The sequence below is a fragment of the Diadema setosum genome, chromosome 4 (assembly GCF_964275005.1).
Source record: "Diadema setosum chromosome 4, eeDiaSeto1, whole genome shotgun sequence".
Classification (NCBI taxonomy): Eukaryota; Metazoa; Echinodermata; class Echinoidea; order Diadematoida; family Diadematidae; genus Diadema; species Diadema setosum.
Genome location: NC_092688.1, coordinates 1,099,813 through 1,171,901, shown reverse-complemented (window position 1 = coordinate 1,171,901; position 72,089 = coordinate 1,099,813). Strand labels below are relative to the sequence as shown.

General features: G+C 38.5%; 1 protein-coding gene across 1 annotated transcript; it reads right to left on the bottom strand.

Annotated features, from left to right (window-relative positions):
• Positions 1 to 22,129: 22,129 nt before the first annotated feature.
• Positions 22,130 to 44,931, bottom strand: LOC140227168 (uncharacterized). Its single transcript, XM_072307599.1, has 4 exons — positions 44,870 to 44,931; positions 41,273 to 42,394; positions 40,465 to 40,951; positions 22,130 to 22,300 (listed from the first exon to the last, which is right to left on the bottom strand). Exons 1-4 carry the CDS (start codon positions 44,929 to 44,931, stop codon positions 22,130 to 22,132), a joined length of 1,842 nt encoding a protein of 613 aa, XP_072163700.1.
• Between the last annotated feature and the right edge of the window lie 27,158 nt (positions 44,932 to 72,089).

Genomic DNA, 72,089 nt, shown 5'->3' with positions numbered 1-72,089 from the left:
TTTAGTTAATATTCATTTTGATGAAGGAAAGAGAAAGCAAAAGCTAGTTTGGAACGGCGGAAAACTACTATCTTACGCCCATGTGTTTGCTAAATTGGTTTATACTGCACGCTCAGATTATGTCAATTTAGTCATTGGAGCGAGCCTGACAGAAAATCCAAAACGATTCTGGTCCTACATTAAGTCCTGCTGCACCGAGAGCTTTGGAATATCATCACTCCGCTGGAATTCCAGGCTATGTGCAACATCGGTCGACAAAGATGAAAGCTTAAACGAGTTCTTCCACTCAGCTTTTATCCAAGAACACGATCAGTCACTGCCCCATAAAGGCTCCTCCCCTTTCCCCGAAATACAGCACCTCCATATCTACAGCACTGGCGTTGAGAAACAACTTCGACAGCTGAACCCGTCAAAGGCTAGTGGACCAGATGAGATACCTCCTAGGCTATTTAAACTTATAGCCCATGAGATTGCACCATCCTTGTCCTTCCTCTACCAACTACCAACCAAGCTATGACAGTGGTGTGATTCCGGCTCAATGGAAGCAAGCATTTGTCACGCCAATCCACAAATCTGGTGACAGAAGTGATCCCTCCAACTATCGTCCAATTTCCTTAACCTGTATATCCTGCAAAGTCATGGAACATATCATGCTGAGTCACTTATCCAAGCACATAGCAGTAAACAACATCTTTGCAGACTCTCAGCGTAGTTTTAGACAAGGCTTATCAACTACAACACAACTCGCTTCTGCTGTCAATGACTGGTCTCAGACAATCCAAAATCGCAGCCAATCTGATGTCATCTTTCTAGACTTCCAGAAAGCCTTTGACAGGGTGCCACATGAGCGACTTTCTATTAAGCTACGCTATTATGGCATTACTGGAGAGTCTCTCAACTGGATATGTGCTTTCTTGGCTGATAGGTCACAAGCTGTAGTCGTTGATGGAATCAAATCATCGTGGAAGGAGGTCTCATCAGGAGTTCCGCAGGGTTCTGTTATTGGCCCTACCCTCTTTCTACAGTTCATCAACGACATCCAGGATGGCATGTCGTCACCCATCCGTCTGTATGGTGATGACTGTGTGACTTATCGGGAAATTAGGTCAGAAGATGACTACAACACTCTACAACAAGATCTCCAGACATTATCATTATGGTCATCCAAGTGGCTCATGAATTTCAACATCAAGAAGTGCGGAGTAATGTCAATCACTCGAAAACGCAATCCTAAAATCTACAAATACCACCTTCAGAATGGTGTCATTCCAAGAGTTACGGAGTATAAATACCTTGGAGTAACTGTAACACCTGACCTACGCTGGAATACACACTGTCAAAACATCAGGTGCAGGGCCAGCAAGACCCTGGGACTTATACGCCGAACATTGCCATCATGCTCAAAGGAAGTGAAGTGTAGAGCCTAAACAGCATTGGTTAGGCCTAAACTGGAGTATGCCTCTGAGGTTTGGAACCCTCACACCTTGACGTCCATTACCAGCCTCGAACAAGTGCAGAATACAGCAGCCCGGTTTGTTGCTGGTGACTACAGATGGTCTACATTATCTACCCATCTGGTGTCGGCACACGGATGGAACACGTTACACCACCGGCGACTCCTGGACCAATGTTCACTTTTTTACAAAATCCACTATGGAGTGGAAAGCCTACCATTGCCCTCAGCGGTTACCCCTGCAACCTACTATGGAAGGAACGATCATGACCTCAAGTTCAACATACCCAAGACAACTACTGATGCATTCAAGTACTCATTCTTTCCAAGGACAATTTTGATCTGGAACCGCCTACCTAGTCAAGTTGTACACGGCACCACCGTGATAACATTCAGAGAAGCTGCTCTCCCATGTATTACAACCTTGCAGCCTTCTCCTGGATCACTCATCCTTTAAAGGAGGATGCATTCAGATTTTACTCGCACAGTGCACACTTTTATTGTAAATAGAGATCATCACCATGGCACCTCCCAATGGCACACATGTGTAGTTTCATCCCAGTATAGCTTCTTGGAGCTGCGAGAGGGATTACAGTATCAAGTAACAAGTATCAAGTATCAAGTGTGTGTGTGTGTGTGTGTGTGTGTGTGTGTTTTGTGTATACATAAGACAGTGCGAGTGTCGTAGTTTGTTCAACAGGAACTACAGTTCCTTTCGATTACAATAAAAATAATAATTTCGATGAAATGTTTGCAAAAACCAATGGATGGTATAAGCAGTTTTTGATATGATGCTTAGTTTGCAGGTTTGGTTAGGGTTGCTTTCAGGTCCCTTGCATTTGTTTCTAGACATGCTGTAATGACATTCAGTTAGACTGATTGTAATATGTGCTTGAAAACCTTAATTGCGTTCTTCATTTTTTTTTTTTTTGTATGCCGTACTTCAACGTTCAACATTGCCACTTTATTCCGAGTTCCGACCAATATTGAATTAAAAAAAAAAAAAAAAAAAACTCTCTCTATGTTTTGCACAGCGTTACGTGACAGATGAAAGATGATATTCTGGTATATAAAATGATCTCATCTGTAAGACTCCAAGGAAATATTCATCGTTGATGAAATGAGACTAGAAGTGCACGGTATACAGAGAACTCATAAAGTGATTCTGTTATCAAGACTTGGGGCGTTCCTCGAGAACAAAGGTTCTCTAGACCAAATGTTTGCCGAATGATCTTGAAAAAATGCACGTAGACACAAGTGAGTTTTGTGTGCCTACTTGAAATAGGGGCATGATTACGAATGTTGTTGCACTGTCAAAGTAAAGTACAAGTAAGTATAGAATTAAGTTATGTTCAAACTGCTGCTATATCTTTGGGAAAACTGTTCCCGTGCTTGTGATCTTCTCATGACATTTCATGAAAATCAGGGAAAATTTCCTATCCTTTAGCACCTGCCATACCTTTAACGAAATAAACGCATTGTGTGAACTAGCTTCCCACCAAATCTAACACCTTCGAACTTGTAAAAATGTGTCTATAGGGAAATGAAAGAATGTCCCTAACAATATTACACTTGTATGTGGTACTTTGTTAATTTATCCCGTACTTTATTACACCTTTTAATACGTAGAAACTATCCTCTGCCTGAAACCGTTTTTTTTTTCACTTATGTTTACGTTTTTTTTTTCTTTTTTTTTTTGGGGGGGGGGGGAAATATTGTTGACGTATCTTTTGGGAGGATTGATTTTGATGTAATTACATTAAGTCTATGGTAAGTCATCTTTTTTTTTGTCACCCCTGTTTTCTTTTATGACTTTGTAGACCGTTTTCTTTAAACTCCATCAGCCTTCAGTCATCAACACCTTTATAGCCAATTATGAACTTATCTGAGGCATGTGAATACGGCTTTTAGATTGACTATGAGTGAGTGAGATGAGACGCATAATTTACCATTTGCAGATGAAATAGAAATCCAACATTAATATTTCAAAATAGTTCTAAAATGTGGGATAGGGATAGAAGCAAACACTGTAAAAACTAGAAGAAGTATGATAAATATACAAAATGGTTATAACAAAAATGTTTCCAGACTAAACCGTCTACAGGTACGGTTTATTTAGAAATTAGTGATATCCCTTTATATTTTAAGTTTTACTGCAAAATTCTTATAATATATAGTAGGATGTGATACAAATGACATTTGTAAAATCAAATGAGTTATCTTTGATATTTTTTTAGATCACTGCTCCCAATGGTAAAGAGAACATTTAAAGTACTATATCCGTGTCAATGTTTGTCACTATATATTGGAAGCCGTATTCATATATAAATCACCACCATAATTCAGGCTTTATCATAAATTTTGTTGAACAAGGTCTTCATCTCAAAATGTTGGAAAATGACTTATTTCTTTTTCTCTATTCTAGGTTGAGAGGAAATGCTGTTATATCTCTGTGAGAAGAGGATCTGCAATTTGTCCAATTTCCGTCATGTAGTATCCCCTCACTTTATAAACGTTTCCAAGAAAGAATATATAGCCTACTTCTTTGTGTGTGTGAGTTTGTGTGTGTGTGTGTGTGTGTGTGTGTGTGTGTGTGTGTGTGTGTGTGTGTAAGTGTATGTGTGTGTCTGTTGGGGGGGGGGGTCGAGAATTTCCATGATGCAGCAAACATGAAGTGCTTAATTGCACTTATGCAATCACGGAAATTTGTAACACAAATAACTATAGACCTTATTTAGAAAACAACAAATAATGGGCAAATGGCAAGCACTAACATGACTATTAAAGAAGACAATTATTATTCGGCACAGCTCAAAGTTGAATACCCTCTCAAAAAAATAACAAAAGAAAGAAAATGAAACAATAAGGACTATGCATGCAGGTTATTTAGTAGTGGAACGACAGTGCACCATGGTACAGAACTTTCGATTTTTAGGGCTGAAATTTTCAATGAACAAAGCAGGATAATGACGAAAGCACAAACAAAGTTATGCTAGTGATTCCTCGCAGTTTGTAAATATATAAGAAGGAATTAAGATATTCTGTAGCATTGTCATAGTATGTCTTTATTATCATTTTTTAAACTGTATTACAATAACAAAAATGAAGACACAAGATGTCAAACGCTACCAGCGGGCTGAATTACAACACAAATTAATTTCTGCAAATTCCTTAAGAAGTGAGGTTCGATGCTGAGCATTATGGAGTTGAATTTCTTTTTTTAACATGAAGGTACAGCTACCAAAGAGGATATGTGTATATACAATTTCTTGTGCTTACCAAGTAGGCAGTACTCTCGAGTTTAGCTTTGCTGACTGACTTTTAGCTCCAACATATATTCATACAGATGAAGGCGATCGTCGCAAACTGCGTGTTAAGCCGATGGAACGGTCCAAACGGAAATTCGAATGATAATGGATTGTATTGAACACCCAAACGCGGAGAGAAGAGAATTTCGCATTGTGGTGCACTGACAAATTGCTCCAACCAGTTTGTCTTGGAACATATTCCGCGAGACCAAAGGTTGGTGAGAGCAAATGTTTGCCAAGTATGTTTGAAAAACGCACTCTAGACATTTTATTTTTAGTTTTCTCGTTTTATTGTCTCTAAGTGATTAAACGTATCTTCCCTCTGAGAACATAATGCAGTCATCTAATCTAATGAAGGCAATATATGCCTACTTTCAATAAGTAAGTTTATTTCATCTGTTAAAAAGGACTACGAACTTGATTTCATAGTTTTCATCCTCTTCTCCCTCCCCCTCCACCATCACAACTAAAGTCAACAGCTGAGATGATGAAGTGCGACTTACATCTATTATTATGGCTCCAGAAAACAAGATCTTTGAAGAAGAACAGTCCCCAAACCCTCAAAACCATTGCACAACCAATCGGGTTTAGGGCTAGATAGATTAAGCCTTTCGATTGGCACTATGATGAACAGTACTATTTGGGGAAATACAACAATCAGACTATTAGATTCAGAATATCCCACCTCACAGTATGAAACACACGTAAAAATCGTTGAGTGTTGAGTGACAGTATAGACACCAGGAAATTTCACACAATAGGCCTACCTATATACCAGAGGATATTTCAGCTGCAGATTTTAACGAGAGTATCAGGGAGGGCGACAGATTTTCTTCGAGATGTATCTTTTTTTAAATAAAAGTTTACTCTTTCCACTGCACTCATAATACACAAAGGGGAGTAGACAGGGGATGGAGAGAGAGTATGCATGACACAGCAGCTGCTCTCAAGGAAGGGGGGGGGGTCATGTATAATAGCCATCTCCCTGGTACAATGGCCCCCAGGTTTGGGGGTTTTCTTAAAAGACCATGCATCATTTTTTCCCCTTTTTCTACTCCTTCTTCTTCTTATCGTTTTGTTACCAGCATATCATTGTCATCATCATCATCATCGTCATCGTCATCGTGGTATTTACATCATATTGTCATCTTTGACGTCTTCTTCTCCTATTTATTTCAATATTTTGATTCCTAAATAATTTTCTTCTGTTTTTCATGACAATGTTTGACGCATGTTATCAGTCCGTCTTCTTTCTGACCAAAATTCCACTCACCCCCATGAAATTCTATAGGGAAGGCTCTAATAGGTAGCATCGACAATAAAAGGCCAATCAGCCTTAATTCCGCCAATGTCTAGGGAACATCGCTTGAAGTAAATGATATGAGGATAGGTCCTTGTTAGCTTCTTGATACTATGTTCACATGCATCCTATGGAGTGGGATTAGGAATGGAAGACTTTTTCAAGCTGTTACTTATACCAGGGGAATGGCTGTACATGTATTAGTACCGTAACCTCTACACTGCAGGGAACCTTTATACACTCAGCGAAAAAAAAAAAGAAAGTCAACACTTTTTCACGTTTATATTTCTCATAAAATGTTAATGCAATATATACCATATTTAAAGGTAATTTAGTTGGCTACAAATGTGTTCACTAATACATAAAATTTCCCTTTTTATTGACCTTGAATTGTTTGATAGCCAATCAAATTACCTTTAATATGGTATAGATTACATTGAACTTCGTGAAAATCTTATACATGTAAATTATGAACTCGACAAAAAGTGTTTACTTTTTTTGTTGTTGTTGAGTGTATTTTATATTGTAGAAGCGGGCATCCCCACATCGCAAATAAAATGTGTCTATCTGAAAAACACATCACATAATGGTCTCCCTCTATTAAAAGTGAGGTGTTCATGCTACACTGTGAGCCGAGATGAGACTTTTCTCAAAAGATTGAGAAAGATACAACATAAGCAGAAGTCGTCGGGACGGAACGACAAGAATCTAAAGAAAATATGACAGATAATTCGTAATAAAATCATGTCTTCTATCCTTTTGTGGTATGAATGTCTGATTTATTTATTTTTTAATTCCTGAAACTTATCAAACCACGACAAAGAGCAAAGACTGATACGTGCTGATGTAAATATCATTGATGTTCTTCTGAGTCACATGGATGGATGAAACTAAGGTCAGAAATATCATTACGTTCTGCGAGAGGGGGGGGGGGGTAGGTTAGTGGATACACCGGTTGTGGAAAGAGGTGGGTATGCCTGTACCATGCACCATGCAAGGATAGAAGTATTTCAGAATGATTGAGTCGTGTTAGATGAGAGAGGTCAGAAATAATGAATAACAAAACTTATTGAGAGCTATATTCCATGATCGTATCATAACCTCTTCGTATATTAATACAACTTTTCATTTTAAATCTCAGGATCTCTCATAGAACTATACGAATTCATCCACAGTTATAATCTCCTGCTTTACTTTCCGGAAATTTCCGAAATAGCTTAGTATTCGATGATGAATGCGAAGTAGCGCGCTATTTGATGTTGTTCGGGCTGATGTGAATAGGAAATGAAATGTAGATAATTAGCGATCGCGAAAAATATTTCGAGCTTGGATTTTTATCGGGCTGATGTGAAAACGCCTATTGTGACAGTTTGTTTGTTTGTTTGTTTGTTTTTTTTTGTTTTTTTTTTTTCATACAGCTTTGTGTTGAGACTTCCTTGGCTATCGTATATCACATTGCATAAATCGTATTGTGTTTTCTCTTGGTTGTGCACGTCCGGAGGGATTCATAATCATGACCTCTTTTCAAAACACGATTATTAATATTTGGATACATGCATCAACGAATCATTGGGTGTGTTCAAGTGGCTTACCTTTCATAGAAAGCGCGCCAACTATCGTTCGGCTGCTGCCATACTTTATTTATTTCTTGTCTATCTTGTCTCCTCCCTCTCTCACTCGCTCTCTCCCTCTCTCTATATCTTTCTTTCTCTATGCTGAAAGACAAGATGAGCCAAGAGAAGAATAGAGACATTCTGGGTGAATCACTGACAATATTCAGAGAGAATGAAATAAAGTCGCAGTCATTACTTCTTTATACAATGTGCCGATTTGATTTACCATGAAAATAGTGCTGTAGGAACGATCATTTGAGAAAATCATTATCATGAAGATTATTTATTATGTAATAATATCATGGCAATCAGCAATTGTTGTATTGGTTATGTAGTACCACCAGAGAGGTTAGATAAGATAATAAATGAGAAGTAAGAGGAAGGGATGCCATTGTGATGATTTTGAGTATCAATCAAAATGATGAATATAGGAGGCCTATTCTTATTTTAGTGATCACACTCCATACGATGTGAATGAATATGATATTAAGAATCTAACGAAAAACCTTTCCAAATATCATTTACTTTAAGCGATGTTCCCTAAATATAAGAGGAATTGGCCTTCGATTGCAGATGCGACCTAAAACCTGCCCAGTAGAATTTCATGAGCAACGTTGGGGATAGCTGGAATTTTTAGTAACGAAGACACACACACATTATTATACACACACACACACACACACACACACACATACTCACACAGGCATATAAACAAACTTCTTAACAAATATTGATGATCTAATACACTCTTGTCACCACAAATAAAAACAGAAAACAAGGAAGAAGAAAATTGTTGAATGATTGCAAGCAATTTAATAAAGCAACAATAAACACAAAAATTGTGTACGCAGAAGAACCAAAGAGAAATATGAACTGACTAAGTAATAATACAAGTTATTTTGTTAAAAATGAAATTTGCTTTAAGTGATACTGAACTCTCATCTGATTCAATTCTTGCAGAGAGGGGAGAGAGAAAGGGGGGGGGGGGTGAGAGGGCCAAGATAAAGACTGCAAATAATGGTTGTATCGCCGTAGGTGGATAATCAGCAGATTTCTGATAAAATTGTTACAATTTCGCGAAACACTGAATTTTGGTTATACAAAAATAATTAACACAACCATATAAATGCACTGTAAGAACTAAATCGTGTTATCGTTTATTCTCAATGGGAGCACTACTATGCAGTATAGTATTCCTTTTAACTATAAAGTAATAATCTTACCATTATGTAAAGCGTGCTGTACAGGACTGTTATAAAATGACAATTATACATTCGAACAAAATCTAATACATGTACTAGCAAAAATCAATGTGCTGCAAATGGCAAAAAAAAAAGCACACAACAACTATAATCATTGTGTATAATATAATAGGTATATGACAACAAAGTGAATGTTTTAAATCTTTTTACAGTCCCACCACGCAAACTTTGTGCGCTACAAAAAGCATATGATGACATGAATCAAACATATTTTGATGTTATGCTACGAATGACTATCAAGGCATTTAGTTAATTTCTTCTTTTTCTTTAGTGTTGATCATAATAATCATACTTCGTCTCTATCATTCTATTTGGTTCGCCACAATATCAGATATGCATCAACTCAAAATAACCTCCGTTACAGGCAGTGACGTCAGTAGCTATATAACCCTGTTTTGCTCCAAACTTTATACAAAAGAGAATAATCTCAATATGAATATATCGGACCACAAGAAATATCATCAGAGAGAAATTTGGATGAAGTTGGAAATGAAGATGAGAGAGAGAGAGAGAGAGAAAGAGAGAGAGAGAGAAAGAGAGAGAGAGAGAGAGAGAGAGAAAGAGAGAGAGAGAGAGAGAGAGAGAGAGATAGAGAGAGGGAAAGGGGGGCATGTTGAACGAGGAGGCCGGAATTGGTTGAAAAGGGAAAAGGAAAGATGAAGCACAAATTCACTTTGTTTGTAGAATCGTCCGTACTAATCCGAAATATAACATACTTTTTTGAAACTTTGAGGGAAAAAGTCTGTGTTCCACCCAAGCAGTTATTTCTTTCGCAACACAACAACCATACATCTCACACCTCTAGCCAAATAAAAGAAGAAGAAGACGGGCAACAGCAACAACAAGGCATTAAAATGAAGAATATCTGTCACAGCTCCCGTGCTGATAACTACAATGTTTATCAACGCATTTAATGTTCGGCTACAATATAAATTAATACTCCCCCCCCCCCCCCAATGCTGAAGCAGAAAACCATGCGCACTGTTTATCCTTATATTTTAGTCATGTGGGACGTGAATTTCTGGGTTTCAAGACCGGGCTTCACTACGAGTCACACTAAATAATATCTTAATTATAATCGCAGTCAAAGCATTATTGAGCACACTGAGAGACATGAATACAAACATTGCAAAATAATCTGATTCCATAATAAATCGAAATGTTCTTTTTATCTTCTATTCGATCAAACCATGGCAAGGAATATTAAAAGCAAACCTAGCAACAAGGGAATTTTAGATTCCTTGGCAACGTACGTTTACCAAATTTTAAATATTGTAATGATATTGGTGTTGATCACAGTAATATTTCTGGTCTGGTAGGTTTATGGTTTTGGTATTGACGCACCTCCCATGATTAAACCTCATATCCAATCTACTTCTGTTCATTGTCACATTCCAGTTCAAAATCATACCAAGGTTTTAAAGGGGAAGGCTAGTAACTGATCAGTGGGAATCAGTGGAAATGCTGGGAGATGATTGTTCCAATCCTTATGGGATTCATTCAAGAGTTCATTGTATATCTATTGTTGTGTGAAAATGATTTGCTTCAGAATGGTCTCATATTCAAGTAATGTGCAGTTTAATGCTTCCAGGTTAGCGTCCCTGGTCAGTGACGGAGCATTAATCTGCACATTACTTGAATATGAGACCGTTCTGAAGCAAATCATTTTCACACCACAATAGATATACAATGAACTCTTGAATGAATCCCATAAGGATTGGAACAATCATCTCCCAGCATTTCCACTGATTCCCACTGATCAGGTACTAGCCTTCCCCTTTAAGGGCTGCATTGTATAGGTTTACTTGAAATTGAGGCTCATCAAACAATTTTGTTTGCTGCATTCCATTTTAGTCCATATGTCATAATTGATCTACAAAACCTGATACTGTCACTTTGCTCGTGAATATAATAGATTTTCACTTATTTCAGTTGAAGAACATTTCCCCCCAAATGATATAATAGTTAAAGGACTAACATCGCAAAACAAATGTTTTAACCTACACTTTTGTTGTTGTTGGGAAAGGCCAATCTTCTATTCAATGCTGTAATATTTAGACATAATTAAGCTCCTTATAAGCATATTATTGTTAATGTGAGTATAGAAGTGGCACATTAATAAGCCCTAATGCCATCCATAGCGTTTTCTATTCACTTATATCCCACCAAACTTTGGCAAAAATCCATTTGTTTTCTGCCATCTTACTGCAAAAGAACAAAACCTATCACTCTTTACATTTCACATCAAATATGTAAAGTCTATCTGAAGTGCTGAACGCTATCTCACCGCTCTCAAACTCTTGTAGATAGTACCAATATATATCTGGTGTTAGTATTTTGAAATCAGTGACGATATTGTGCACGTGCCCCAAATCTCTCGTGTATCGATCGATACTGAGACCCTCCCGGTTTTTCACCCAGGCTACAATGATCGAATCATCTCGACAAACAGCTGGGTACGCAAACAAACCTTCCTTCTTCAAGACATTCTCCTTATTCCCCTGACCATCAAGACACACGACAGTTGATCCATCTTTCAGTATCAGTTTCCCCGTGGTGTGAAAGGAGAATAATTGCCAAGGAGAATATTCATCACACATTATTTCTCTGACTGCCCTACCACCCTTTGGGACATATACCTGGATCCTTTTGGGTGCCCAACAAGCCACGTATATATTATCACCATTATCCACAGTGAGACCACCAATCCTAGCTCGATAACTCATCGTCTCAAACGTGACGTCAAGCTTCTCCCATTGTGGAGTGTACAGCACCATCTTATTATTTTTATCACGTACAACACTTCGACCATCAGACAGAAATCCAATGTTAGCCACACGGACATCCTTCAGCGCGGTGTGCTGTAACTTGCCATCAGGGGAGTAAAGATGGATTCCGCCTGGAGACGAACCCACCGCCATCTTACCGTCCGGTGTACGAGTGATACAGTTCATGCTGTTTTTTACTGGGAGTTCCACGTCCACGACATCCCCAGTTTTCAACTCACCAAGACAAAGTTCACTATTTAAATCTTCGCGCACCTACGGAATGACATCTTGAGAGCTCGTTCTGTCACAGCTCTCGGTAATTGGTCGTCAGGATCATCTCGTCCCAGAAAGCTTTTCAAGTTCTCGCACAGCGTGTCGTGTGCAAACAAGGCGTGCTTCTCTAGCGGAATCTTCATACCGTTAGTTACCAACTCTTCCATAGCGTTCATTTGACTGACTGATTGACGACTCTCTTTCTCCATAGTTTGTAATTCCTTCTCGAATTGTTCAGACCATCGTTTCACTTGACATTTCAGCGCCTCTCTTCTGGCTGACAATAGTTGTATGTATTCCTCGTACGTCTTATCGATGTCATTATTGAGTCCATTCATCATGTTTGTTATTACATTGCGCTTTGTCTTTATGAAATCGATATAATTTTCAATGGTTATTTTCTTTGATTTTGCCCTTTCTTGTAACTTCTTTATATTTTCCATCAATTTCTCCTCATGGTTATCTGCCTCTTTGATCTGATGCCCTCCCTTGTAAGTGCTTTAATAAGCCGCATTTACTGCACATGTACTCTCGACAATTGATGCAGAAACAGTCTTCATCCGCATTAGGGTGTTTCTTACATTTCCGTCGCCTCTTGATGGGAACTTTCCCCGAGAGCACGTCATCAATGGGGAACACTTTGTGGTTTGAGACCGGTTTAAAGGCAAAGTGGTTCATCTCACACGTCTTACACATATATTTCCCACAGTCCTGACAGTAGGACACAGTTGGCGATTCTTGGTCTGTTTCACAAACCGTGCATGTTGGACCCTTGGCTTTCACTTCGTCTACGAGAGAACTCAGGGGTACGTTTGTTTGTAACTTACTCACTTCTCCACTTGGTAAAAGTGTTCCTTTCCTGCACACAGGGCATCTTATAGTTTGTTGGTTTGGCTGAGTTTGAGAGATACCTTCCAAACAGTCTTTACAGAAGGTGTGAGAACATGCCAGTGATTTAGGTTGGTTGAAAAGTGTCAGACAGATGGGACACTCAAGTTCCTGGCTGCTGATTTGATAAAACGTTGCCATCGTGTCTGTTTGTCTAACAGCAATAAAAACAGAGGTAAACACATGAGCAAGCATTAGAAGAAATATTTCTTTAGTATAGGCTCTTTGTTTCAAAGAGAAAATGAAAAGCTGTATAGCTCGAAAAACGCTATGAGAATTTTTGCATTGTAAAATCGAACTTAATGATGAAACACAATTTTTAGTACGGGATATCATGTACTACGTATGCTCTATGTGAAGTTTGATATTGCTAATTTATCGAGGTTCATTTAATTGGAGGAGACCACAATTCTGATGAGCCTCTCATGTAGGATGGTGAGACATAGTATTGATATTGTATTACTTTTCAAAATCTTAGAGAAGTATTCGTTTTGTTCAGCAACAAGATAATCATTAATTTTGATGCACTCACAAAAATATGATGGGATTATTCCAGCAGCTATCATGAAGGATCTATTTTTTTAAATCGTGACCCTGTTCATGGGCCTATTATATAAATAAATTATTATGATAGGGCCTACAACTGTAATATATTGGTATTTTCAGAATGTTCATCGCATATATTATGATACGTTGACACTATAAATGCAAAACGCATCAATACATTGCCACAAGGTGTGATATTGATATACATCCTTCTTGTAGTATTAATTACAGGTGAGGTGTATGATATGGATTTTTTCTATTTCATGCTGAACAGAATATATATAACGATCACAAAATTCATGATGTAGACATGATTGTATGAAACGACAATATGTACCATCAATGACTTTGATACCATTAATAACAGTGCATCAGTAACATTTTAAGGCGAAAAAAAAAATCGATTTTTCACTATGAAAAAAAAAAACCCGTTTTGTGTTCTTGAAGATATTCTAAATCTTCCCAACGTTTCACTCTGGGCTTTTGAAGCCAATAACAGTAAGAAGCTTTCCTTGGAATTTGCAATTATATATGCAATATTTCAAAAGTTAATACCTTGCAATCACGAAAAAAACATACATGCGACGTTTTGTAAAGTAGAAATAATGTAAATCAAAAATGTAATATTATAATATATAATATATATAAATCATGCAAAGAAAAAGAAAATCAATGAAAAGTGAGCAATTTATCATCACTTAGAATATGGCTTGGCACAAGTCAGCCAAAAGATTGTTGACCAAGGCATTTAAAGTATTATATATATATATATATATATATATATATATATATATATATGATATTCTTTACTTCAATTTCAATCGCATACATATAGTATTTGATAGATTTCATATCTTACAATATGCAAAATTATGTTGTGCGGTGGAGGCATATAGGCATAAGATTATAGTGTTTCACTGTTCAAAACATAAAGCACCCGCTTTCTCTTTCCCTTATTTGATGAAGGAAAGAGAACGCAAAAGCTAGTCTGGAACGGCGAAAAATCTTACGCCCATGTGTGTGTGTGTGTGTGTGTGTGTGTGTGTGTGTGTGTGTGTGTTGTGTATACATAAAACAGTGCGAGTGTCGTAGTTTGTTCAACAGGAACTACAGTTCCTTTCGATTACAATAAAAATGATAATTTTAATGAAATGTTTGCAAAAAACAATGGATGGTAAGAGCAGTTTTTGATATGATGCTTAGTTTGCAGGTTTGGTTAGGGTTGCTTTCAGATCCCTTGCATTTGTTTCTAGACATGCTGTAATGACACTCAGTTAGTCTGATTGTAATATGTGCTTGAAAACCTTTATTGCGCTCTTCATTTTTTTTTCTATGCCGTACTTCAACGTTCAACATTGCTACTTAATTCCGAGTTCCGACGAATATTGAATAAAAAAAACCTCTCTTTATGTTTTGCATTACAGCGTTACGTGACATGTGAAAGATGATATTCGGGTATATAAAATGATCTTATCTGTAAGACTCCAAGGAAGTATTCATCGTTGATGAAATGAGACTAGAAGTACACTGTACAGAGAATTCATAAAGTGTTTCTGTTATCAAGACTTAGGGTGTTCCTCGAGACCAAAGGTTCTCTAGACCAAAGGTTTGCCGAATAATCTTGAAAAAATGCACGTAGACACAAGTGAAGTTGTGTGTGCCTACTTGAAATAGGAGCATGATTACGCATGTTGTTGCACTATCAAAGTAAAGTACATGTAAGTATAGAGTGAAGTTATTTTCAAACTGCTGCTATATCTTTGGGAAAACTGTTCCGGTGCTTGTGATCTTCTCATGACATTTCATGAAAATTTCATATCCTGTTGCGACACGGATTGTCGCCCCTACACGGATTGTCGCCCCCTACACGGATTGTCGCCGTTGTGCGTGTGTGTTTGTCCGTTTGTGCGTGTGTGTGTGTGTGTGTGTGTGTGATGGAAGAATGTGTTTATTATGTCAGTTTTTTGCGTATGTGTTTTTTAGCTGCGCGTGGGGAGGGATACCTAGTAAGCTGTTGCTGGCATAAATGTTGATATTATTGATTTTATCAGCAGCTTTGAATTTGATGAGTTTGTTTGGCAGATTTGTGTATGAATTCGGAGTGGAGCTTGCGTGCGGGCGGATGCTGCTTTTCTGCATACGGTCCATTATGTCTTATTTATCATTATTGGGAAATCGTTTCATCAGGAAGGATGTGGTATCGGTTCGGGTGTGCGTCGGTATGTGGGAAGAGGGTTACATTTCGTTATTGCAAAAGTTTGTTATTCTGAAGGCTCATTCGTCCGAAGGCTCATTCGTCCGAAGGGTCATTATTCCGAAGGTTCGTTATTCCGAATTTCATTTTTGGATCAACGAACCACTAGGTATAGGGAATTGTGTGTTTCGGATAAATGAAGCCTCGGAAAAAACGAAACTTCGGAATAACGAACCTTCGTGTGTGTGTGTGTGTGTGTGTGTGTGTGTGGCCGGGAAGGTGTGGGACAGCGATAAAAGATATACAATGAGAACGAATTTAGTATTTCTCTATAGTCTTACCCACTTTACGCTCCATGGATATTACATTTTTTTTTTTTTTTTGTATTCGGGTGTGGGAGGGGTGTCCGAATGTTCTAATGATTTTTTTTTTTTTCTGGAAATGAGGCTTCGCTTTATAATAACAATCTCCTTAACATAACCCAGAAAGTCATGAATATCGCTGCACAATGACAGCATAACCACAGTTTGTCTATTCCATAACTGTATATAAGTAGTATTTTCTTACTCTGTTTAACTTATCGATCTAGATGGTATTCTATTTGTGGCATAATTATGTTATGTAGTCTTTACATTATGATGTTTATCCATATCTGAGCTGCACAAATAAAATTCAAACTTCAAGTTCAAAATTTCACATATCTTTCATTACTGTAAAGCAAATTAAAGAAATGCGAAAACTTTTCACAAATTTTACGGAAATTCAATTTCACTTTTCCCCAGTGTACAATGTAAGACCGTCCAATATGTGATGAATTTGCTGTCATAATACTTGGCAGGGATCGTCATATTGTACATAATTATTTATAACAATCTGTAAATATCCGAAAATATCCGCAACTCTCTGTAAATAGTCGCAACTCTCCGCATGTCTATTCGACAAATGCAAGTCGAAAGAACAAAATTGCGTGCCAATTCGTGCCAAATCTCTCCGTATCGCCCCGAATATTTTTTTCCCGTATATGTTTTGTAAAATGCTCTGGTGACAGCAAGAGATCCCCGGGTGTCCGCAGAAATGAAAGAAAAAAAGAATGACTTATTTGGACGTAACGCCGGACGCAGAGCATTATGTGACTGGGGCCTTACGTAGACACAAGAACGCTCACACACAACACACATACGTAGGGCCTACGTAGCCCACGAACACCAAACCCCTCAGATACTCATGCAGGCACAAAACTGCGCCCACAAACACGCACCTTCACATACCCTTTGATATACACATACGCCACTATATTCCACATACACACGTAAGCATACAGGCACACGTTATATACACACAGACAAACAAACCACTACCACTATACAACCACCACACATGCACAGCTTCTACATACTCCAATTACACACACACACAACAAATCATACACATCACATATCATGCAGCTCACAATACACACACACACACGCACACACACACACACACACGCACACACACACACACACATACGCATAACTTACCAGTCATACCCATCCCACCAAAGCTTAACACCGAAGGAACCACCCCGAGCCCGGGGCGACAATCCGTGACGGGGCGACAATCCGTGTCGCAATAAATTTTTTGCCAACACGGATTGTCGCCTTCGAGGTCAAAAACTGGGAACTGCACAAGCGTCACGGATTGTCGCCAGGCGACAGTCCGTGTAGGGGGCGACAATCCGTGCCGCCAACGCCCGTCACGGATTGTCGCCCCGAGCAGGAGGCGACAATCCGTGTAGGGGCGACAATCCGTGTCGCAACATATCCTTTAGCACCTGACATGCCTGTAACGAAATACACGCCTTGTGTGAACTGTATACTTCCCACCAACTCTAACACCTTCGAACTTGTGAAAATGTGTCTTTACGGAAAGGAAAGAATTTCCTTAACAATATTATGTTGTACTTTGTTAATTTATCTCGTACTTTATTACATCTTTCAATACGTAGATACTATCCTGAAACCGTTTTTTTCACTTATGTTTACGCTTAATTATTTGTTTGTTTGTTTGTTTGTTTGTTTTTGGGAGGGGGGTAAATATTGCTGGGATATCTGTTGGGAGGATTGATTTTGATGTAATTACATTAAGTCTTTGTTAAGTAAGCTTTTATTTTCACCCCTGTTTTCTTTTAAACTTATTGTCAATCTTATCTCACTTTCACTTGCCAACTAGTGCGTCAGACATAAACAGAAATCAGATGAGATTTTATACTGATTCAAGTAAATGAGTGGGTTTGTTTCCTTTACCTGCTAAAGGGGAATACGAGTCCCTCTTGTCTCCCCAATCGTACTCCTTTCCACTGATTACAATAAAGCGTAAACTATCCCGGTTGCTAAGACTTGGTAGACCGTGTTCTTTAAACTCCATCATCCATCAATCTTCAACACCTTTACAGTAAATTATGAACTAATCTGAGGCCTGACTAAAATACGGCTCTTAGATTGACTAAAGGGCTTTTTACACTTGTAAAGTTTTGCTTAGTCCCGTACCAACGGTGGGGCTAAGGGGGGGGGGGGGGGGGGGGCTTAGCTATTTACCTTATTCTTTCATTCATTCATTCATTTCATTTATTTCATTCCTTCTTTCTTTTTCGTCAAACATAACACGAAATGTATCAGAAGATATAACATAGGCATGTATTCGACTTTACATGGTAGATAATGGTTAACAAATACGAAATTATACATGCATACCGGCAAAATACAAAGTTATGTTTGGAGGAAAAAAAAGAGAAAGAACTGAGAGGTTCACTGAAAAGCATGCTTGTAAATTGTGAACCACTCAAAGGATTCTTGTGAATACATTAAACTTTTTTTTTTTTTAACAAAGACAGGAGAGAACAAGACAGTAGAAACTCTGTTATCAAAGGAAGTGTATTATGTTTTGTCGATTTTTTTTTTCGATCACTCCTCCCAATGGTAAAGAAAACCTTTAAAGCACTATATTATCCGTGTCAATTTTCGTCATCATATCTTGGAAGCCGTAGTCATCGTCATTACCATAATTCAGGCTTTAGCATAGATTTTGTTGAGCAAAGTCTTCATTTCAGAAAGTTGGAAGGTAGCCTATTTCTTTTCTCTTTTCTAGGTTGAGAAGAAATGCTGGTATATCTCTGTGAGAAGAGAATCTGCAGCTTTACCAATTTCTGTCATATTATCTCCTTACTTTATAGAGACTTTTCCAAGAAAGAATGTACAGCCTACTTCTTTGTGTGTGTGTGTGTGTGTGTGTGTGTGTGTGTGTGTGAGTGTGGGGGGTCGAGGACTTCCATGATGCAGCAAACATGAAGTGCTTAATTGCACTCATGCATTTCACGGAAAATGTAACACAAATAACTATAGACCTTATTTAGAAAACAACAAATAATGAGAAATGGCAAGCACTAACATGACTAAGAACATGTAGTCTGGTAGGAATGGGGGGGGGGGTCCCCATGCACCCTCCGAACACATTTTTTAAACTTACTTTTTTGGAACCCTTAGGTTGTCTAGTTAATGATTTTTTTTTTGTTCCCAAGAAAAAATCGTGTCCCATGGGGGTCATTGGCGGCCATCTTGGCAGCCATCTTGGATTTCCAGGGAAACTCATGAATTTCCCAAACTTTTGAACTACACAGCATACAATTACAAATAAAGCATTTCTTCAGGATAAATGTGACATGAGGAATCCATTGAAACGATTATTTTCATGATTAAAGGAAAATTGAAACAAGAAAAGCCCCAAAATATGACAATTTCAGTGTCATTTACACCGAAAAATACCCAAATAGTTTTACTTTTGAATTACATAACATCCAGAGACAAATAAAACATTTCTTCAGAGTAAAATACGGCACGAGGAATCGTTTGAGATAGTTATTTACATGATTAAAGCAAGTTTCATACTAGAAAAGTCCAAAAATGCAAGAAAAATTAGTGTCGTTTACTCTAGAAATTGACCAAATAGTCTATATACATAGTACATGACAATCTCATACCTCATAACAGTGACTGACCACTTTGTCTTAATAGTCTTGTAGTAAAGGGAGATCTTCATACACCCTCCTTTTTGGTATCCCTTAGGGTGTCTATTAAATGATTTTTTTTTTTGTTTTCTCGTAAAAATCGTTTCCCATGGGGGGGGGGGGGCATTGGCGGCCATCTTGGAATTGCGAGGAAAATCATTAATTTCTATAACTTTTCACATTTCCTACATACAGGGACAAATAAAAAATTTCTTCAGAGTTAATATAGCATGAGGAATCGTTTGAGATAGTTATTTACATGATTAAAGCAAGTTTCATACTAGAAAAGTCAAAAAATGCGAGCAAAACCAGTGTCGTTTATTCTAGAAATTGACCAAATAGTCCATATAGGCAATAACATGCATGACAATCTCATACCTCATATCAGTGACTAACCACTTTGTCTTAACAGTCTGGTAGTAATTTGGGGGGGGGGGGGGTCCCATGTACCCTCCTTTTTGTATCCGTTAGGGTGTCTTTATGATGATTTTTGTTTCGTTTCCAAGTAAAAATCGTGTCACATGGGGGTCTTTTGGCCGCCATCTTGGATTTGCGAAGAAAATCATTAATGTCTATAACTTTTGAACTTTCCAACATGCAAGGACAAATAAAACGTTTCTTCAGGGTAAATGTGGCATGAGGAATCGGTTGAGATGGTTATTTAAATGATTAAGACAAGTCTGCAACAAGAAAAGTCCAAAAATGAAAAAAAGAAGCTGTGTCGTTTACTCTGGAAATTGCCCAAATAGTCCATATAATATACATGACAATCTCATACCTCATAAGAGTGACTAACCACTTTTGTCTTGAAGGAATGGGGGATCCCCATTCACCCTCTTTTTTGTATCCCTTAGGGTGTCTATTAAATGATTGGGGTTTTTTTCAAGTACAAATCGTTTCCCATGGGGGCCATTGGCGGCCATCGTGGATTTGCAAGGAAAATCAATTTTCATGACTTTTGAACTTCACAACATACAGGGACAAATATATCATTTCTTCAGGGTAAATGTGTCACGAGGAATTGATTGAGATGGTTATTTACATAATTAAAGCAAGTTTGATACAAGAAAAGTCAAAAATATGAACAGTTTGGTGTCGTTTACACTGTAGAGTACCCAAATAATCCGTTTATATACATGACACAAACTACTTCACAAAAGTGACTTATCACTTTGTCTTTAGATCGTAGCTCAGATCTGGTGTTTTGTATCATAAAGGACATTCAAAATTATCTTTAAAAAATCAACTCCAAGCATTTTGACTTCTCACTTGTTGAAATCAAATGAAGAATGTAAGCACTATGGCAATCCATATGCAAATACCCCTAAAATAGCAGATCAAAAGAGGTGAACATACAGATTTTGATCACAACATGTGAAAGTGACTAATCGACAAAAATAAAACCTAAAATGAAAGTGACTACTTTTTGTGTGCATTCTATTTCACTTAATTTGCATTTGAAGAGTTTGCGTTGGGGTATTTTCATGAAAACAATCACTCTGCCAAGATGCTCTGCCGATTTCAACAATTTAGGTGCCAAAATGTTATCATTAAAACTTATTGAAAATTAAAAATGATTCATTCAAACGTGTTTGTTCAAAGCCTCTCTGTCTGAAAATAAACATATGAATTTCATTTGACAGCCAGAAATCCACTCTGTGAATAGAGACTGCTATATCAATGTGGATTGCGGCAACTGATTTTGGAATATTTGCATACGAATCGCTAATGTGCTTACATTCTGTATTCTATTTCAACAAAAAGAAATTTCAAATTGTTTGAAATTAACTTTTCTTTTAAATTCTTTTAAAAGATGTCTGATACAAGACAAAATATTTAACCTTTGATCAACAGACAAAGTGGTTAGTCACATTTTGTTACTTGTGTACTGCAGTATGTGTTTTCCATGAAGTATGGACTTCAAGTATATCGAGAAAAGTAACACAATATGACTTCACTTCGTCAAAAGTATTCTGAATTCTCATCCTGTGCAATTATACAAAACATAGAAGCGGTAAGCGATGTTTTAACTTTTGGTTTCACACTTCTGTAATTTCTAGTCATCATCAAAACGATCATTGTAGTTAATGTCTGGCTGCTCCTCTTCATCCTCCTCCATCTACGCAGTAATTTTCTGAAGTAATCAATGAGGGAAGTAGTAAGGATAGGGCCAGTTAACCACACCGGGTCCATGATACCGAAGGCTGTCTTCTGCCACCCTTGTCCAGGATCAAAGGGGTTATCGCGCCATAGGACTTGCTGATCAGCTCGCTTAAAGATGGCAAGGTGGTGGTTCACACATTGACAGTGTTGGATAAGGTTGCCTCTGTCAGGTGGGAGCATGGAGAAATCCACCTTGGATTTGGTCATCAGTTGCTCGCCCTCTCCCATCATCTGCTTCAGCATGATGCTGCGGACGCCATTAATAGACTTCTCCCGGGCCTTGCTATACATTGACATGTGAATGCTTTAATGTCATCTGTCACCTCTGGCTCCACAGACTACCCATCACCAAGATTTCTGAGGAAAAAGCATCGAAAATGTCTGTGTCTGGAGTCCTCACAAAAGCTACCTTGTACCCAAGCTTAGGGGCGCACTGGAGGTAGAGCACGACCCTTGTGTCCGTCTGATCCTCCTGGTTAGACAGCCGCTTCTGGAACATATCATTGTGTAAACAAAAGGAATGTAACAGAAATCACATTCTCTGAAGCTCAAGTGATTCCTGTTACATTATTTCTATTCACACAATGACGCGTCCCAGGAGACAATCAGCTCTATCCATGAGCTGCTGTCCAACCAGGAGATGGACACCAGGATACTAGTGCTCTACCTTGAGTATTCCACTGAGCATGGGTACAAAGCAGTTGTGGTGAGGACGCCAGACACACACATTTTCTTGATCCTCTTGCACCATGCTCACTCCGTCACTCGCTCTATATTCCTTGATAAACGGATTTTCGAGCACTGCCAGATTGTAAATGTCGGTGAACTGGCATACAGAATCAAAGGGAGCTAACTACTGTACCACAATACTTGGACTACAAGTGTTTACCGGGGAAGATGTAACAAGTGCCTTCAAGGGTAGGGACAAAGTCGGACCCCTAAAGAATCTACAAAGCCACCCCATCTACCACACAGCATTCAGTTGAGAGTAGTCTGATATTATAATTTCAGCAATATTTTACTGAAATGTATTAAATTTTTCAATATAACATTTGATAAACACTGCTAAGATCTTAGAGCATGACTTTATAATGTGCCAATGTTTTGCCCCCCTCATAAATCTTGGTGATTGGTGGTTTGTATAGCCAGAGGTGACAGATGAGATTGGAGCATTCTCATGCCGAATGTATGGCCACGAGCCCTGGGAGAAGTCTATTAACAGCAGCATCATCCCGAAACAGATGGTGGGAGAAGGCGAACAAATGACGATCAACTCCAAAGTGGATTTCTCCATTCTCCAACCTTAAAGAGACAACTTTATCTCACACATTTAATGTGTAATCCATCGCCTTACCATCTTAAAGAGAGCTGACCAGCCAATCTTCTGGTGCTCTGTATTGCATGACCCCTTTGATTCTGGATAAGGATGGCAGAAGACAGCCTTCGGTATCACGGAGCCAGTGTGGTCAAGTGGCCCTATCTTTCCCACCTCCCTCATTGACTTGCTTCAGAAAATTACTGAGGAGATGAAGGAGGATGAAGAGGATGAGCTAGACATTGACTACGATGATGGTTTTGTTAATGACTAGAAATTACAGAAGTGTGAAATGAAAAGCTGACATATCGCTTATGTCACAAATGTACACACTAGTAGTTATGTACCAGCGTGTATGCATGGTTTCTTTAATATGTATGTACACAGGTTGACCAGAGGAACATTCTATTTGGTATAGATATAGTACATACAGGCTGACCAGATTAGTGGAGAATTTTCTAGGTGGTATACAATGTAGCTACAGTACATGCATGTGACAGGAAATACATGTACATTATAGCTCGCTCAATCTAGAATGGTATCTCACCCGATCTAGAATGTTCCAGGAAGTGCTTACATATTTAGCTGAGTGATGCACTGTCCCTGTAGCCCAATGTGATTGGTAGTTATTTTAGTAGGCTGTTTTGCACATAGGCAGTGAGTCAGCTCGGATTTCTAGAACCGTCTTGGACTTGCTAGTATATAGAAGTGTGTAGCCCCAGGTTGGAGAAAATTACAGAATCTTCAAGAAAGGGGGTGAATGGATAGTATTGTAAGAAGGGGAACTTCTAAGGTAGGCAGAGTACCCAACACCTCTGCTCTGAGAGTTACGTCACTTCTGGCTCCGAAGCGACTTGTTATAGTCATTCCTGTGTTACCAGCTGACCTGCTCTACAAACTGTGTTTGTGGCGATTAGGCTAGGAAGACGTTTTGCCTGCAGAGAATTATTAATTGATAACAGCTTAAATATTGTATCGTGTATCAGACAACTTTTAACAGAATTTGAAAAGAAAAAACTTAATTCCAATCAATTTGAACTGTATTTTGTTGACTTTGAATACAGAATGTAAGCAGAAAAGCGATTCATATGCAAATATTCCTAAATAAAAGTAGCAGCAATCCACATTGGTATAACAGTCCTTTTACACAGGGTAGATTTCCGGCTGTCAAGTGAAAATTTGCTCTTTGTTTTCGGACAATAAGCTTTAAACAAATACATCTGAATGAACTGCTTCTATAACCCAGCCTTAAATAAGTTTAAATAAAAACATTTCGGCAGCTACATTTTTGAAATCGACTGAATATTTTGTGTTGTCATGAAAATTTTTCACATTTTTGGACATTTGTTGTATCAAACTTGCTTTCATCATGTAAATGACCACCTCAATTAATTCCTCGTGCTACCTTTCCTCTGAAAAAATGTTTTATGTGTCCCTGTATGTTGTGTATGGTTCAAAAGTTGAACTGTTTTGGTACTTTTCGATAAAAACGACACTGAATTTTTCATATTTTTGGACTTTTCTTGTATCAAACTTGCTTTAATCATGTAAACAACCATCTCAATCGTTTCCTTATGCCACATTTGCCCTGAAGAAATGTTTTATTAGTCCTTGTATGTTGGAAAGTTGAAAAGTTATAGAAATGAATGATTTTCCACGCAAATCCAAGATGGCCGCCAATGACCCCCCCCCCCCCCCATGGGAAACGATTTTTACTTGGAAACTAAAAAAAAAACCATCAAATAGACACCCTAAGGGATACCAAAAAGGAGAGTGTATGAAGATCCCCCTTTACTACAAGACTATTAAGACAAAGTGGCCAGTCACTCTTATGATGTATGACATTGTCATGTACTATGTATATGGACTATTTGGTCAATTTCTAGAGTAAAAGACACTAGTTTTTCTCGCTTTTTTGGACTTTTCTTGTATGAAACTTGCTTTAATCAAGTAAATAACTATCTCAAATGATTCCTCATGCCGTATTTACTCTGAAGAAATGTTTTATTTGTTATTGTATGTTATGTAATTCAAAAGTAAAACTATTTGGGTATTTTTCGGTGTAAATGACACTAAAATTTCATATTTTTAGGCTTTTCTTGTTTCAAACTTGCTTTAATCATGTAAATAACCACTTCAATTGATTCCTCATGTCACATTTATCCTGAATGAATACTTTATTTGTAATTGTATGCTGTGTAGTTCAAAAGTTATGGAAATTCATGATTTTCCCTGAAAATCCAAGATGGCTGCCAAGATGGCCGCCAATGACCCCCATGGGACACGATTTTTTCTTGGGAACAAAAAATTTCATTAACTAGACAACCTAAGGGTTACAAAAAAGTAAGTTAAAAAATGTGTTCGGAGGGTGCATGGGGATCCCCCATTCCTACCAGACTAATGATTATTATTCGGTACAGCTCAAAGTTGAATACTTTCTCAAAAAAAAAAAAAATAACAAAAGAAAACAGAACTGAAACAATAAGGGCTATACATGCAGGTTATTCAGTAGTTGGAGCGACAGTGCACCATGGTACAGAACTTTCATAGCTTTAGGGTTAAAAATGTCAATAAACAAAGCAGGATAATGACGAAAGTACAAACAAAGTTATTCCAGTGATTCCTTGCATTTTGTAAATATATAAGCAGGGATGAGGATATTTTGTAGTATTGTCATAGTATGTCTTTATTATCATTTTTTAAACTGTATTACAATAACAGAAATGAAAACACAAGATTTCAAACGCTACCAACGGGCTGAATTACAACACAAATTAATTTCTGCAAACTCCTTAAGAAGTGAGGTTCGATGCTGAGCATTATAGAGTTCCGTTGAATTTGTTTTACATGAAGGTACAGCTACCAAAAAGGATGTTGGTAGGGTTTCTTGTGCTTACCAAGTAGGCAGTACTCTCGAGTTTAGCTTTGCTGACTGACAATGTTTAGCTCCAACATAGATTCATATAGATGAAGGCGATCGTCGCAAACTGTGTGCAAAGCCCATGGAACGGTCCGAACGGAAATTCGAATGATCATGGATTGTATTCAAGACTCAAACTGAGAGAAAAGAATGCTGCATTGTGGTGCACTGACAAATCGCTCCAACCATTAGTTTGTCTTGGAACATATTCCGCGAGACCAAAGGTTGGTGAGAGCAAGTGTTTGCCAAGTATGTTTGAAAAACGCACTCGAGACATTTGTGTTTTTATCTTCTCGTTTTATCATCTCCACGTGATTAAACTTATCTTCCACATGAGTTCATAATGTAGTCATCAAAATAAATGAAGGTAAGATATGCCTACTTTCAATAAGTAAGTTTATTTCATCTGTTAAAAAGGACAACGAACTTAATTTTATAGTTTTCATCCTCTTTGCCCTCCCCCTCCACCACCACAACTAAAGTCAACAGCTGAGATGATGAAGTGCCATTTGCATCTATTATTACGGCTTCAGAAAACAAGATCTTTGAACTAGAACAGTCCCCAAACCCTCAAAACCCTCGAACAAAATAGGTTTAAGGCTATAGATAAAGCTTTTCGATTCGCATTATGATGAACATTATCATGTGAGGAAATACAACAATTAGGTTCAGAATTTCCCACCTCACAGTGTGAAACACAGGTGAAAATCGACGAGTGTCGAGTGACGGTATAGAAAACTGGAAATTTCATACAATTTTTAGGCCTACCTATATACCAGAGGACAATTCAGCTGCAGATTTTAACGAGAGTATCAGGGAGGCCGACAGATTTTCTTCGAGATGTATTTTTTAAAATAAAAGTTTTCTCTTTCTACTGCACTCACAAATAATACACAAAGGGAAGAAGACAGGGGATGGAGCGAGAGTACTAGTATGCATCATACAGAGGGTGCTCTCAAGGAAGGGGGGGGGGGTATGTACAATAGCCACCTCCCAAGTACAATGACCCACAGGTTTAGGGTTTCCTTAAAAGATCTTGTATCAACATTGTTTTCTTCTTTTTCTACTCCTCATTCGTATCATTTTATTACCAGAATTATAAACATTATCATCATGATCATCATAATCATCATGATCATCATGATCATCGTCATCATCGTGGCATTTACATCCGTATTTGTCAGCTTTGTCGTCTTCTTCTCGTATTCATTTCAATATTTTTGATTTCTAAAAAGGGGGGGGGGAGGGGGGAGGGGGGGGGGGCAGAGGAGACTGTCTCATCTACCCACTACGTTTCGGGCAAACTGGGTTGCAGTGATTGCCAGGAACATGGTGTAAACGCAGCTATTAGACCAGACCGGAAAAACAAAACAAAACAAACACAAAGAATGCGTGCTGATGTAAAAAATGTTCTACTGAGTTAAATGGACAAAGTAAATTAAATTTCGCATGGTGGTGATCACAGGAATATTGCATTCTGCCGGGGGGGGGGGGGGGGGATACGTTGGTGGATACATTGGTTGTGGAAAGAGGTGGGCATGTCCAGGGAGGTGTTTTCACCTCCCTGGTAAATGCTTGTTCCATGCACCATCGACAAAAGTGGAGAAGTATTCCATGGTAATATTGCATCATAATTTCTTTGTATATGCAACTTGAGACATTTTCATTTGAAATCTCAGGATCTCTACAACTATACGGATAAGTTATAATCTCCTGTTCTACGATGGATGGTCATTTCAGTTCATGTTTGCTTTGTCTTGCCCCTTCTCAGAGTTGATTCAAAGTCTGTGCGACAAAGCTGAATACTGGCTTTATGACGACGGAACTCGAACACTCACCACTACAGCAGTTACAGGAATGAAAAAAAAAAAAAGCTTGACACAGTTCATGTTTGTTGTTGTTCAGTCTTCCGCCGGGCTTATTGTGACAGTTGTTGTTTTTTTTTCTTCATACAGCAATGTGCTGAGACTTCCTCAGCTATTATATTGTATAAATCGTATTTTGCTTTCTCTTTGTTGTGATTCACAATTTTGACCTCTTTTTACATGATATCTTATATTAAATTTCGTGATATGTGTATGTCATAATTATATGCATCAACGAATCATTCGGCGTCTTCAAATGGCTGACCTGTCATATACAAAGAGCGCCAACTATCGTTCGCTGCTGCCATCCTTTAATTTCTTGTCTTTTCCTTCATTTTCTTCCTTCCTAGCCTCTACTCTCTCTCTCTCTTTCCCTCTCTCTCTCTCTCTCTCTCTCTGCTGAAATACAAGATGAGCCAAGAGAAGAATAGACACATTCTGGGCGGATTACTGGCAATATTTAAGGAGAATTAAATAAAGTCGCAGTCAATACTTGAAGAGTTTGTTCACAAAAGCCGATAAGTCCTTTTTTGAAGATTTTGAAGTACGGTCTCTGCCATGAAGTTAAAAATAATACCTTTTAAATGATATTTTGGTCACTCCATATAAAGGTACATTTGTGAAGTTATGGTCAAAAGAAGCATTTACTTTAAGCGATGCTCCCTAAGCGTATCCGATATTAGAGTGAGATAGTCCTCACAAATTAAAACAAAAATAATAATAATATGCTGTTGTTAGTACCTCCAATGAACTTCTTTCACCAAAAAAAAGGAAAAAATCAAATCACCAATAAGCTCGTAAATTTTTGTTGAAAAAACGTGAATCCATCGTGGTTAATGAGCAAGTCTTTGCGGAGAGTCCGACGTCACCCAGGCACAAATCTTCCCAGCCGTGTTCTGCTCGTTATGCGTACGCTAATCGTTACCCGGATGATGACTACTAGTACATTGTATTTGACATTGTTTTTAGGTACTGTGTGTGTGTGTTTGTATGTACTGCGTATTATATATTCGTACAGTACACCTGTGGACGGTACTACAGTACTATAGATCTACGGTAGATACCACGGTTGCGTTTGCCCTTCGTGCGTTTCCAGTCTATCACAGCTTAGCCCTCTGTCTCCGCGCATGCAGTTATACTGTTTTTATATAATGGGTTCAAGAATGTAGCCAATAGGAAGCGCTGAAATGAGTCACGTGTGCGTTGGTTATCTTAGTCCCATTGCACTGCGTGTTAAATCCTATTGCCGATCGTCTGTGCGCGCGGTGGCTCCTTTGAATTGCATGCATACGCGCTGTCAATCCTGTAAACAACTTCTAGTTGGGGCTGCCTATACGATCTGTGTACAGTACTTATATGTGCGGGATTTCCGAGTGCGACGTGCGTAAATGTTTGGGACGAACATCTTCCGACATCTTGACCAGTGGCGTATCTAGGGAAAACGGCGCCCGGGGCAAGCGCGAAAATTGCGCCCCTGATTTCTGAAAAAGTGTTCAACCCCAACCCTATCCCGGTAGGGACTTTAAAAAAAGTTCACATGATATGCTTTTTCAAGCACTTTAGAGGGGTCTTTTGAGGGTGATTTATATGTAATGAATTTTGATAGATTTTGGCGAGCGAGCGCAGCGAGCGAGCCGAAAATTTTGGTATTTCAGCTTACAAAACATGGAATTCTTGTCATTTTCTGCTAATCAAATCTTACAATGCCAATCAAGATATAGTGACGGCCTTATAGATAACGATTTATACCAACAAACTGCATGAGGAATTTCAAAATTACTCTAAATTAGTACGCGCGAGTTAGCCGAAATTTGTATATTTCCACGTCATCATCACATTTTGTTCTTATCTTTTTTGATTTTTTTTGCGCCCCCCCCCCCCATATGTTCGAAACCGTTGGCGTCCTCTCTTGATCCAATCGGCGATCGCTTCAGAACAAATGAAATTGCAGCCGCTGCTCCGTGTAACATATTTCCTGCTTAATATAGAATGACATGTGTGAACACAATAGACATTGTCATTTTGTGCGCGTCATCGTCACGTTTTGTTCTTATCTTCTTCTTTTCTTTCTTTTTTTTTTTGGATAAATTTTGGCGAGCGAGCGCAGCTGGCGAGCCGAAAATTTTTGTATTTCAGCTTACAAAACATTGAATTCTTGTCATTTTTGGCTTATTTAATCTTACAATCCTAATCAAGATAATAGTGAAGGCCCTATAGATAACGATTTATACCAACAAACTGTGGACTTGACAAAAAATACTCTAAATTGTACGAGCGAGTGAGCCGAAATTTGCATATTTCCTCGTCATCATTACCGTTTGTTCTTATCTTGCTTGATTTTTTTTTGCGCCCCCTTCCCCCCCCCCCCCCCCGTATGCTCGACGGATGTTTGGCGGCATTCTTATGATCCACTTGGCGATCGCTTCAGAACGAAAGAAATTGCAGCCGCTGCTCCGTGAAACATTTTGCTTGCTAAATATAAAATGACATGTGTGAACACAATAGACATTGTCATTTTTTTCCGCGTCATCATCACGTTTTGTTCTTACCTTCTTTATTAATATAAATTTTGGCGAGCGAACGCAGCGAGCGTATGGCAAGCCATATTACTTTTTAAAAAGATTTTCTGATATCACGAATTCCCTTTCGTGATATCAAAAATTCGAATTTCTGATATCACAAATTCAATTTTTGATATCACAAATACCCAATGGTTTATCACGTAAAACCAATTTTTGATATCACGAAATCGAATTAGTGATATCACAAATTGAATTCGTGATATCACGAATTCAATTCGAGATATCACGAATTCACATTCTTGATATCAAGAAATACATTTTGTGATATCACTAATGCCAATCTGTGATATCATTAATTTACATGGAATTTCAGCACATATCTTTCGCAAAGAAATAATTTGATTTCGAGCATTAGTTTTGCGCTGAAATTCAACCGTAAATTCTAGCGTTTGTTGATGGCAGAAATACACTGGGAATTCGAGCTTTAGTTCAGTGCAGAAAACCAACGGGAATTTGAGCGTTAGTTGAGCGCAGAAATACACACGAAATTCGAGCATTAGTTTTGCGCTGAAATTCTGCTGTGAATTCGAGCGTTAGTTGAGAGCAGAAATACACAAGGAATTCGAGCATTAGTTTTGCGCTGAAATTCAACTGTGAATTCGAGCGTTAGTTGAGCGCAGAAATACACAGGGAATTCGAGCATTAGTTTTGCGCTGAAATTCAACAATGAATTCGAGCGTTAGTTGAGCGCAGAAATACACTGTGAATTCGAGCATTAGTTTAGCGCAGATATTCCTATGGAATTTCAGGTGTTATCTTTACATAGTATATAACGATAGTTACAAAAAAAAAAACCCCTAAATGAAGACTTTGGCAACTCGTCTTCATTTAAAGTGATTAGGAATTGGGTTTAAAAGATTCGATGAAAATAAATCGTTTAGCAACATATCTAAAATGCCATTATTGATATGTTGTCAATTACTTCAAAGTCATTATTATATTCTTTTTCTTCTCCATTTCTCGCCACTGATTTGGCAGAGACTGGTTGACTTTAGGGAACTTTTGTTTGCGTTTCTCCTTACTCCTATGTGAAAGATACTCTCTCCCGACCTCCCCCTGTTACTCCTCCGAGTTAATAAGAGAGATTTCTCATTGCGCAGATTAACAAAATTGAAGTCCTTCGTACCACTGCTTTTTTCTTACTACAAATTCTAACTGTTTGTTTGCCATGCATACTGCTGCATAAACTCCTCATAAGATCTGGATATCTTCACTCTTCTTTATCTGGTCTGAAGACTTTTGAGCTTGTGCATTCCAGTTTTGTTCTCCCCGGTTTTTGTTCTTGAATAAACTTGCCTATATGATTACACTTTAAATTATTTTACAAAATCATAAACATATTGGGGCAGGCAAACTGTACACCCAACACTATTGGTCTTAATGGATACACCCCTTTGTTCTGGAGGACTGATTTTGAGGAGTGAGAAAATAGTTACGTTCAGACGGGAGCCCTTAACCTCGAAGTTAGGAAACTTCGAGGTTAGAGCTTGTAGTTAGGGACCGTGAAGACGCACTCGTAGTTAGCAAACCTCGAGGTTTGCTCGATGTTTCGAGCCACGAGAAATCTTATGGTTAGCGCTCTAACCACGAGCCGCGGGGGGTCCCCACTCGTAGTTAAGCACCGTGTGGACACAAAAAACAACGAACTCGAAGTTAAGAGTGACCTCGCCGTAAACTCCAGCCCCCACAATTTCCCTCTGCTTCCGGGTCAACCTCCCAAACGTACACCACAAATACACTACACGTGAAAAACCTATGACGCACGACACAACAACATCATCTTTTCTTCCCATGCGCTTGATCTCTGAAACTGAACACGTCGAACTCGCTACTGTATTCTATATTCTTCTCCGATGCGAAAAGAATGTTTTCGACGAATATCTTCATAAAGGCAAAAAGTCATCAGTGCAGTGCTATCTCTGCATACCATGACAGAGAAAAAGAGTACCTGTAAGCGAGTCCGACAGGGTTGGACTAAAGAATGAATAGACGCCATGTTAGCAGTGTGGGCTGAAACTTCCGGTTTTGACCCACTCGTAGTTACGGGGGGCAGAAGCTTAACCTCGAGGTTACGAAACCTCGAGGCTAGAGCCTGCCGTCTGAAGCGTAGGAGAAACACGTTGCTTTATGTGACCACAAACCGACACCAGTGGTGGACATTAAATTGGCAAGTTTACGACTCCCTCTCGCACCCCGCATGACTCACAGTCTCTCTCTCTCTCTCCCTCTCTCTCTCTCTTATTCTCCGCTGCTGACATACACAGACCAGAGGGTCGATTGCCCTCGGTCGGTCCTCCGCAATACAAACACATGGTATATGCTTTTATAACACACATACACATACAACCACACATAATTATCATCGATTTGGTGGAAGAGTCATACTGTAAAGGGGATTACCACATGAAAAATGTATCATAATTAATAATGTAGTAATAGATGACAATTTCAGGACCAAAACGATGAATTAAATGTGGGCCCTAAGTGAACATAGTGTCATTTAATTTATGATAATATGTTGCAAAACAATCGATTTGTATCAATAATTCATAGAAAAAACCTTGATGATCATTTAGGGAATGATGGATGTGTAAATCTCTCACATACAGTTATTGGTATTTTGAACATTGTTCTAAAAAAAGTTAGCAGTAGTTTACCTTCCATCTGAATATCAGCTCAAAAGTTATGTTCCAATTCCCTGTGTATTTCTGCGCTAAAAAAACAACAACAAAAAAAACCGCTCGAATTCACAGTTAAATTCCAGGGCAAAACTAACGCTCGAATTCCCTTTGTATTACTGCGCTAAACTAATGCTCGAATTCACAGCGATTTTCTGCACTAAACTGACGCTCGAACTCCCTGTGTATTTCAGCGCTAAACTAACGCTCGAATTCACTTGTATTTCTGCGCTAAACTAATGCTCGAATTCACAGCGATTTTCTGCACTGAACTAACGCTCAAAATCCCTGTGTATTTCTGCGCTCAACTAACGCTCGAATTCACAGTTGAATTTCAGCGCAAAACTAATGCTCGAATTCACTTTGTATTTCTGCGCTCAACTAACGCTCGAATTCACAGGGATTTACTGCACTGAACTAACGCTCGAATTCCCTGTGTATTTCTGCGCTCAACTAACGCTCGAATTCACAGTTGAATTTCAGCGCAAAACTAACGCTCGAATTCACTTTGTATTTCTGCGCTCAACTAACGCTCGAATTCACAGGGATTTACTGCACTGAACTAACGCTCGAATTCCCTGTGTATTTCTGCGCTCAACTAACGCTCGAATTCACAGTTGAATTTCAGCGCAAAACTAACTCTCGAATTCCCTGTGAATTACTGATATCACAAATTCGATTTTGTGATATCAATAATTCAATTCGTGATATCACAAATTTATTTCGTGATATCACAAATTCGAATTTGTGATATCAAAAAATCATTTTGTGATATCACGAATTACCATTGGTTTTTCACGTGAAACCTATTTTTGATATCAAGAATTCGAATTTCTGATATCACAAATTCATTTAGTGATATCTCAAATTGAATTTTAGATATCACAAATTCGAATTTCTGATATCACAAATTGAATTTGTGATATCAAGAATGGATTTTGTGATATCACAAATTCGATTTCTTGATATCACAAATTAAGTTCATGAGCTACACTTACGGGAATTTGTGATAACACAAATTTAATTCTTGATATCACAAATTGAATTCTTGATATAAAAAATTTGATTTTTTGATATCGCAAAATGGAATTTGTGATATCAGAAATTAACTTTAAATGTAAAAAAGGTTTGCCATACGAGCGAGCCGAAAATTGTTGCATTTCAGCTGACAGAACATGGAATTCTTGTGTGAACACAATAAACATTGTCATTTTGTCCCTGTCATCATCATGCTTTGTTTTTACCTTGTTTGATTTGGTTTTCTGCCCCCCCCCCCCTTTTCCGGGCGAGTTTTTTTCTTCTTCTTCTTCTTCTTCTTGTCTTTTTTCTTTTTTCTTCTTCTTCGTTTTTTTTTTCCTTTTCTTTTTTCTTTTCGTTTTTTTTTTCGTCTTTTGCGCCCCAAGGAGTGGCGCCCGGGGCACGTGCCCCCCTTGCCCCCCCCCCTCCCGCTAGATACGCCACTGATCTTGACCCACAAAGGTACGTGAAAAATGTTGTTAGTTTTCGACCCATTTTATAAAACAAATGATGCACAGGATTATTTCGTGGCGTTAGTGGAGATGCAGCTCACTCTCGGGTATTCACAATATAGTGCAACATGCACTCGGCTTCGCCTCGTGCATGTTTCACAATTGTAAATACCCTAGAGTGCGCTACATCTCCACTAACGCACTCTATTCTGTGCATCATTTGTATAACAGTAGTAGACTATGTTCCTGTACATAGTACGTGCCTAGAAACGGTTCTGCACATTTTGGCGGCATCGTCTGGTAAGGCTTTCCTTCATCATGCCGATGGCGATGTGTCAAGCAGTATTTTGCTCGAATCGTAGAGAAATTTGCCCAGGAAAAAAAATCGTGTTTTTTTTTTCCATCCCAGACCCACAAAAGGGTCATGAACGGTGCGCTGTGTGGCTGAGAAATGTCGATACAACGAAGCCGAACACAAAACTTAAAGCATTCTCGATTTCGTGTTGTAACGTTAGGCATATGCCAGGACCATTTGAGAAGCACGTTTCGACGTGGACAGGCAGGCTGTGGCCCTCAGTTATAAGCCGAGAAAACTGAAGCTTGCCAGATGCAATCCCGACCATATTTGCTCATGAGTTATAAAACAGAAACACCTCGAGCATCGACTTCAAAGAGAACCGAGGAAAGGAAGCGTAAATGTTAGAGAGGTCAGGAAAGTGGCTAGCTAGCTATGTGTTATTTACGGTGGGGCTGCAGCCGGGGTTGACTGCAGTACAGTGCCACTGCAAGTGCCGACTGGACCTGAACGGCAAAGTGGAGCGAAATCATATTCCTGCGGTCTCCCGTTTTTTACCCTGCCCGGTAGAAGTCATATTCGTTTGATATCTGAGTACTTACAGAAATATCGAGATAGAAACAATGTTTTCTTTGAAGAATTCGAGTCTCTCATGCCCAGGTAATCTTCGGTCTGAACGCCAAACTCAGCTAGACTTGAGTACTGTGTACATTAGTATGGAAAGAATTCGCGCGCGAGAGTGGTTTGTACGCAAAGTAGTATGCAACACGGACAGAAGTTAGAAAAGGACCGTGCCCATTTGATGTCAAGTACATGGTATATTTGATTTTAGAATATATATAAATTTATGTTTACAATGTTAATTTACATGAATTATATATAACTAAGCTTGAAATATTTTTTTAAAATAAAAAATTACATATTTTCACAATTTATGATAAAATTACAACTGATCATTTGAATACTTAAATTGGTTTCTAGAGGCACGGCTGTCAATTTGAGAGTAGGGCATCAATGACGTAGCATCTTTTTGCAGGCTCTTACACGATTGCTTGCAGGAATTATTTTTCAAAAATTGCGTACGCAGACAGTTTTTAATTTCCACGCTTATAAACTTTTGAAAGGTTATATATATATATATACATATATATATATATATATATATATATATATATATATATACATATATATATATATATATATATATATATATATATATATATATATATTTTTTTTTTTTTTTTTTTTTTTTTTACTATTCTTAATTATCAGCACAGTGAAAATCTCAGGACTGCCTCCCTTTGAGGCTGATTGACATTTTATTGTCTACGCTCCCTGTGATGGAAAACAGCAATGAGAACCCAGGGAGGGGAATAAAAAGTGTCCATCCGGGACACTAGAGAGAGTTGCTTGCAAAAAGGCGTGAACAGTTGTGGTCATTTTGGCTCTCAGACGGTTTAAGTCTAGGTGTTGGTTTCAGATTGTTTGTCGGTGCATGACATGGTGTTGTTGGTGCATGGCACTACCTATTAGAGCCTGCCCAGTAGAATCTCTTGAGCAATGTTGGGAATAAATTATTATTATTATTATTTTTTTTTTTGGCCAGTAACGAAGACACACACGCACACAGATCTAAGCATGGAAATACATTTCTCAACAGATATTAATGATCTACTAAATTCTTGCCACCACAAATAAAAACGAATACAAGGATGGAGAAAATTGTTGAGTGACTGCAAGCAATTTAATACAACAATTGACACACTCACACACACACACACACACACACACAAATGTACACGCAGAAGAACCAAAGAGTAGTATGAACAGACCAATGAAATATTACAAGTTATTAGGGTTAACATGCTTATTATTTGACTAGATTAACATTGGGTAAAATGCTGAACTCTCAACTAATTCAATTCTTGCTTAGAGAGGAAAGAAAGAAATAAATAAGGCAAAGATGAATTTAAAGACTGAAAATGATTGTTGTAACGCCGTGCGGGGTAAATGGACTATCAGATTTCTGTTGTCATTATTACAGTTAGGGAGAATTTGTTAGCGAAACACTGAATTTTGGTAAGACAAAACGATCAACACAACCACATGAATGCACTGAAAAAACTTAATCATGTCACCGCTTATTCTCAATCAAAGCCCTGCTATGCAGTAGAACATTCCTTTTGTCTTAACTATAACAGAGTAATAATCTTATCATCATGTAAAGCGTGCTGTACAGGACTGTAATTAGATGACAATTTAAATTCGAACGAAGTCTAATACTAGCAATAATAACTAATGTGCTGCAAATGGAAATAAAACACGAAACTTTATTGTATGTAATATAATAGTTTGGAAGTAATTATGACAAAAACATTTTTAAAGTTATACATTCGAATAGATTTCAATCTTTTACTGCTATATGACTGCTAAGTGAATGTTTGGAATCGGTCTTACAATCCTACCATCCCGATTTGGTGATACACGTGTACAATAAATCATGCGATGACATTACTCAAACATACAGGTATGTATTTTGATGCTGTGCTACGAATAACCATTTATGGCATTTCAGTTAATTTAATTCTTTAAGCGTTGATCATAATAATCATACTTCTTCACTGTCATTCTGTTTGATTCACCACAATATCAGAAATAAACTTCTACGTTACAAACAGTGACGTCAGTAGTTTATACCCTACTGTTTTGCTCCAAACTTTATACTAAAAGGTACATTCTCCATCCTAATACGTGTACATCAGACAGCAAGAAATAAATATCACCAAAACAGAAATGTGGATGTTATTGAAAATGAAGATGAGAGAAAGAGAAGGGGGAGGGAGGAGGGCTTGCTGGACGAGGAGGTCCGGATTGGTTGAAAAGGGCAAAGGAAAGATGAAGCACAAATTATGATTTTTTTTTTTTTTTGTAGAATTGCCTGTTTATGTTTAATCCGAAATATTATAGACTTCTCTGAAACTTAGAGGAAATATTTTTTCTTCCACCCAAGCAGATATTTCTTGTGCAACAAAACAACCATACACACGGAGAAATTACGGTTCTATTTTGCACCCTAGAGGGTTCATATCGTTGTAACACCAGCGGCTCCATTTAGGGTTCTATTTTTGGGGGTGCTTATTTAGCACCCTATATTTAACACCATATATGGTACATATTTGCACCCCTCCATTGGGTTCCCTTTCTGCACCCCACAGGGTGAACAAAAATTCAGGTGCAAATTTGCACCCTTTCTGGTTCATACCGTTGAAACACCAGCGGCTCCATTTAGGTTTCTAATTTGGGGGGTTCTTATTTAGCACCCTATATTCAACACTGTCATGCACCAACAGAACACCCGTCAGCACCGACATAACATCTGTCATACACCGACAAAACATTCTTGGATCAGCACCGAATGACTGCAACTGTTCACGCCATGTTTGCCAACTCCAACTCTCATGTCCCGAATGGACACTTTTATTCCACCCCACCCTGGTTTCACCAAGGCACATCACGGTTCTCCGTCACACCTCCCCCCAACAAGAGGAAAGTTATGAATGTAACTTTTCGACTATAAACACCTTCGTTGTAAGGCTTACTTCACTGTTCTTGCTTACTATACGTATTCAGCTCACACGATTACAAACTGAAATAGTTTTTTGTGTTGTTTTCTTAAAACCTCACCTGGCATACTACACTTATAATCACTGATTTTGAGTCTCATCAGAATCAGTTAACTCCGACATCAATTGTCCACTTTTAGAACAATATATGAAAACTTGACAAGCCCCCTACAAAACACGTAAATACACAAATCAACAGTCTACAGTAATACACATGTGAAACTGTTTTCAACGGGTGCACATACGAGTGCACATAATATGGAAAGATTACACCAGATGTAATCAATCATTTCTTCAGTAGTATCAATATTTTGATTGAGACTGTGCTTTCTGGTAGTCTCAACTGTAATTATATCCTCACATATTTGACCAATAAACTTTTATATCCTCACATATTTGACCAATAAACTTACATAACTTCAGGCATGAACAGTATTTTTTTTTTTTTTTTGGTAACACATACACTTCATCTTTAATGTGAAAACCAAAAATACACTTTCTTCACGAAATTGTTCTGACTGTTGCAAAGATAATATTTCTGTTTCTTCAACACAAACTTTCACTGGAGTTTGAGTGAATGAGGCAACAGCACGCATCTTTTGATTATAACAAAATCGTATTTAAACACGTCAACACATGTGTACATCTACTCAATGCACTTGCTAATACATCTTATACTTATGTCAACTCTGCGTCATAAGTTCAATATCCAAAGCAACAACAAAAATTTAACCACCGGACATTTCTTTTTGTCCCTTCACACATACATTATGTTTTGTCACTCATTAGCATGTTATAACATATGTGCAAACTCTGGAAAATATCGAGATCATATTCGACACACAATTGTGACTATGTCACTCCGTAACGAAATACATATAAAGGTTATTAATTTACAAAGGTGACATTATAACATTTTGGCTTCTTCATGCCTCACTGTCACTCAACACTTTTTCATTTATACAAAACAACACAAATTCTTTTGTTTTAACACAAATCGGTTGATATAAAACTCAAAATTTGATCAACAGTTTTCCTGTGACTGGCCGGTTGTGTTTTGCTATACTGTTTTTGCATTTGCTAGCATTAACTCGGTAACATATCGGTATACATACAAATCTGAATCCTTTGACTCTTTGGTACATTGAATGAAATCAGAATATAAGTGTGCAACTGAAGCACAACTTTCACCGTAATCTTACACACCACATATTTTGTATCCTGGCGCTTCCTGTAATGTTGGGTTTTCAAAACATCATACAATGCTTGGCGTGTAACACATCATCAAATTTTTCAAGTGATGTCTCCTTATAAAGACAGAATATTGTGTACTAGTACTTTCTCATACTTCCTAGCATCACTCACATTATACTGTTTTCGTTTGAAACAAACATGATTAACATAAATACAATTTCTTCCTTCACAAATCCTTGGGAAAGGAAGAAAACTGAACGAAAATACATAAAACACATGTATACTTTGTCATATACAAAAAAAAAAATATCAACATCAGTTTCTTGTCTGGTTTGAGTCCTGTTTGAAATGTTCAGCTTGATGTAGGTTTCACTGTAGATTTGAGATGGTTATCTTTCGGCAACATTATCAGCGCGCGCACAGTTTCAAACTCGCGACAAAGCGTCTGCTAATTTGTTGTCCTTTCCTGCTATGTGCACAATTCTCAGTGGGTACGGTTGGAGAATCAAACTCCAACGGAAGAGACGCTGATTCTTGTGCTTGAAGCGTTCTAAGAATGTCAATGGGTTATGGTCAGTGTACACCACGATGTCTCTTCCACCGTCCAAATACGCTTCGAAATGTTGCACGGCTAGAACGACACTGAGGCATTCCTTCTCCACAGTTGAATACTTTTGCTGATGGCGATTCAGTTTTTTGGAGAAGAAACACACGGGTTTGCTGTGTCCGTTATCGTCATCCTGAAGTAGCACGGCTCCTACTCCTCGGTCACTAGCATCCGTAGCTAGCTGGAAGCTCCTCTCGAAGTTTGGTGCGATAAGCACGGGATCGTTCATGAGGACGGCCTTCAGCTTCTGGAACGCATCCTGGCAGCTCGCCGACCACTGGAACGTTGTACCCTTTTTCAACAAGTCCGTCAAGGGCACCACCAGATGACTGAAGTTGGGGACGAATCTCCGGTAGAATCCGCACATTCCCAAAAAGCGCTGAAGCTCCCGTTTCGATGACGGTACTGGGAAGTCCACGATGGCTCGGACCTTAGCATCTCGTGGTGCGACGCTACCTCGGCCTACCTTGTGACCTAGGTAAGTCACACAAGCTTTCCCGAACTCGCATTTGGCCAGATTCACCACGAGTCCTGCATGTGACAACCTCTGGAACAGCTCTCGAAGATGAGCAACATGCTCCTCCCACGTATTGCTGAAAACCAACACATCGTCTATATAGACAACACAGTTATCATGACCAGCAATAACTCGATTCATCATCCGTTGAAAAGTTGCGGGGGAATTTTTCATCCCGAAGGGCATGACACGACACTGGTATAACCCGGAGGGCGTGACAAACGCCGAGATCTCTCTTGCATCCTTGTCTAATGGCACCTGCCAATACCCTTTCATCAAATCCAATTTGCTGACATACTCAGCACTTCCTACCCGATCAATACATTCCTCAATCAAAGGAAGCGGAAACGAATCAGTCTTGGTTACGGTATTGACCTTCCTGTAATCGATACAAAACCTGGACGTTCCGTCTGCCTTTGGGACTAGCACTACTGGGGAACTCCAGTTTGAGTTACTGGGCTCTATGATTCCATTTGCAAGCATGAAATCTATCTCCCTATCAACCTGTTCTCTCTTAGCAGGATGAATCCGATATGGATGCTGCTTAATGGGTGCATTTTCACCAACATCTACTGTATGAACAGTGTCTTTTGCACAGCCCAATTTATCACTGCAAACCTCCGGAAATTCCTGGAAGATGTCGACAACATCTTGCCTCTCCGAATCAGACAGATGACTGAGAAGTAACTCTGGATTTTCTAGTGCCTTTGAGTTCTCTACTCGCGGAATCATTCCCGACTTGAAACTCACACTCTGAGAATCTGGAGCATCAGATTCAAACTCTTCTGCACTTTTCTCAGCACTGTGTAGGACACTCTCACTCACAACTGCACCTACATCTTCTATACGTTCATGGTATTTCTTCAACATATTCACGTGACAAACTCTCCTGGTTTTTCTACGATCAGGCATGCTCACCACATAAGTCTCCTTCCCAAGCTTCCTCTCTACTACATAGGGACCACTGAATTTAGCCTTCAGTGCATCTCCTGGCAATGGAAGTAGAACCAAGACTTTGTCTCCAACCTCAAACACACGACTCTTTGCCTTTCGGTCAAAGATTTCCTTCATTGTCTGTTGCGAAGACTTCAAGTGTTCTCTCGCCACTTCATTCGCTCTCACAAGACGCTCTCTGAACATGGAAATGTAGTCTAAGGCATTGGAATCCTTGTCTTCCTCATCAGACAACAGCTGCTCTTTCACAACTTTCAGGGGCCCTCTTGGCTCATGCCCAAACACCAACTCAAAGGGGGAGAATCCAGTGGATTCATTAGGCACTTCACGAGCAGCGAAGAGAAGAAAAGGGATCCCTTTATCCCAGTCCCTGGGATTATCCTGACAGTAGACCTTCAACATCGTCTTTAGCGTCTGATGGTACCTTTCTAAGGCCCCCTGTGATTGCGGGTGATATGCAGACGACTTGATCTGTTGAATACCAAGCTGGTACATCAACTCCTGAAAGACACGAGACATGAAATTGCTACCTTGATCCGACTGTATTTCTTTTGGTAGCCCGTACCTAGTAAAGAAAGTCAACAAGGCATCCAGAACTGACTTAGCAGTTATGCTCCTCAGCGGAAATGCTTCTGCGTATCTCGAGGAAACATCCATCACAGTCAATAAATACTGACATCCCGACTTGGACTTCGGTAATGGACCAACGCAATCTACCATCACACGGCTAAATGGCTCCTCAAAAGCCGGAATAGGAATCAACGGCGCAGGTCTAATGGCATGTTGTGGTTTTCCTACCACTTGACATTTATGACACGTTCGACAAAATTCAGACACATCCTTTCTCATCTTGGGCCAGAAGAAATGAGTTCTAATTCTACACAAAGTCTTCTTGACACCCATGTGTCCGGCCATTGGAATTTCATGTGCAAGACGTAGAATTTCCTTTCGATACGGCGGAGGAACAACTATCTGGTTGACAACCGTCCAGTCCTCATCTGCGGGACGATCTGGAGGACGCCATTTCCTCATCAAAACACCAGACTTTACATAGAAACATTCTGGCACTCCCTTCGCCTCATCTACAGTCAATGCACCCTCTCTCAACTTCAACAACTCCTCATCTTCCATCTGTGCTTTGATTAAAGCTGGCTGACTGAACACACCTTCCTCCCAACTTTGTTCTCTTTCATCTTCACTAGTCACCTTTCCAAAGAATGTGTCACCAAGAGAAATTTCACTTTCAGACTCCTTTCTCTCACGCTCTGCTTCACTTGCTCGAAACCTTGTGATAGCACATGTTGGAAATACTTCTGGAAATTCATCGACAAGTTTTTCAGTTTCCTGCTCGTACACTGGGACTTCGGAAACAACCGGAAGGACACTCACTCGACCTCCTGCAAGGTCATTACCAAGCAAAAAGGAAACTCCATCCATAGGGAGAAATGGAACAATTCCCACAATCACTTCCCCTGAAATCAGTCCACTATCCAAATTCACTCGGAATAGAGGGACCGCCTGCGTTCCTCCATTGACATCATGTATCAGTACCTTTCTACCCGTGTTACAATCTATGGGCATACTCTTCACATCTCCTACCATGAGGGACTGTGTAGCTCCAGTATCACGAAGGATGACAACCGGTACTCTAAATTCAGCAATGGTAACTGTACCCTTGGAAATGAAGTCCTTGTACTTTTCATCCACACGACCACTTGAACATGTATCTGTCATTTTTGAGACACTGCTTTTCATAACATTTGGATGACGCTGTTCATCACTTACACTTGACTTAACAAAACCATTGGTGGCTGTCTGGTTCGGTTTCTCTTTTGTTTCAGCTTCTGAACTGTTCTGTGTACGTGTGTCTGCATGGACTAAACCATGTGTTGCTCTTTGCTTTTGTTTTTCTTTTGCTTCATTTTGTTCTAGCAATCGCCTACATTCAGACTTAATGTGACCTGTTTTCCCACAGAAAAAGCATCTCACTTCTTTATATTGAGGCCGTGGCGATTTTGGTCGCTCTTTCTGTGATTCAGTCTTTACTTTATCCCTGCGTTCACTACTGTGCCACTTTTGAGTGTCAGGATTTCTCAACTGATCAAATTTCCTTTTTCCCTCAGGACTTTTTGTTTTCACTTTATGTGTCAACTCATACTGGTCAGCTGTGACTGCTGCACTCTTTACATCATGTACTCTTCGATCTTCCAAATATGTTCTCAGATCTGGAGGTGTCGATTTCTTGAACTCCTCCATCAACACTATCTCTCTCAAATTGTCATAAGTGAGATCTACTTTCATTGATCGAACCCATCGATCAAACATGATTTCTTTTTCTCTCTGAAACTCTACATAAGTCTGTCTCGAACCTCTCCTATATCCTCGAAACTTTTGCCTGTAAGCTTCTGGGACTAACTGATAGGCAAGAAGGACTGCTTCCTTAACTGTGTCATAGTTATTTGCCTCCTCATCCGAGAGAGCAGACACTACTGAATGTGCCTTGCCTGTGAGCTTTTGTTGTACTATCATAGACCAATATTTCTTCTCCCACTCCAAATTCCTGGCTATTCTCTCAAAGGAGAAAAAGAAAGAGTCTACATCCTCTTCATCAAAGCGGGGGACTGTGTTTGCCATTTTTGCAATGTCAGGCGTCTTTGGTCTCGACATAGTAACATTAGGCCTATCCCCTGGGACGCTACTGGCCTGGGCCTGGGTCAACTCAATTTGACGTTGCATTAACTCTTGTTCGAGTCTCAGATTTTCTGCCTTCATTTTTTCTCTTTCTAACTCCAATCTAGCCAATTCTAGTTGTGTGGAATCTACCCTCATCTCACTAGGTCTAGTAGTAGTACTTTGAGCACTTTTTCTACCTGCGCTCTCAATCTCATCTGTACTCTCACTCTGGTCTGTGTGTTCATTTTCTACACCACCCAGTTCAAGCTTCTTCACCAGAACTGCAAAGATTTCTTTCTTACGACTACACTCTCTGATATCAGCATCTACATGAGTTGCAACCTCAATTAATTGGGCTTTCACTAACCCTCTCAATCTACCAAGAGTGACGTCTTTCACAAACTCTGCAGCATCGAACTTGGCTGCCATGATTATTCACATCTAGCTTTCCGACTAGATTTCAAGACTACGTCGCTACCGCAACTTCCTACAGTACACTCCACTGCGTACCGAACTACGAGAATAGTCTAAGCAATTCAGACCTGACAAACACTCGTATATCTCGAGGCCAATTTCCTCGTAAAGCCACATCTAACGATGCTAATCCAAATAACCAGAAAGTGACACACTAATCTGATAGAATGACATAACGGAAACGGTAATACGTACCCTTCCTTTCCAGCAATCAATGCTGCAACCCTGGAATTCAGCTAGCGAGAAGACCAGTACAAGTGCGCAAAACATACTCATCGCATCGCTTCGCGAATCGCACTTCCATTCACAACCACTGCTAACGCAGCCCCATTACACATACCGTGCAATGTCACGCAGTATACAATACCGCTACTACGAACGAACAACACTGTTACGTTCGCTACCCTGTGTACACATTTCACATGAGTGCGAACACTACACATATATGTACCTCCAACGGGCATCGATCACTACAACGATGTAACAAACACCGAAATACTACCAAAAGACGGCTTGTTTGTATGTTCATTTCCCGGACATGTTCCCCACATGTCATGCACCAACAGAACACCCGTCAGCACCGACATAACATCTGTCATACACCGACAAAACATTCTTGGATCAGCACCGAATGACTGCAACTGTTCACGCCATGTTTGCCAACTCCAACTCTCATGTCCCGAATGGACACTTTTATTCCACCCCACCCTGGTTTCACCAAGGCACATCACGGTTCTCCGTCACAACACCCTATAAGGTGCAAATATGGACCTCTATACAGGGTTCCCCTTCTGCACCTCATACCTGCACCCATTATGGTTCATACTGTTATTGTTGTAATGTTGCACCCTATGGGGTGATAAAGTCACCGCAATATAGGATGCAATACAATTTGCACACGTCTCTATATAGGGTTACCTTTTGTTGAATGATTGCAAGCAAGTGCTTATTTAATAAAACAATAAACACACAAAATTGTATTCGCAGAAGAACCAAAGAGTTGTATGAACAGACCAATATTACAAGTTATTTGGCTAAACAAGTTATTTTTTATTAACGTTTCATTCGGTGAAATGCTGAACTCTCAACTGATTCAATTCCTGCACAGAGAGGAGAGAGAGAGAGAGAGAGAGAGCCAAGATAAAGACTACAAATGATGGCTACGCCGTAGGTGGATAATCTGCATGCAAATGTATGTTGTCATTTTTATAATTAGGGAGAATTTATTAGCGAAGCGCTGAATTTTGGTTTAATATACAAAAACAATTAACACAAACATATAGATGCACAGTAAAATCTATATCATGTTTTCGTTTATTCTCAATCGTAGCACTGGTAGTATTCGTTTTGTCTTGACTATAACAGTGTAATTATATTACCATCATAATAAAGCGTGCTGTACAGGACTAAGATTCAAACGAAGTCTACTACTAGCACTAACTGTAACTGTTACTCGCAATAATCATACTGCCTACTTCTGGTTCATTCGAGTGGTTCACCACAATATCAGATACGCATCACCTCAAACTCCTCCGTTATACAAACAGTGCCGTTAGTAGTGGATACTCCACTGTTTTGCTCCTAACTTTTGCTCCTAACAAAAAAGGGAATAATCTCAATGTGCATACATTACTGTACATCGGACAGCAAGAAATATCATGAGATAAAAGTGTGGATGAAATGAAGATGAGAGAGAAAGAGAGAGAGAGAGAGAGAGAAGGAGAGGGACAGAGAGAATGGAATGGGTGGAGCTGGGGGCACGCTGGATGAGGACTCCCGCATTGGTGGAAAAGGGAAAAGTTAAAATGAAGCACAATTTCATTTTGTTTGTAGCATTGCCTGTACGATAATTAAGTCTGAAATATGATGGATTTCTTTGAAACTTAGAGAGAGAAAAAAATTGTTCTTTCACCCAAAGCACTTATTTCTTGCTGAATAATAATAATATGATAATAAGTACAGCATTTGTAATGCGCCTTCGATCTAGTATCCTATTCTGAGGCGCAGAGGGATGCTGAACACATAATTATACGCGTCACATTTCTGGATATCAAATTAAAACAACAACAGCAGCAGCAACAGAAGCAACAACAACAACAACAACAACAGAGCATTAGAATAAAGAATTGTCACAGTTCTCGTGCTGATAACTACAGCGTTTGTCAACGCATTTAGTGTTCGGGTGCATACTCTCTTAATGCTGAAGCATTGAACCACTCTTTATCCTCATGTTTTAGTCCTGTGGGATGTGAATTTCTGGGTTTCAAGACCAGGCTACACTACTAGTCATACAAAATAAGGGGTCATCCACCCACGAGTCATACGGTCCACGAGACCGACATCAATAATAGGTTCATGAGTCATACAGCCCACGAGTTATACGGCTCAGGTGTCCTACAGCCCATGAGTTCGACACTACGCACAAAAGGCTCATGAGACCGACACTAAGCAAAGAAAGCCCACGAGACCGACAGTAGGCAAAGAGGGCCCACGAGACCAAAAGGATAAACAGCGCCATCTACATGTCAATTACCTGTACAGGGTGTTTCATTAACGGAAAACTAACATACTGGCGGGTGCAATTTCGTCACGCTATCAAGAAGAAAAGAAAAAGAAAATATACCTGACACAAATGTACAAGGTCATATCGTGTGAAAATGTCACTAGTAAGTATAAGAAATATGATGGGGCCTACTTAAAAGCTTTAAAGCTTGTAAAACTGTAGGTTCCCGAGTTCATAGGCATATAATTTTACACGGAGAACGGATATGTTTGTCTTGACCAACTACAAAAAAGTACAAAAGTACAAAAAATGCTATATTATTAAAAGATGTATCGGTACCATGAAATAACTTGAATGACTTGGTGAAGCGGACAAGGACAAAAGACTGGGAGCACAAAAGGGTTGCTAAAAGCTTGGTAGTGTGTATCCACTAAGTAATAACGGTTTTTATTTGCGTTTGAAGGTGAATAAAGATAAGGAAGAAGTGATATCTAGAGGGAGATCATTCCAATATCTGGGTCCAGTAAATATAATTGTTTTCTTTGCAAAAATAGTGCGAGTACGGGGAAGGTGATAGGCGTCACTCTGGCGAGTGGGATAACAGTGGATAGAATGATTCCTTTTGAACATGTGGATAAAAACAGATGGTAATTCATTTGTTGTTAGTTTATACATAAAAATTCCGAGATTGTAATAAATTAGGTCTGGAATTTTCAGAATTCTCTTTTGATGGAAAAAAACAATTGGTATGGGCAAAATATCCGGCGTGGTTTGTGATTCTTATTGCACGCTTTTGAATACGGAGAAGGGAATCTAGTAATGAGTGAATTGCATTTCCCCACGCCAAAATTCCAGTGAAAGATGGTAACCATCTACATATTATGAACGACATCAAATATGTATTTCTACATACTTCGGGGGGGGGGGGGAGCAGGTCTGTCAGGGAGCGACATTGTTATCAATTAGAAAAATAGAATTGTATTCTTCATGCCCCCCTTTCCACCCCCCCCCCCCCCACACACACACACTCACACACAGACACACAGACACACACACACACACACACACACAGACACAAATGAATTAATAAAAGACATGTTTAATACGAGTGAAAATAATGCAAATCGCAGCAAAAATTGCCTTCTAACCTTTTCCACTTGTTCATTCGTCAGTTCTATAAGAGAGTTAAGTCTTAAATAAAAGAACACATGCAAAACAAGCAGAATGATTCCTTGATTTTGTATAATGATTATAATATTATTATATAGGACCTATATGAGAAATTGTCTTTTATTAATCATATACTGCCATTACATTTCGTGATATTTTTTCCTTGATAATCTGATTCGTCAAGCCAATGCAGATTGACATCAGTTCATAGTACAATAGTATCTGAGAAGATCCCAAAATCCGTGAAGTAGCTAAAACCATTATCTTTCATCCATTCAAGATATTGTATTTTCCTTGAAATGGACATAGTCTAGACCTACTATAGTGTTAGATCTACCGACATCTCAGATCGGCCTTAGGTAGGCCTAACATTAGAACGTATAATTTTTATGCTTTATTTTCTTCCTAATTCGTTGATTGTACTTAATTCCTGTCTGCACCCCCACCTTCTCATCATGTAACTTAAGTGATGTTAATTGTCAGTTCTGTGACGAGTTTTCCACAAGCAAAAGCCTACAAGAATAAAAAACGTATTGATTTTGGTTGCCACTTTGTTTATGGAGATTAGATGAAATTGCACTAAGAATTCTTCTTACAAGCCGTTTTTTCTCAATTCAACCCATAAGCATACTCGAATCATGCCGATTTTCACTCTATAAAATGCCTCCCGATGATCCCACTTGAATATAATAATAATCACCGAAGGCAGATCTCTCTCTCTCTCTCTCTCTCTCTCTCTCGGGGGGGGGGGGGGAGTAGAAATACATAAAAGAGGTTAAAGGGTTAACATGCACACGAGGGTGTCTTGGCATCTTTAAGTAAATGTGGAAAGATCTGTTGCACGCTTTTACTGAATTCTGTTCACCTTTTTTCACAAACACACACCCATGCAAACACAATTAAAGATCCTGATCATTTCAGAGGGTGGGAGGGGGGGGGGGGGGATAACACTCTGGCAACTCTTCTTTTCCATCTTTCATATCTTCCTTCGGCCATTATCAGTACACCCTATTTAATTATTGGTCTATAGGTGGCGTTATTCATCCTGTCAGTCTCGTGGGCCTTCTTTGCTTAGTGTCGGTCTCGCGAACATCTTTTGCGTAATGTCGGTCTCGTGAGTCTTGTATGCGTAGCGTCGGTCTCGTGGGCCTTTTAAGTGTAGTGTCGGTCTCGTGGGCTTTGTTTGCTTAGTGTCGGTCTCATGAGCCTTTTGTGTGTAGTGTCGGTCTCGTGAACCGTATAACCCCTGGGCTTATTTAACTTCATGTCGAACACGTGGGCTTTACTTACTCAGTGTCGAACTTGTGGGCTGTATGACTCGTGGGCTGTATGACTTGTGAGCTGTATAACTTGTGGGCTGTATGACTCGTGGGTGTCGGTCTCGTGACGTGCACCCCAAAATAATACCTCAGTTATAATCTCACTCAAAGCATTATTGAGCACACTGACACATAAACATTGCAAAATAATCTGATTTATCAATTAACCCAAATGTTCTTTTTATATCCTATTCGATCAAACACGAGAAAGGTATATCAAAAACAAAAACAAAAAAGGGAAATTTTACATTCTCTGGCAACGTACACGTACCGAATTTGAAATATTGTGATGATATTGGTGTTGAGTAAACAACTGGAACACATTTCTGGTCTGTCAGGTTTTCGATTTTGGCATTGCCACACCGCCCATGATTGAACCTCATATCTAAAATATCTATTTTTGTTCGTTGTCACATTCAAGCTTGAATTCATAGCAAGGTTTTGAAGGTTGCAATTTAGGTTCACACAAAATTGAGGCTCATGTAACAATCCGTCATGCGATTTTTTTTTCTCCAACATTCCATTTCAGTCATGTCATATTATAATGGATCTACAAAACCTAATACTGTCACCTGCTTGTTACTTCTCTATTCTGGTCCGACTTTCAAAGTCGATATTCAAAGTAGAGTAACATATGATGAGAGTTATATCCCTGATAGCAGACACACGTCAGAATGACGTCTATTTCACGTCAGCGCTGTCGTCAGAAAGACATCGGAAACTGTCGACAAAAATACGTCATTTTGATCAAATGGAAATCGTAAGAAAGGCGTCATATTTACACGACAGAAAGACGTCTAATATGTCGTCTTAACGACGTAAATAAACAAAGATAATGAACGTCATTCATACGTCTTAAACTGACTTCAAAATGTATCTTTGTTCAAATGGAAGACGTTACAAAGACGTCATATTTGTGACGTCTGTCTGACGTCTAGGTGGTCGTCTTTATGACGTTTAGATTACTACTTTAAAATCGAAATAGCACGTAAGAATGACGTCTTAAACATGTTGATTACACGGCCTTTTGTACATGTATTAGTACTGAAAAAGACGTCTTAAAGACGTCACTTTGATGAAAATAAACAAACAAAAAAGACGTCAGTTTGACGTCGTCTTTTTAGCTGTGATACATTAATAACTATGTTAATTACAACATCTAACAAAGGTGTGGGCATCTTCAGGTATCCGTCTCCTCCTTAAGTCCTAAATCCTAATGCTATGTAATAATGCAATGTAATATATCATTGCACGTTTGAATTATGATATTTTAGCCATATATATTAAAGTGTTCTAGCTCCATGCCGAGTCTGGTCAAAAGTACGGAATCTTACATGAGCGATGTTGCAGTTGTTGTTGTTTTTTGTATTCTCTTTGTACCGATAACTCGACTTGCGCCTGACAGCGCAATAATTGCATTTTCCATGCACTTGGCATGTTACGTGTGTCCTTGTGTGTGGATGTGTGTGTTCGTGTGGGTATTGTGTGTTTTCGGTGTCATTTACAGGCTGTCCAGTATACCATTACGTGCAATAGTCTTGGTGCATGCTAAAAATAATGATAATAATGATCAAGATTTATTTTGAAAGAAAATGAAAGCGAGGTCATAGCTGGTCGTTATTTACGTCTGAAAAAAGTAAACTTTCTGGTCATAATCATAAAATTGTAAAAAATTGTACACTCTTGTTTCGTTGTTCAAACTTTCAAATCGTGTTATGAACACATATTTTCAATTTCAGTTGTGCCTACATATTATGAACTAGTTTAGTCATCATTTCATAAAGCATTACAGAACTGTTTGGACGTGTATATATATATATATATATGACACACAAAAGTGTTGCAACTATAGGAATAGGTGGCAGATGTAGATACATGCGTTTAGGACATAAGGAATAGGGTAGGTTAGATTCGCATCATGGTTGTACTTTGAGTTACTCGTACAGCTTTATTACATTTTGGAATGAGATACTACTTAGCCTAGCGGTCACAACTTAAAAATCACATCAAATCATGTCCATTTCATTTGTTGGTTTTTTTTTTCGTCAAGAAGTCGTCTTTAACGAGTCTTTCTTGTTTTCTTTACAAATACACGTTAAAAAGGCATGAATTGACGTGGAAGCGACGTTTTAATTAAGCTATTCTGACGTGACATCTTGTCTCTAAAATGATATTTACAAGTCATTAAGAATTCTCTATATGACCACCAAATATGACGTCTTTTGGACTACTTCTATTAATTTTGAGCAAAAATATGACATATTTCACGTCAGTTAAAACATTTATATGACGTCCATTTTGTTTGTTTATTTTCGTCAAAACGACGTTTTCTGACGTCTGATCTTGTCTTTGAATTGGTAATTTACAAGTCTTTATGGAGTCATTGTATGAGCACCAAGCCGTCAGGACGACCTCACAAAAATGACGTCTTTAAAGGGGATGGCGAGTAACTGATCAGTGGGAATCAGTAGGAATGCCGGGGGATGATTGTTCCAATCCTTGTGGGATTCATCTAAGAGTACATTAGGACTTATTGTAGTGTGAAAATTATTTGCTTCAGAACGGTCTCATATTCAAGTAATGTGCAGTTTAATGCCCCGTCACTGTACAGGCATGCTAACCTGGAGACATTTAACTGCACACTACTTGAATATGAGACCATTTCGAAGCAAATAATCTTCACACAACAATAAATATGTAATGTACTATTAAATGAATCCCACAAGGATTGGAACGATCATCCGCCAGGATTCCCACTGATTCCCGCTGATCGATTACTAGCCATCCCCTTTAAGATGTCTTCCATATGAGGAGAAATACGATTTTTGACGTCAGTCTAAGATGTTTAAATGACGTCCATTATTTTTTGTTTATTTACGTCGTTAAGACGGCATATTAGACGTATTTCTGACGTCTAAAATATGACGTCCTTTTTACGTCTTCCATTTGAGCAAGAGGACGTATTTTTGAAGACAGTTTACGACGTCTTTCTGACGACAGAACTGACGTGAAATAGAGGTCATTCTGACGTGTGTCTGCTATCAGGGTGGGTCTAATGGTTTTAAGGTCGTATAGTTGTGAGTCGTATAGTATGCGGCGGGCTTTAAGCTTCTCGATCTTCTCGTTGTATGAGACGTCTAAAGTAGTGTCGATCTGCTTTGACTATACATGCCAAAAAGACGGATATAGTGACGTCATATTGACGTAATTCTGACGTGTCTCTAGTATCAGGGAACACGTCACTAGGATGACGTGGTAAACACCTCAAAGAGCAACGTAAATTCGAGGTCATTTATTCGGTGTTAATATGACGTCATAAATATGTCCCGAATTTTACGTCTAGTGATACGTTAATTATATGACGTCATAAGTACGTCGCAAAACTGACGTAAATTTTACATTATCAATTATTCGCTAATATAACGTCATAAATACGTTGCAAAGCGACATAAATTTTACGGCAGTTATACGTCGTTAATATGACATGAAGAATACATGCAAAACTGACCTTAACTTTACGTCTTCTGTACGTCGCTTATATTACGTCATAGATACGTCGCAAAACTAATGTAAATCTGATGTTATTAATATGTCACTTATATGACGTCAGGAATTCGTCACAAAACAGAGTAAAAAAAAAAAACCAAGTGTATTTCCCTTAAATGATGTAATATTTAAACGTCAAACATTGACCTTACGTTTTCATTGACCTTATTCTACTTTTGGAAAGGTCAATCATCAATAAAGAATACTGTAATACCTAGACAGGATTAAGCTCCTTACAAGTATATTGTTCATGTGAGTATAGGCGTGCCAGACGTACAGCAAATTATTAGGGGTCCATCATGCTTGACATTTCACATCAAATATGTAAAGCCTATCTCGAGTGCTGAGAACTATCTCACCACTCTCAAACTCTTGTAGATAGTACCATTTGGTTTCTGCTACTGTTATTTTGAAATTAGTGATGAGATTGCCAATGTGGTCCAAATCACTTGTGTATCGATCGATACTGACGAGACCCTCCCCATTCTTCACCAAGGCTACAATGACCGAATCATCTCGACAAACAGCTGCGTAGGCAAACATATCCTCCTCCTCCATCAAGACATTCTCCTTCTTCCCGTTACCATCGGGGCACACGACAGCTGTATCGCCTGTTACTATCAGTTTTCCTGTGGATGGAAAGGAGAATAATTGCAAAGGTTCATATCCATCACACATTATTTCCCTGACTGCCTTACTATCCTGTGGGGTAAATACCTGGATATTTTTGAGCTGCACATAACCCACGTAGATACTATCATCTCTATCCACAGTGAGACCACCAATCCCTCCTTCATCATAACTCATCGTCTCAAACGTGACGTCCAGCTTCCCCCACTGTGGAGTGTAGAGTGACATCTCGTTGTCTGTATCACGTACAACACTTCGACCATCAGACAAGAATCCAATGTTAGTCACACCGACATCTTTCAGCACGGTCTGCAGTAACTCGCCATCAGGGGAGTAAAGATGGATTCCTCCTTTTTCCGATCCCACCGCCATTTTACCGTCCGGTGCACGAGTGATACAGAACATGCTGTCTTTTCTAGGGAGCTCTACATCTGCTTTGATATCCCAAATTTCCAACTTTCCTAGACAGAGTTCATTGACATTCACGTATCTGTGGAATGAAATCTTCTGAGCTCGTTCTGTCACACCTCTCGGTGATTGGTTGTCAGGATCATCTCGTCCCAGAAAGCTCTTCAAGTTCTCACACAGCGTGTCGTGAGCATACAAGGCGTCTTTCTCTAGCGGTACTTTCATACCGTTAGTTACCAGCTCTTCCATTGCGTTCATTTTACGAATTGTTCTGTGACTCTCTTCTTCCATTACTGTTAATTCCTTCTCGAATTTTTCAGACACTCGTTTTACTTGACATTTCAGGGTCTCTCTTCTGTCTGACAACAGTTTCATGTATTCCTCGTACGTCTTGTCGATGTCATCATTGAGCTTTCCCAGCATGATCGTTATTTCATTTCGTTGTGTCTCAATAAATTTGATGTGATTTTTAATGGTAGTTTTCTTTGATTTTGCCTTCTTTTGTAACTCCTCGATATTTGTCATCAATTTTACCTCATGGACAGCTGCCTTTTCCAGTGGATGATCCTTTTGTAAGTGATCGACCGTCCCACAAGTAATGCAGATATACTCCCGACATTGGGTACAGAAACAGTCTTCATCAGCGTTGGGGTGTTTTTCACACTTCTGTCGCCTTTTAATCGGAACTTTTCCGGAAAGCACGTCATCCACGGGCACCACTTCATGATTGGAAAACGGCTTCCATCCAAGGTGGTTTATCTCGCATGATTTACACATATATTTCCCACAGTTCTGGCAGTACGACAGAGTTGGAGACTCTTGGTCTATCCCACAATTTGTGCATGCTGGATTCTTTGTTTTCACTTCGTCCACGAGAGAACTCAAGCGTTCATTTGTTTGTAAGTCACTCACATCTCCACTGGACACAGGCGTTCCTTCCCTGCACACAGGACATGCTATAGTTTGTTGGTTTGGCTGAGTTTGAAAGATACGTTCCAGACATTCTAGGCAGAAGGTGTGAGAACATTCCAGTGATTTAGGTTGCTTGAAAAGTGTCAGACAGATAGGACAGTCAAGTTCCTGGCTGCTGATTTGATGAAACGTTGCCATCGTCTCTTTTTGTCTGTCTAACAGCAATAAAAACAGAGGTGAACGCATTAGCAAGCGTCAGCACAAATACATGTATATCCTTAGTATAGGCCCTCTTAATAGAAAATGGAAAGTTGTATAGCTCGAAAAAGCTGTAAGAATTTTTCCATTTCTAAAGTCGAACTTAATGATTAAACACATTTTTTTAGTACGTGGTATCATGTACTATGTATGCTTTGTGTGAAGTTCGATGTTGCTAATAACAAATTTATCAAAGTTCATTTAATTGAAGGAGACCACAACCTGTTATCTGATGAGCCTGTCATATAGGATGGTGAGACATAGTATTGATATGATATTACTTTTCAGTATCGTAAAGAAGTATTCATTTTGTTCAACAATAAGATAATTAATTTTGATGCAATCATACACATATGATGGGATTATTCCAGCAGCTATGATGAGGGATGTATTTTTTAAAATCGTGACCCTGTATATAGGCCTATTATATAAATATCATAATATAGAGTCTACAACTGTAATACATTGGTATTTTCAAAATGTTGATGGCATATTTATGTTTAAGTTGTCACTATAAATGCAAAACGCATCAATGCATTGCGACAAAGGTGATAATGATATACGTGTACATTCTTCTTGTAGTATTAATTACAGGTGAGGTGTATGATATGGATTTTTTTTTATTTCATGCTGAACAAAATAAATATAACGATCACAAAATTCATGATGTAGACATGATTGTATGAAACGACAATATGTACAATCAATGACGTTGATACCATTAATAACAGTGCATAACATTTTAAGGTTTAAAAAAAAAAAAATCGATTTTTCACTATGAAATAAAAAAAAAAAACGTTTTGTGTTCTTGAAGATATTCTAAATCTTCCCAACATTTCGCTCTGGGCTTTTGGAGCCAATAACAGTAAGAAGCTTTCCTTGGAATTTGCAATTATATATGTGACCGTGCACCTCAAAACGAACATGAAGTCGCACACACTGATTTTGCGTGAGGACTGAAAATAAGTGAAATGGGTCAACCTAGCCGAACTTGACTTTTTCATATTTTCTGAAAGAGCGGGTCTTCTTTTATGTTATGCTAAAATTTGATATCATAAAACGGGCAGGAAAGTGTGTTTTTTTAGTAGTTTATCTCGAACATTTTCGGTAGAATAGTGTGATTAGATGTGTCTTTAGAATCCCTTTTTCATTTCTGAAAAACCTTGTCCACACTCTTCACTTTCAATTCTAATAACTTATGAAAGAATAGTGCTACTGCTTTGAAAGTTGGCATTGATTATGGACAGAATGTGATAATTAGGCATGCTTAATTTCAGTTTAATCTAATTATCCCTTCATTGTTGTTACTCTGGTGGTTTGCTTCCTGTTTTTTGTCCCATTCATCGCACAGCCAGCAAGGTTTGGTAAAGAATAGACACTGTACTTCACAGCTTCTTTTCTCAGTTCACACTTTTCCTGAGTTTGTGCTTTCTTTCCAATATTTAGATAGGTTAGGAGAGTCCATTTGAATTGAGTTATACATCATTTCAAAGCTTAAATGCATAATTTACCATTTTCAGATGAAACAAAAACCCAGGATTAGTGCTTTAGAATAGTTCTAAAATGTGAGTTTGGGATAGAAACAACCAGTGCAAAAATTTAAACCCGTATAATTGTGACCCTGCACCTCAAAACAAACAAAAAGTCGCCAGACATGAATTTTTAGTTAAGACCATATTCTGCAAGAACATACTTTAAGCTTTAAAATGATGTATAACTCAAATCAAATGGACTCTCCTAACCTATCTAAATATTGGAAAGAAAGCACAAACTCAGGAAAAGTGCGAACTGAGAAAAGAGGCTCTGAAGTACAGTGTCTATTCAAGCGCTTAATCTTTACCAAACCGTGCTGGCTGTGCGATGAATGGGACCAAAAACAGGAAGTAAACCACCAGAGTAACATCAATGAAGGGATTATCAGATTGAACTGAAATTAAGCATGCCTCATTAACATATTCTGTCCATAATTAATGCCAACTTTTAAAGCAGTAGCACTATCCTTTCAAAAGTAATTAGAGTTGAAAATGAAGAGTGTGGACAAGGTTTTTCAGAAATGAAAAAGGGATTCTAAAGACACACCTAATCACACTATTCTACCAAAAATGTTCGAGATAAACTGCTAAAAAACACACTTTCCTGCCCGTTTTATGATACCAAATTCTAGCATAATGTAAAAGAAGGCCCGCTCTTTCAGAAAATATGAAAAAGTCAAGTTCGGCTAGGTTGACCAATTCCACTTATTTTCAATCCTCACGCAAAATCAGTGTGTGCGACTTTATGTTCGTTTTGAGGTGCACGGTCACAATTAATGTTAAGTATTGTTAAATACACAAAATGTGAACAATAGTTATGATAAAGATGTTGCAAGACTAAACCGTCTACAGTTATGGTTTAATGAGAAAAATACTGATATCTCGTTATATTTTAGGCTTTATTGCAAAAAATTTATATGGCAGGATGTTTTGTGATACAACAGACCTACACATATGCATAAAATGTGATATCTTGAAATTTTTTTAAATCACTGTTCCCAAAGGGAAACAGAACCTTAAAGTCTGCTCTTTCAGAATATGGCCTTAACTAAAAATTCATGTCTGGCGACTTTTTGTTTGTTTTGAGGTGCAGGGTCACATATGCACTATTTCAAAAGTTAATACCTTGTAATCACGAAAAAACATACATGTGACGTTTGATAAAGTAGAAATAGTGTAAATTAAAAATATGATATATATCAATAAATCATGCAAAGAAAGAGAAAATCAATGAAAAGTGAGCAATTCATCATCACTTAGAATATGGCTTGGCACAAGTCAGCCAGAAGATTGTTGACCAAGGCATATAAAAAAAAATGTATATATATATATATATATATATATATATATTCTTTACTTCAATTTCAATCGTATACATACAAGTATTTGATAGATTTCATATCTTACAATATATGTATGCAAAAATATGTTGTGCGGTGGAGGCATATAGGCATAAGATTATAGTGTTTCACTGTTCAAGACATAAAGCACCTGCTTTCTCTTTCCCTTATTTAGTTAATATTCATTTTGATGAAGGAAAGAGAAAGCAAAAGCTAGTTTGGAACGGCGGAAAACGAAAAATCTTACGCCCATATGTGTGTGTGTGTGTGTGTGTGTGTGTGTGTGTGTGTGTGTGTGTGTGTTGTGTATACATAAGACAGTGCGAGTGTCGTAGTTTGTTCAACAGGAACTACAGTTAATAATTTCGATGAAATGTTTGCAAAAACCAATGGATGGTATAAGCAGTTTTTGATATGATGCTTAGTTTGCAGGTTTGGTTAGGGTTGCTTTCAGGTCCCTTGCATTTGTTTCTAGACATGCTGTAATGACATTCAGTTAGACCGATTGTAATATATGCTTGAAAACCTTAATTGCGTTCTTATTTTTTTTTTTTTTTTGTATGCCGTACTTCAACGTTCGACATTGCTACTTTATTCCGAGTTCCGACCAATATTGAATCAAAAAAAAAAAAAAAAAAAAAAAAACTCTCTCTATGTTTTGCACAGCGTTACGTGACAGGTGAAAGATGATATTCTGGTATATAAAATGATCTCATCTGTAAGACTCCATGGAAGTATTCATCGTTGATGAAATGAGACTAGAAGTGCACGGTATACAGAGAACTCATAAAGTGATTCTGTTATCAAGACTTGGGGCGTTCCTCGAGACCAAAGGTTCTCTAGACCAAATGTTTGCCGAATGATCTTGAAAAAATGCACGTAGACACAAGTGAGTATTGTGTGCCTACTTGAAATAGGGGCATGATTACGAATGTTGGTTGCACTATCAAAGTTAATTACATGTACGTATAGAATGGAGTTATGTTCAAACTGCTGCTCTATCTTTGGGAAAACTGTCCCGGTGCTTGTGATCTTCTCTTGACATTTCATGAAAAGAAGGGACAATTTCATATCCCTTATCACCTGTCATGCGTATCACGAAATAAACACATTGTGTGAACAATACTTTCCACCAACTCCTTCGAACTTGTAAAAATGTGTCTATAGGGAAATGAAAAATTTTCCTTTACAATGTTATGTGGTACTTTGTTAATTGATCTCGTACTTTATTACATTTCAAAATTCGTAGATACTATCCTGAAACCGTTTTTTTTTTTTCGCTTATTTTTTTGGTAAATATTGCTGACGTATCTGTTGGGAGGATTGATTTCGATGCAATTACATTAAGTCTATGTTAAGTAAGCTTTTATTTTCACCCCTGTTTTCTTTTAAACGTATTGTCAACCTTATATCACTTTCACTTGCCAACTAGTGCGTCAGACATAAACAGAAATCAGATGAGATGTTACACTGATTCAAGTAAATGAGTGGGTTTGTTTCCTTTACCTGCTAAAGGGGAATACGAGTTCCTCTTGTCTCTCCCAGTCGTACTCCTAACCACAGATTACAATAAAACGTAAACTATCCCAGTTGCTAAGACTTTGTAGACCATGTTCTTTAAACTCCATCAGCCATCAATCATCAACACCTTTACAGTAAATTATGAACTTATCTGAGGCCTGTGAATACGGCTCTTCGAGTGACTATGAGTGAGTAAAATGAGGCGCATGACTTTACAGGCATAATTTACCATTTGCAGATGAAATAAAAATCCAGCACTATTGCTTAAAATAGTTCTAAAATGTGGAATAGGGATAGAAACAAACACTGTGAAAATTTGAAGAAGTATGATAAGTGTTAAATATTGTTAAATATACAAAATGTGACTAATGGTTATATAAAAAAAAAAACACAGACTAAACCATCTACAGTTACAGTTTTTATCTTGAACATTTTTAATCACTACTCCCAATGGTAAAGCACTATATCTGTGTCAATGTTTGTCACCATACACTTGGAAGCCGTATTCATCTATACATCATCACCATAAGTTAGGCTTTAGCATAAATTTTGTTGAGCAAAATCTTCATCTCAAAATTTTGGAAGATAACTTATTTCTTTTTCTCTATTCTAGGTTGAGAGGAAATGCTGGTATATCTCTGTGAGAAGAAGATCTGCAGTTTTGCCAATTTCCGTCATATTATCCCCTTACTTTATAGAAACTTTTCCAAGAAAGAATGTGCTGCCTACTTCTTTGTGTGTGTGCGTGTGTGTGTGTGTGTGTGTGTGTGTGTGTTGGAGGGGGGGGGGGGTCGAGGACTTCCATGATGCAGCAAACATGAAGTGCTTAATTGCACCCATGCAATCACGGAAAATGTCACACAAAATAACTGTAGACGAAAACAACAAATAATGGGCAAATAGCAAGCACTAACATGACTAAGATGACAACTATTATTAGGCACAGCTGAAAGTTGAACATTCCTTCAAAAATAACAAAAGAAAAAATGAAACAATATAAAGGACTAGACGATGCAGGTTATTTAGTAGTGGAACGACAGTGCATCATTGTAGAGAACTTCCGTATTTTGGGGGCTAAAATGTTCAATGAACAAAGCAGGATAATGGCGAAAGCACAAAAAAAATTATTCTAGATATTCCTTGAATTTTGTAAATATATGAGCAGGGATGAGGATATTCTGTAGCACTGACATAGTATGTCTTTATTATTATTATTTTTTAACTGTATTGCAGTAATAGAAACGAAAACACAAGATGTCAAACGCCACCAGTGGACTGAATTACAACACAAATTAATTTCTGCAAATGCGTTCAGAAGTGAGGTTTGATGCTGAGCATTATGGAGTTCCGTTGAATTTAAGACTACCAAAGAGGATATGTGTATATAAATACAGTTTCTTGTACTTACCAACTAGGCAGTACTCTCGAGTCTAGCTTTGCTGACTGATGTTTAGCTCCAACATATATTCTTATAGATAACGGCGATCGTCGCAAACTGTGTGTAAAGCTCATGGAGCGGTCCGAACGGAAATTCGAATGATCATGGATTGTATTCAAGACTCAAACGGAGAGAAAAAAGTTTCGCATTGTGATGCACTGACAAATTGCTCCAACCATTAGTTTGTCTTGGAACATATTTCGCAAGACCAAAGGTTGGTGAGAGCAAATGTTTGCCAAATACAATGTTTGAAATACGCACTCGAGACATTTTTTTTTTTAATTTCCTCGTTTTATCATCTCCACGTGATTAATCTTATCTTCCATATGAGTACGCAATGCAGTCATCAAAATGAATGAAGGCAAGATATGCCTACTTTCAATAAGTAGATTTATTTCATCTGTTAAAAAGGACTACGAACTTGATTTTATAGTTTTCATCCTATTTTTTCTCCCTCTCCATTTCACAACTTAGTCAACAGCTGAGATTATGAAGTGCCATTAACATCTATTACGACGGCTTCAGAAAACAAGATCTTTGAACTAGAACAGTCCCCAAAACCTACAAACATTGACAAACCCATCGCACAACTAATCAGGTTTAGGGCTATAGATAAAGCCTGTCGATTGGCACTGTGATGAACAGTATTATTTGGGGAAATACAACTATCTGACAATTAGATTCAGAATTTCCCACCTCACAGTGTGAAACACACGTAAAAGTCGACCAGTGTTGAGTGACAGTATAGCCACCAGGAAATTTCATACAATTTTTAGGCCTACCTATATACCACAGGATATTTCAGCTGCAGATTTTAACGAGAGTATCAGGGAGGGCGACAGATTTTCTTCGAGATGTATTTTTTTTTATAAAAGTTTTCTCTTTCCACTGCACTCACAAATAATACACAAATGGGAGTAGACAGGGGATGGAGCGAGAGTATTCATATGCATGACACAACAGCTGCTCTCAAGGAAGGGGGAAAGGGGTCATGTATAATAGCCATCTCCCTGGTACAATGGCCCCAGGTTTGGGGGTTTTCTTAAAAGATCATGTATCATTTTCTTTTTTTTCTTTTTTTTATCAGGAATGGAAAAATTATTCAAGCTGCCAATACCAGCGCAATGGCTGTATTTACCGCGACATTTACACTGCGAACCTTTATATTTATAGAAGCTGTTTTTTTTTTCCACATCTAAATACAATGTGTCTATCAGAAAATCACAGCGCAAAATGAAATGTTGCCTTGTAGTGTGAATGCATGCGACTCTGCAGGCATAGATGAGACTTTTCTCAAAAGAGAAAGATAAAACATATCGAGCGAATATCGTCGTGTGCAAGAAGGAAACGACGAGAATCTAAAAACAGAAACAGATTATAAATTAATGGGAAAATCATGTCTTTTTTCCTTTCTTGAATTCCTAAGCTGCGTTTACACCATATCCCTGGCAACCACGGCAGCCATGCAGTTTCTCGCCATCGTGGACAAAAACGCAATGGACTTGAAACAACACAATAAGATGGGACAGACAAACACGACAGGCCATGACTGCCTCGGATGCTGTGTCAGATTTTTAGAATGTAAAAAAGAAAACAAGCCAGTGGCAGTCGTGTTGATAATGAGGAATTTAGTATGCAGTGATAAAACTGAGTGAACGCAACAAAACGGTGCGAACACGTAATAGGCCATAACAAAACTTGGAGGTTGTCCGTAGCGGGACGAGACAGAAAATATTGATAGTCTTGCCTGACCAGACGCAATGAGAACAGCGTCTGATAGCTATTATAATATTCATCGGGCGAGGTCTGGATCGAATAAGACTACAATGCGAAGGGGGGGGGGGGTAAAAAGAGGAGACTGTCTCATCTACCCACTACGTTTCGGGCAAATTGGGCTGCAGTGATCGCAGGGAACATGCAATGGTGTAAAAACGTAGCCATCAGACCAGACCGCGACAAAAAAACAAACAAAATAAAAACATAATAAAACATAACATAACACGTTAGTGGATACATTGGTTGTGGAAAGAGGTGGGTATGTCCAGGGAGGTGTTCTCTCCTCCTTGGTATGCTTGTTCCATGCACCATTGACAAAAGTGGAGAAGTATTCAATGATATCTGAATTTCTTTGAATATCCAGCTTGAGGTATTTTCATTGTTCATAAGTTATAATCTTCTAATAATCTGCTCCTCTACCATGAATGCTCATTTCAGCACATGTTTGTTTCGTCGTGAGGGTCCATGGTGTGACAAAGCTGAACACTGGCTTTATGACAAGGGTACTCGAACTCTTACCACCATAGCAGTATAGGAATGCAAAAAAAAAAAAAAAGCCGCTCAAAGTTCATGTTTGATACTGATCAGTCTCCTGCCTGGTTTATTGTGACATAATTTACAGTCGTTGTTGTTGTTGTTGTTGTTGTTGTTGTTGTTGTTTTTGTCATACAGCTATATGTTGAGACTTCCTCAGCTATCACACTGTAAATCGTATTGTGGTTTGTCTTTGTTATGCTCGTCCGGAGGGATTCATAATTATGATCTCTTTTCACATGATAATTCTCGCTATCGCCAATGACGTAAAAAGTTCCCGGATGTTGATTTAAGCGTCATTTACGGTGCATTATGGGATAGTCCGGTAGCAAAGTCACTTCCGTTCGTACGCGCGTGATACGTGACTAATGCTATTTACACACACAACCGATCGTATTCTACATGTACGTCCTGTTTTCTCGACTTGAATTACAGCTTTAATATGATTTGAAATTTCTCCATTCAAGAAATTGCTGTTAATACGACTATTGGTTGTTGCTGCGAAGCTGCCATGTGCTGTTCGCACGACAATAAATGAAAAAAAAATCTGCAGAAATAGGACCCTTACTGGCATGCGAGACGTGACGTGGCCGCGTGGGTGAAGTTTGCGGGTGACTCCACAGCGCAGTACGTGCACGCGCGACTTACTAGTAGTGGTAGTAGCATAGCACTAGGTAGTAGGCCTAGTGCCTACGTACATTGTACGTACTGTAGTTACTTGGGAGAAGTTGCTTCGGAGACAGGATAAGTACAAGATCACTGTTCGTTCCCGATTGTGTTCGCGACATTTCGACAGAGAACAAATAAAAAAAAAAAAAAGAGATGGGCATTCTATGACGATATCAAGGTGGGTGAATATTTTCCAGCATATTTTCAGCGTATGCACAGATGACCTGTGATGATCTGTGATGTGCACATCGATCGCATGATCAAGCAGTACGCTGTACCGGTATGTGTTAGCTATATGCACTGCGTGCAGTGGTGCATGCTAATGCAAGGCCGGCCGCCGGCGGGGACTAGACTACAGTGTCGAGTATGACAGGCCTCATGTTTACTGGCCACTCGCTGGCTCGGGCGGTACAGCCGTCTACTGTACTAGTATCCGTGGTCGGCGCGGCGCTATAGGTAAGGTACACGTACGCGCACGCTAGCGTTGTGCAAATTATGCTCCGCGCCGGAATTGCCCTTGCTACCAAGTGCACTAAATCTTGACGAAAAAGCCACATCCGGGTACTTTTTACGTCATTAGCGATAGCGAGAATTCATAATCATTATATTGGATACATAATCAACGAATCATTCGGTGTGTTCAAGTGGCTAACCTTTCATGTACAAAGAGCGCCAACTATTGTTCGGCTGCTGCCATATTTTATTTATTTCTTGTCTATTTTGTTTGTCTTGTTTTGTTTTGTGTTGTTTTGCTTTGTTTTGTTTTGTTTTGTTTTATCTTTGAAATGCCATGAGGGTGCTGTCAATGGGATCCAAACGCAGCACCGGCCAGCCAGGGAGAGGTGTACAGCACTTAAATGGCCGAAACACTGGTGATCCCTGGTGTGCTGCTGACGACCCATGGCATTTGCGGAGTTAAACTCTTTCCGTTTATTATATTGCTCTCTTCCCCCCTCTCCCACCTACTCTCTCTTTCCCTCTCTCTTTCTTTCTTTCTCTGTACTGAAAGACAAGATGAGCCAAGAGAAGAATAGAGACACTCTGAATGGATTACTGACAATCTTCAAAGATATCAAAAATAAAGTCGCAGTCATTACTTCTTTATACCGCACTTACCGATCTGATTTACCCTCTAGAAAAGTGCTGTAGGAATGAGAAAATCCTAATTATGATGATTAGCAGTAATTGTAGTGGTTGTGTCGTACCACCAGCGAGGTAGTCAGTATGATGATAAATTAACTAAGAGGGAAAGTAATAATATTGAGATGATTCTGAGTATCAATCAACATGATGAATGATATTCTTCTTCTAGTGATCACACTCCATACGATGTGAATGAATAATATGGCATCAAGAATCTAACGAGGAACCTTTCCCATTATCATTTACTTTAAGCGATGCTCCCCAAGCGTATCCGATATTAAGGCTGATTGACATTTTATCGTCGATGCTACCTATTAGAGCCTGCCCAGTACAAGTTCATGAGCAATGTTGGGAGTGAATGGATTTTTTTTTTTTTTTTTTGTCATTAACGAAGACACACACGGTGACGCACACACATACAAGCTTGTAAATAAATTTCTCAACAGATATTGATGATCTAATAAACTCCTGTAACCACAAATACAAATAAATACAAGGATGGAGAAAATTGTTGAGTGATTGCAAGCAATTTAATACAACAATAAACACACACACACACACACACACACACACACGCAAACTGTATACGTAGAAGAACCAGAGCAGTTACGGGTATTAACAGACCAATATAATATTACAAGTTATTTGGGTAAACATGTATATTATTTGATTAGATTAAATTTGGATGAAATGCAGAACTCTCAATTAATTCAATTCTTGCTCAGAGGGGAGAGAGAGAAATTAATAGGGCAAAGATGAATTCAAAGACTGAAAATAACGTTTGTAACGCCTAGGGGTTGATGGATTATAAGATTTCTGTTGTCATTATTACAGTTGGGGAGAATTTATTACCGAAACATTGAATTTTGGTTAGACAAAAACGATTATCACAAACATATGATTGCACTAAAAAAAAAAACAAACAACTAAATCATATCATCGCTTATTATCAATCAAAGCATTGCAATGTAGTATAACATTCCTTTTGTCTTTAGAGTAATAATCTTACCATCATGTAAAGCGTGCTGTACAGGACTGTAATAAGATGACAATTATAAATTCGAAAGAAGTCTAATACTAGCAAAAGCTATTGTGCTGCAAATGGCAAAAAACAAACAAACAAACAAACAAACAAACAAGCAAAACCTTATTGTGTGTAATATAATAGTTTGGAAATATAACCAATACATTCTTAAAGTTATATACATTCGAATAGATTGAAATCTTGCTATGTGACTACTAAAGTGAAAGTTTGAAATCGGTCTTACAATCCTATCATGCCGATTTGGTGATGCACGTGTACGATAAATCATGGGATGACATTTAATCAAACATATTTTGATGCTATACTATACGAATAACCATATATGGTATTTTAGTTTAATTCTTAAAACGTTGATCATTATAATCATCCTTCTTTTATGTTATTCTGTTTGGTTCACCACAATATCAGAAATAAAATTCTACGTAATACAAACAGTAACGTCAGTAGTTTATACTCCACTGTTTTGATCCAAACTTTATACAAAGAGGGAACAATCTCAACACGCATACATCGGTCCGCAAGAAATAATTATCATCAGACAGAAATGTGGATGTTATTGAAAATGAAGATGAGAGAAAGAGAAAGGGGGAGGGAGGAGAGCTTGCTGGACGGGGAGGCCCGGATTAGTTGAAAAGGGAAAAGGAAAGATGAAGCAAAAATTATGATATGTTTGTAGAATTGCCTGTATATATGGTTAGTCCGAAATATGATAGACTCTTCTGAAACTTAGAGAAACAAATTCTTCCACCGAAACTGTTATTTCTTGTGCAACAAAACAACCATACAAAACACACCGCTACCTAATTACAAGAAGAAGAAGAAGAAGAAGAGCAGCAGCAACAACAACAGCGCATCAAGAAGAAGAATAATTGTTACAATTTCATTGCTTATAAATACATTATTTTTCCTCGCACTTAATGATAAGATAAATTATGAATTATTACTCTCTCAATGCTGAAGCAGTAAACCACTGTCCATCCTCATGTTCTATAGTCCCGTGGGATGTGACTTTCTGCGTTTCAAAGCCGGGTTATGCTACTAGTCATGCCAAATAATAACTCACTTACAATCTCACTCAATGCATTATTAAGCACACTGAGACATGAATACCAACAGTGCAAAATAATCTGATTCAACAATAAATCGAAAAGTTCAGTTTACCTCCTATTCGATCAAACCATGGCAAGGCATATCAATAGCAAACCTAGCAACTAGGGAATTTTAGATTCCCTGGCAACCTGCGTCTACCAAATTTGTAATATTTTGATGATAGTGGTGTTGAGCAGAGTAAACCACCTGGGTATGCATTTCTAATCTGTCATGTTTTAGGTTTTGGTATTGAACACCGCACATGATTGAACCTAATACCAAATTATTTTTTTTCTGTTCGTTGTAACATTTAAGCTCAAAACCATATCAAGGCTCCAATAAGGACTGCATTTTAGGTTTACATGAAATTGTGGCTCATGTAACAATCCATTTAACGATTTTTTTTTTCTCCTGCATTCCATTTCAGTCATGTCATATTAGAATGGATCTATGTACAAAACCTAATACTGTCACCTGCTTGATTCTGCTCAATTGTGGTCAGATTTGTGATACTCAATAAGAGTAAAATGTGATGAGATAATCTCATATTCAAACTCTTCTCTTTTCTTTTTACGATAACAAAATACTACAATTCTGAAAATGTTGAATCCACCATAACGTACTAGTAACTCAGGTGGTCATCTGTACCGATTGTGCGTTCCCGATTTTTAGGGAATAGGGACATCATTTAGTCTCCAGTGCGAGAAGAAATCAAAGGGACTACTGATTTTAATATTGATTTCGTTTTTCAGAAATATTTTTGATTAGGGATAGTTTTAAAATCTTCCCGGAACAATCTTCAAATAGGGTCCAGTATAGGATTAATATAATCATAAATCCCTGAAAGATTCCGAAATAAGGGAAGCGTGGCTTTTTCGTGTATGCCCGATTCTCCTGGACGTGTTTACTGTTCATGTTCTGCTGCAAAGCATATTGGGCTGGCCGCCTTTTCGCACGACATCACTTTTAGCCACATGCGGCGTGTGTCGATCAGTAGGCGTAAGCTAGCTGGCTTCCCTTCTAGAAGCCCATGAAAGGTGTTCAAAATCCTAACCCCTTCCCATCCTTAAAATCCTTAAAGGGTCTTTCTCTAAGAATCTGGAAAAATAGCACAATGTGTATGGCTGACTGCCTGAGTTGGGGGGGGGGGGGGGTTGAATCTCCACTGTTAGATCCTTTACATGTAGGCCTAACATAATATCAACATATTCTATAAAATGAAGACATCTAGCCATTGGCTCTGAAATGGTTTTTCACAAAGTATACACTCATCAAACATGAGATGAATGTTTGACTTAAAACGGCTAGAGAAATAGAGGAACTGAGAGGACAATGGATTCAGTGAGATGGGGACTGTAATACAGGCACGTTTGACATTTTTATACAGTGGGCAAGCATTACCTGCCTGGTCCAGGAAGAGTGCGCTCCTCAGCTCATATAGTTCAAACTTGAGAACGGCACTCAATGTCATGACGTGTCATTATGCGTATCTATAACTCAAGACAGAATTGTAATGTAACGTATACACCATGTAAAAACAACAACAACAACAATAACAACGTACCAGCCACAATACTTTTATGAAAAAACCAATAACGACAAGATCGATGATTCGTAGATCATAATAATTGAAATTGTCAATCATTTTTAAAATGAGTTAAACATTTATATAATATTGACTGGCCTCGAGGGAGATACCAGAAAATATTGCCCAAACTGAAAGAATATTGCCCGAGTCAAAGACGAGGGCAATATTCTTTCAGTGCGGGCAATATTTATCTGGTATCTCCCTCAAGGCCAGTCAATATCATAATTATTACCTATCCCCTAGGTAAATTAAGAAGATACATTGTATGTGAATACAGCTATACACTGTGATATAGATCAAGCCACATTTGACTACCTGTAGATCATCGCCAACATGTCGAATTATTGAAAAATGGCTTGTTCATCAATGTATATCATTCAACTCCAACTTCAAAGATACATATGTAGTTGTAAGAGGCGAACTTCAAACATCTGAACGCTTTTACACTTTACTTTTGCTTCTGTTTCAATTTGGAGAGTTGTAATAACTGATGGTCACTGTGCAGTTAGTCATTGTTTGACGCGTCGTGCTGCTGGAACTAGTGGAAGTGGTCGACCTTGTATGAGTTGATTTATCGGCGTTCTTCTGCGGTGCGTGTAATCGACACGCAGCGACGTCCTTGAATGTTTTCTCTTCGTGGTCGATCGGAATGTTTACATGAGGTGGGAAGAGAAGGAGTGGAATCTCTCTTCCCACCTCCCTGTTTTACAGTGCACTCCCGTTACAACGAACACGCGGTTATAACATAACTCTGGTTATAACGAAGTAAAAATTTAGGCTGCAATGTCATCCACTCTATGTATTTCTATCGTTTATTTGTTCGGTTATAACAAAATTCCGATATGACGAAAGAATAACTGCCGGTCCCGAGGATTTCGTTATAACGGGAGCCCACTGTATATGTAAGACCCCGGATGCTCGTAATATGCTCTAATATCGCCCGCTGAACTCCCGACCCTGCAAAATAACAACTGCAATTGCCTCGCAAAACTACCTCGTATGGGTAATAATGTATAGTATTATTATACGGAAAATTATACACGTATAAATCTGAACTTATAGTAGAGCAGATAAGCCCTCAAAATCACGAGAATTGTGCAAAATTTGACTAAAGCATGAAACTTTCACCAGTGTTAGTACATACCATAAGATTTATTTTAAGATCGGGAGGTAAGTCTGATTTGACCTCTGATGACCTCCAGAGGTCAATGTACTTTAGATATCAGAATATTGGTGTTTGGAGACATTTGTGAATGATAGATGTGGTGATGTTGCACTAAACATGCATTTATACCACAGAGAAATCATTTCCAGATTCAACAGAGCACTGACAAGTTTTTACCTTTGACCTCTGATGACCTCCAGAGGTCAATGAACTTTAAATATCAGAATATCGATGTTTTTAGACATTTGTGAATGATATATGTGGTTTTGAGTCACTAAACATGCATCTATACTTCAGGGAAACCATTTTCTGATTCCACAGAGCATTGAAAGGTTTTAACCTTTGACCTCTGATGACCTTTAGAGGTCAATGACCTCAAAATATCATATTGATCTGTGATGTCATTGGTTAATGGTAACAATTGTTAAGATGTACAAAACAAGCATATCTGTCTTACAATGAAATTGTCTTCATATTCTAAAGAGCAGACAGGTTTCTACCTTTGACCTCTGATGACCTTGAGAGGTCAATGACCTCAGAATATCAGAATATTGAACTATGACATCATTGGTGAAAGGTCAAACATGATAAAGATGTACAAAACAAGCATATCTGTGTACAATGACATTGTCTTCATATTCCAAGGCACACAGACGAGTTTCTGCCTTTGACCTCTGATGATCTCAAAGTATCAGAATAGTTTGGCATCATCAATGGTAAACATGATGATGTTCTAGAGAGCACTCGTAGGCCCTGCTTATTAACGAGCCATTACCTTTCACCTATGAAAATCACACAAGGTCAAATACCTCTAATGAAATGTGAGGATATTAATACACATTGTACTGATACTGCAATAGTTAATAGTTAATTGTTTATAATGTAGGGCTTACAAACCATGCATTTCTGTTACCAAAAAGTGGCTACTCATTCCGCAGAACTTTTCAGGTAATTATCTAAGTCGGGTATGTGCACAGAGCAAAGGGTGTCGATTTGTTTTCACGTGGGGGGGGGGGACTTGGAAAATATGTGTAAGCATAAGTTCATGGTGCAAAGGAATGAAGCAGAGGGGGAGGGGGAGGGTGTGGGTGGGGAATTGGATTTTTGCAGGTTCAGACCTGAAATCAGTGATTCAGTGTAGCTCTTGTTTAACGTGTGCGTCATCACTTATATGAAAGTTGATGGGGTGTGGGCGCATCTCACCTACCCCCCTCCCAAAGACAAAGTTTTTGATTTTTTTTTGATTTTTTTTTTTTTTAGAATCTGATGCATACGTTTTAGGGAATATTTGGAAAATTATGGATCGCCAAAGTGTACCAAGTCTACATGGATGGGAACCCAGCAAGGGCAGCGTTGGCGAGGGTAGGTTATTCCACTCTCATTCGAGAGAGCTCTTGTATTTTTAGAAATGAGATTCAACGACCTGGCACACATGCACTTTTGAAGGAATACCTCAAAATTTGTATCAGAAAGGTGTAGTAATTCAGCCATCTTTGGAGGGAGACCAATCGACAGAAGGATGTGGGT

Excerpts from the sequence above, each read along its gene's own strand:
- LOC140227168 (XM_072307599.1), bottom strand. The coding sequence starts at position 44,931 with ATGGCAGCCAAGTTCGATGCTGCAGAGTTTGTGAAAGACGTCACTCTT. Across the intron at positions 42,395-44,869 it reads ACTCTTGGTAGATTGAGAGG|GTACGGGCTACCAAAAGAAA; the intron begins GTTAGTGAAAGC and ends TTTCTTTACTAG. Across the intron at positions 22,301-40,464 it reads ATAACGGACACAGCAAACCC|AAGCGGCTGTCTAACCAGGA; the intron begins GTGTGTTTCTTC and ends GATATGTTCCAG.